Genomic DNA, 72089 nt, shown 5'->3' on the forward strand with positions numbered 1-72089 from the left:
GGCAGAATTTGCCACGCCTCCTGCAACAGCTAAGGCCAGGCTGATCTTGCCGAGGGACTCAAACACTGTCTCCTTCTGCTGGACCCACTCATACTTTCGCAAGCCCTGGCTCCTCCCGGGCTCACCCCCTTCCCCTCTGACACGAGGCAGCCGATCCCCTACATTCTCACCTGTCAAGCAGATTCTTTGAACCACTTTTGTGATGTTGAGTATTGTCCTCCCAGTGGCTGTGTGGGAGCAGGGAACAGCACTCACCTCTGAGTAATGAAAAAAAATACTTTTCAGGCCCAGGCTCTGAAATTTCATTATACGACATTATAAGAAAATAGCCTGTGGAGCTCTGTTTGACTAGCAGATGGAGAGGAGGCTGAATAGGATTTTATTTAATGAAAATGCAGTAAGAGGAATACATTGTTTTTTTCTAAAAATTAATAAAGTTTGATGTACATTCCCTCCAACTTTGCGGCTCCTCTCCCAGAGAAGTGGAAACCCTCCCATCTTCCCTCCAGCCTCACAGCCCCACCCAGAAGAACCCTTCCATCTGCAGCAGAAGGTATGCCTTACGATATTCATAGTCATAAATTGAAACAGGCCAAATGTCCATTAAAAGTCGAATATATAAATAAAACTGTGGTATAGTTGTACAGAAGAATACAGCAGTGAAAATGAACTATAACTATACACATAAACATGCATGAATTAAAGAAATATGTAGAATTTTTAATTTTTAATTTTTTTTGGCCATGCCATGCACCTTGCGGGATCTTAGTTCCCCAACCAGGGATCAAACCCGGGCCCCCTGCAGTGGAAGTGCAGAGTTCTAACCACTGGACTACCAGGGAATTCCACAGTATGTAGAAATTTTTTAAATCACAAGGGAATATATACTAAATGATTCCATTCATAAAAAGTTTTGAAATAGGTATAAGCAAATAATTATACTATCTTGGGATGCATATGTGGGTATTAGAAAACCATTAAAAAGAAAAAGCAAAGGAATGATTTACACAGAGTTCGGGATAGCAGTGCTGGGGAGAGGAGGAAGTGACTGGGGAGGGAGATGGTGCTTCTGAGGTCCTGCTCAGGTTCTACTTTTTAGGCTGGGTGTTAGGTGGTGGGTACAGGAGGTGTTCGTTTTATTATTTTTCAGACTGTACATATACATCCTATATATTCTTTCATATATATGTGTGTGTGTGTATACGTATGACACGTATATATGTAAACCAAAATGTTGTTTATAAGAGTGAATGGGACATGAAAGTGCATGAACTTTTGTTGTGGAGTGAAATCGGGAAATGTTGCCCTGCTTGGGATGAGGGAGTGAAGGGAAGCTTTGTCTTGGGTTTTCGGTTTTGGCTGAGAAACCATGGAACATGTCTTATGCTCACAGGAATGATCCAGTGGAGAAAGGGAAACTGGTGTTTTGAAGGAGAGAAGGAATAATGTGGGAGCAAGTCCTTCAGAGACGAGAGAGGGTGGGATCCAGTGACAAAGGAAGGCTTGGCTTTTGAAAATAGTAAGGACGTTTTCCCATTGTAACACAGACAGCGACTCTGGGTACGAGCTCCAATGAGTATGTAGGTTGAAAAATTGGAAGCTGTGAGATAATAGTAAATATATGTCTTGGTCTTTGGCCCCAATTCCAAGCACAGAGCTCCTAGAACCCTTCCTTGTAAATTCCTAAGTGATACAAGCACCAGGGGAACCTTTGTTCTATTGAGGCCACTCTGGGTGGGTGCCTGATGGCTCCTGGTCTCCAGAAAGACTAAGCTACGATTAAAGGCTTGGAATTTTTACCACCCCCCGATTCCCCCCCCCTCCACTTCTCTAGAAGGATGAGAGGGGCTGAAAATTGAGTTAATAATTGATCATCCCTGCGTGAAGAAGCCTCCATAAAATCCCAATAGTATGAAGTTTGGAGAGTTTCCAGGTGGCTGAACACATCCGCATACCAGGAGGGTGATGCACCCCAACTCCACGGAGACAGAAGCTCCTGTGCCCAGGACGCTCTCAGACCTCGCCTTGCAGAGCACAGGCTTCGGACGCGCAGGCTCAGCGGCCATGGCTCCCGGGCCCAGCCGCTCCGCGGCATGTGGGATCTTCCCGGACCGGGGCACGAACCCGTGTCCCCTGCATCGGCAGGCGGACTCCCAACCACTGCGCCACCAGGGAAGCACCACTTGTATTTTTTTTATCATATCCTTTAATAAACCGGTAAATGGAAGGGTTACCCTGAGTTCTGTGAGCCTCTCTACCAAATCAGACTCAAACCTGGGAACCTCGGATTTGTACCCAAGCTGGACAGAAATCGTGGGTAACCTGGGCCCGTACTACTAGCAGTTGGCATCTGAAGTGGGGGGCAGTCTTGTGGGACTGAGCGCTTAACCTGTGGGATCTGATGTCATCTCCAGGTAGATAGCGTCAGAATTAAGTTGTAGGCCAACCAGCTGGTGTCGTGGAGAATTGCTTGGTGTAGGGAAAATCCCCACACATCTGGTGAAGAAGTGTCCCAAGTGAAGTGTCCTGTGTGACAGTAAGGGAGAAACACAAGGGAGGGAGAACTGGGTATTTTCCCCCATTGCAGAGGTCAACTGCCTAAACTGGGTTTTCAATGAAGCATAAAGTGAGGTTCTCAACTGAAATGCGTGTGGGGAACGCGTGGGAGGTTTGAAGAGATAAAGTCTGAAGTGTCGTCCGGGAGAGCAGCGAGCAGGCTTACAAGGGACCTGCAAGAAACCGCGTGTGGTGCTGAGAGACGGGAGCATTAAGATAAAACTGGTCAGCCCACTCGCTGAGAGACGGGAACATTAAGATAAAACTGGTCAGCCCAGTCGTGTGAGTTCACCCCAGCAACATTCAGCGGATCAGGCACAGAGAGGTCTGGGTCTGAACAGGGCTGGGCTGGCCAGGCCTTGAGATGAAGCGAGAAGAGGGCACAGAAGTGGAGGATCCTGAGACGGAAACAGTTTAATTACAGACCGTGGAATTTAGGCTGAGTGAGAAGAAAAATGAAAGATGGGGGCGGGACTAATATTAGTAAAACGAGTGCTGAATTTAGTGGCTTTGGGATCTTAATGAGGTCAAAGACTTGTCTCAGTGTGTGGGGTACTCAGGGGAGCTGGGAAGTTAGTGGTCAGAGATTACATGAAATGAAAATTTTAGCAGAGGCGCAGTTACTGGTGATGACAAGTCCAAGGTCTGCGTGCCTGGTGCAAGTGAGGAGATCAGGAGCCTGAGACAGTGATGGTAGTCCTCAAGCCAGGATAGGGCTGCCTACCTCCTGGGGGCAATATGTGTGGGGATGCTTAACGTGGCCACGACTGTGGAGCGGGAAAACGCTGGTAATTAGTGGACAGAGTGTAGAGATGCCACATGTCTTGTAACGGGCAGGACTGTCTAGCACAAAGGATCGTCCTACCCTGATGGCAATAGAGCCTCAGCAGAGAAACGCTGGGCTAGGGTATTGGATGGGTCACCTGCATGAATGCAGAGTCACTGATGACAGGAAGAAGGTGGAGAGGAAGACAGAGGAGGCGAGGGAGAGCAGAAGAGAGCCATGAGGCAGCAGCTGGTAGCACTCGGTAGCACGGTTTCAGTGGAGCCGGAGGTTTGGAAGCAAAGAAGCATGGGAGACCGAGGGCACATAGCCCGAGGGAGAGAGCACCACAGGGGACAGCTGGGTTTCACATAAAGCAGAGATGTCAAGAAGCATTTGAAAACGTGGAGGCTATTGGGCATTTTCCTGTCACAGACGGGGAGTTCCAGAGGGTACATTGGAAGGTGGGCCAGTAAGGATGAGAGAGAGAGAGCTGGCCAAATGAGAGCATGCCCAGAGTAGCTGGGGATGAGGATTTGGGCACGGAAACTTCTGGTGATCTAAAGCAAAACAGCAGGGATGGCCGCGTGATGGGTGTAGTCCTGGCGGTCTCTCACAGGAAGGTGGATAATCAGTTCAAACTACGGTCCAGAATCCTTAGTGCATGGATCAGGGACTTCTAGGTAACCATTCCTTGAAGTAACTCCAGAGGGTTCGTTTATCTTTCACATTTATTAGAGTACTCCTTGAATAATTTATATGGTTTCGGTCAAACCCAGGAAAAATTCAGAAAATCCTACCACACCTCTATTGAATTTTGGAGAAGATTCAGCTACCGGGTCCTTCAGACATTCATGAGTCCAGGCTGCCTGACAGAGTCACCTCATCGAGGAAATTCTGATTTCTATGGGCAGAGTAGGCTGGAACCATGCAGAATAGAGTCCTATGGGCAAGAGCAGTACTTCTGAACCCTTAATGTTCAGGTGAATTGCCTGGAGCTTTTGTTAATATGCTGATTCTGACTCAGTGGGTCTGGACTGGACCCGGGTTCTCCACTGCAGGAAAGCAGTGTACTTAGGTGGAAAGAGTAGAAGCCTTGCAACTGGCTAGGTTCAAATATGGGTTTTCCTTATGCTGTCTGTGCATTCTTGGGCTACTAACCACTAAACTCCTTTGGTGTAAAGCAGGAATAACGCCATAGGCTGTTGTGATAATTAAATGCCCAAGGAGCACACAGCAGGGGCACTGTAGGAGGACTTCTCTTTCCCCTTTGTCTTGTCCACAAAACCCACTGCCTTTCCAGACTCAACGTGACACCTTTTCGTATTCGTGGGCATACTGGCCTTCTGTGGTGTGTCAGCTGCCTGTGAGGGCAGCTCTGTGGTGGCCACTCATTGACGCCAGTGGGAGAGGAAGGTACAGGAGTCTTTTTCTATCTTTGATTAGGGCCAAGCTGGCTGCCCTAGCTCCCCTTAGCTTTTCTTTTTTCCGTTTTGTAATTTGAAAATCCCAGTCCCTATTTGGGTGGATAATTACTGGCCACCAAGACTGAGGGTCCTAGGTAGACCGAATGGCTTTTCCTTGTCTAATTTTTTCACTGCCCTGTCCAATGCATATTCCTTTTCCAGTGTGGAATGAGTAGAGCAGGCCTCCCACGCTCCCTCTGTGGAGTCTGGCTTAGTGACTTTGGTAACTTTATCCCTGAGTCCACCTGCCTGCAAGGCTATAAGGACAGCCTGGTGAGGCCTGTGGCTTCCTCTGCATGGCTGCAGCTTCAGAAGCACCTGAAGGTTGCCCAGGCACTAAATCCCACTAATCACTGGGAGTTAGGGGTGTGATAGATACAGCCTGGTGGTCAATGGCTCCCCTAACTGAGGCCCACGAAGGCCATGAGTGTTTTGTAGAACCAGGCACTTCTTCCTGAGTGAAGGGGTCCCGGGGTCAGGGAGATCAATGTAGACGGCTCTACGCCACTCCTCAACAGCCCGGGGGTGGTACATTCTTGATTGGGTCCACAAAGCCCTCCCAGTGAGGGCAGGGCTGCAGGACACAGGTGCGCCCACCTAGCCTTTGGAAATGAATGCCTCCCTCACCAAGTTGGGATTCAGAGGAGGCCCCGCTTAACCTTAGCTTTTCCCTTGCCCTTGACAAGATGGACTCTTCACACTTCCCAGTGTAGGAGCAAGGTATGATCCTCTTTGGGAGGATTTTCCTTTTGGGGAAGGGATCAAAGGGACAAGCTTGAGAGGGCTCAGCAGTTCTCTGGGTTTAGAATCCATAAGGAAATAAGTAGCTACCTGCCTCTAATCTACCTCTTGGAATGCATAGCATGGAGCCACTCATCTTTATTAGCGTGGACTTCTGCACACTTAGAACAAGGTCCGTATCTGGGTGATAAGGAGAACTTCAGGAGCAGATAATAATGGGAAAGAAAAAACCATCGTCCCTCAGGTAAAACCAGTTGCTTTACCAGATTTGAGTTGGTGATCAACTTGTTATAGTCTATCAAAAACCTATGTAGACAGGGGAAAAATTCCCCTTTGGCTCCTGTCCTTGAGAACAAATGAGTTGTAGATCATTCCTACTTAGCAGAGAGTGGACAGGCATTGACAGACCACAAATGACCTCCATTATTATTTTTTTAATTTATTTAAATTTATTTATTTTTGGATGCGTTGGATCTTCACTGCTGCATGCGGGCTTTCTCTAGTTGCGGTGAGAGGGGATCCCTCTTCATTGCGGTGCGCAGGCTTCCCACTGCGGTGGCGTCTCTTGTTGCAGAGAACGGGCTCTAGGCACGCGGGCTTCAAGAGTTGTCGCTTGCGAGCTCTAGAGCACAGGCTCAGTAGCTGTGGTGCTCGGGCTTAGTTGTTCCACGGTATGTGGGATCTTCCCGGACCCGGGCTCGAACCCGTGTCCACTGCATTGACAGGCAGATTCTTAACCACTGCGCCACGAGGGAAGCCCCTCCATTATTATTATTGATTTTACGGTACGCGGGCCTCTCACTGTTGTGGCCTCTCCCGTTGCGGAGCATAGGCTCTGGACGCGCAGGCTCAGCGGCCATGGCTCACGGGCCCAGCCGCTCCGCGGCATGCGGGATCTTCCCGGACCGGGGCACGAACCTGCGTCCCCTGCCTCGGCAGGCGGACGCTCAACCACTGCGCCACCAGCGAAGCCCTATTTTTTAATAATACTTAATCCAAGAGAGGTCTTTTGAGTTTGTGGAGGGAAATATTACTTGGCTAGGTACCAAAAGGCCAATGGAGACGGGGGAAGGGTCAGGTTGGAGGTGCAAAGCTGACTAGGTTTGTAGAAAACGAGGTGCGCAGTCCCCCAGGCTCCTGCTTGCTTGATGCTTCTAGATGGGAAGTGTGTGTGCACGAGCAGTGGGGGCAATTCCCCTGCAGTTCTCTCTCCTGCGCTCCTGGCGGAGAGAAGAGGGCATGTTCTCCCTTCCCAGCCTTGTCTCCATCCCCCAGAAGCTGGGGCTGGCACCGCTGCCTGGGAGCAGGTGTGGTTATGCTCTCTGACAGTTAAGGACTTGGCCCGTGGACCTGAGCTCGAGGGGAATACATGGGAGTAAATGTACGTGCAAATTCAAGAGAAATGTATGATGGAGAAGGGCGGACTGTATTTCTGCAGAGCAGATGGGATTCTTGGGTTTCAAAAATAATCTCCCTATTGGGCGTGAGACAGACTACAAGGACCTACTGTACAACACAGGGAGTAAAGCCAGTATTCTGTAATAACTGTAAATGGAGTGTAACCTTTAAAACTATAAAAATAAAAAATATCAAACAAACGTACCCCTCCCCAACACAAATATATAACATTTGCAGTCTCCTGGAGGTCAAAAAGCACTATAAAACATTTCTTATAAAAGTATTTTTTAATAAATTGATGTATTTCAATGTTAACATGATAGCCCAATGCTATATCAAGGTAGCAAAAGTGAAGATTCCTGGTATTTTTTTTTTTATATAAACACTATGAATGACAGTACATTTGCATTCAACTTCACAAGAAATTATCCTCAGGTTCATGAAGATTCTTGAACAGCTGTAACACCTTTCAAACAGTGAAGATGTGTATTGACTGAGGAGACAATGAAAGTCTAATGACTGAGCTGCACTCTAAACCATACTGAAGGAAAGGGGTACAATGGCAGTATGGCCAGCTTGCTGGACAAAACCCAAGCCTTTTAAACTTAGTCACTGAAAGAAAACACAGCATGTATCAAAATTACAGAGTATCTTATAGAAATGGACCCATTAGAAGACACACAGATTAGAACCCTGAAGCAGTGAATGAGTTTCTACCCGTTTTGTGATGGAAAGAAGCCATGGATATAGAGTCCCGCAGCTGTCTGTAGGGTTGAATCTCCTCATACACACAATGCTATCCATTGGTGAAAACCAGAATTCCCTGCTATGTACAAATGCTGGTGAAGGTAACTTGCACTATTGCTGTGGGTCAGAACAATAGTGGGCTGGATTTCAGGCATCAAGTGGAGGCTCTCTTTACTGCTGCATCACTGCCTTCTACCATTCCACAGGCCACACTTTCCAAAGCTGATGCCCCTTTCTTAGGGTTGAAACAAAGAAAAAACAAAACCCAAGGGCACTGAAAACAAACAGTAGAAACCAGCAGCTTCTGACCCTCTTAACACTATATTACTGTCCAACCCACAATGAGAAATGTGTTTCACTTGGTTACAACTACGAAGAGAATATCTGATGCCATCATATCACATGTATCTTAATGACCAGATTTTTTATATAGGATTTTTCTTAACAGAGATCAGGTTGAGAACAAGATTCTTTTCCTCCAAGGGCAAGGGAAAGCTGGTGAAATGCTAGTTAACTGAATTCACCCTCAATTTTGAACTGTAGTGGACAAACTGACTTAAATGAGATTTTCTAAAGTAAAGACATTTATTTCTCAACCTCAAGTACCATTAGACTGCAAGCAATCTCACGTCCAGAATTTTATCTGGTGGTTCTACGATAATTGGCCTCAGGGCCATTATTTATTTTTACTAGGACCTTAACACTATTTTTAAACTCCAAATGCTGCAGATGAAAGTCAGTACAACAAAAAGACAATAAAATCATTTGTGTGCTGAGGCGCTGGATTCTGGATAAGCAAAGGTAGAAGGCTCCTGGCTACTCGCCAAGAAGTGCCTAAATAATGGCCACTCCTTCACGTGTGTCCGTAGCACAGATTTAAACTCATGTCTATTTGAATGGATTAGAAAAAACTGGAATCCATCACATTATTAAAAACAAAAAATCCCAAGCGAATGGCATCAAACATTTTTCACTAACCTGGGTTTTAGTGATAGGACTCTTCTTTGAGTGAACTGATTCACTGTCAAGAGTCTTCGCATTTTATTCAAAATCTCATTTTTAGACCTGAATCAGGTCAACTTTTCATAAAGATCATAGATTCCTTTCTGTCACATCTCTTAAAACAAGTGCTCTGTCCCCCCCCCGCTAAAAGAACTGAGAATAATTGGTAAAAGCTTTCCTTTCCAGCAACAGAACAGTCAAAAGCATAAATTAGGTTAAGTGGCTTCATTTTCCTCAGGTCAAACCCAAGGTTTATTTTCCCTATGAACAGGGTGTGCTTAATTTGATAAAATGACTCAAAATCAGCTTATGGAAAAGTTAAAAATGTAGTGTACTGAAAGATATGTATCCTTACAAAAAGCAATAGCAAACAATCCAATCTAGAAGTTTAAATAAAAGTAGATGATTTTAAAACTAACGAGATATATATATATATATATATATATAATAAACTCATGTCTATTTGAATGGATTAGAAAAAACTGGAATCCATCACATTATTAAAAACAAAAAATCCCAAGCGAATGGCATCAAACATTTTTCACTAACCTGGGTTTTAGTGATAGGACTCTTCTTTGAGTGAACTGATTCACTGTCAAGAGTCTTCGCATTTTATTCAAAATCTCATTTTTAGACCTGAATCAGGTCAACTTTTCATAAAGATCATAGATTCCTTTCTGTCACATCTCTTAAAACAAGTGCTCTGTCCCCCCCCCCGCTAAAAGAACTGAGAATAATTGGTAAAAGCTTTCCTTTCCAGCAACAGAACAGTCAAAAGCATAAATTAGGTTAAGTGGCTTCATTTTCCTCAGGTCAAACCCAAGGTTTATTTTCCCTATGAACAGGGTGTGCTTAATTTGATAAAATGACTCAAAATCAGCTTATGGAAAAGTTAAAAATGTAGTGTACTGAAAGATATGTATCCTTACAAAAAGCAATAGCAAACAATCCAATCTAGAAGTTTAAATAAAAGTAGATGATTTTAAAACTAACGAGATATATATATAGATATATATATATAAATAAAGCTGAAGTCACTGCCTTGGATAATTTATACACTGCATCCAATATTTTATGTAGAACATTCATTCTTAAGGCAGAAAAATTGAATTTGACATGTAATGACTTGGCTCTTACATCCAAGGGTCAAACTGGGAGTAGACTTGAGCAGACAGATTCCTTGCTAATGAGGACTTATCTGTGGTGACAATTTCATTCTTCGAGTAGGTTATGTAAGAGACATACATTTGAGAGAAAGAAAAAGATGAATAAGACACATAAATATGAGTTTTCCACAAGAGGTCAATGAGACTAAGCTTTCTATTATGAGGTGAAACTACTCCCATAACAAACTAACAAACTGCAACATACTCTTTCTGGTACGGTACATAAAGTGTTTAAAATATCAAAGTATTAACTTTTTGGAGAGTGTTACTTTAGACTCTAGTTTTCAAGGTGTGGTATAAAAGGTAGCCTGAAGACTTAAAAGCAGTTGAATGTCAACTCACACTGCTACTCAGAAGGCTACCACTTAGGATATTCCTGCCCCACAAACAAAATCCTCTGCAGGGAGGATATCAATATATATTAAAATAAAAATGAAGCCCCCAACACATGTGCAAAAACACTTGTTACTTGTAAGAATACTTTTAACGAAAAACATCTTACTTATAGAATCAGAGGCATCAAAGCCAGACTGACATGGGAGTATACCACCCCGTGGAGGTGGCCAGATATTTGGGATGAAAGCCACCGTTCGGTGGGAACCTCAGGAGATGTACCACTTGGAGTGGAGGGAGTGCTGGGTGCCCAGGGTCGGGCGCCTCTCACGCAGATCGAGGTCCCAAGCCCTCAGGGCTGTGTGTGCTCCTTCACCTCTGTGCACCCTGGTACCAAAATGGTAACAAACACAAACCTAAAAGACAGTTCTTAAGCAGGTGATGGTGACTATAACTGTGTAAGTACCTTCTTGTGTGCCTATTATTTATGCCGAAGCTCGGGCAATTGTCAGAAGTGTACAAAGATTACCTGCCTAATTTTTGAAGACATGAAGGTTTTCTTCTTTCATGGTGGCAGGAGTCCATGCAAGATTTGTAAACAGCGATACAAAATACTGTAAACATAACTTAACAGAGCTTATATAAAACAGAAGTAAATCCAAATTTACAAGTGGGTAAAAAAGACAGAGGGCAGCTTCATACAAAGTTCTCCCTCCTGCGCCAAGTGATTTTTTTTTTTTTTGATTACAAATATAATCCTGAGCTGAAAAACTGGGATTTGGGGGAGAGCCATCTTTGCATACAAAATATCCAGAGGACATTTACTCTTTTACTCTTCTCTAGTGATATTCAACTGCCAGAGACAGTTCTGAATGCGTGACTTTGGAGACATTTACAGTTTAGTGTGGCGCCCGGGTCTGGAGCCTGCGGCAGTGCTGGCCATGGAAGCGGAGGCTGCAGCATCCTCCGCTTCCTCCAGTTCGTCCTGGAGCTCTTGGCTGACGCTAGACTGCAGGGCTGCGGGAGTGAGCCACTCCTTTGGGAGGCAACTCTGGAGAAAGGGTATACAGGAGCTGAAGTAGGCAAGCCGGTTGATCCAGCGAGGAATCTCTTTCCCACAAAGAATCTACAGGAGAAAGAGTGTAGTATTAGGTGAGAGGTTAGGGTTATCTGGTCAGCTGCCAAGGAGCGGAGGGTCGGGGAGGGAGGCGGATATACAAAAAGGCCACTGCGCATTAGCCTTCGGTGCTGTACTTCCGGTCTTTGATGACAAGCAGCTCCCTAACTCGGAAGCCTGGGGTCCCCCTACTGTCAGCTCCATCCCTTCCTTTCTGAAGAACTTTGTTAAGTTGCTTACTTTTTACATCTATAAAATCAAGCTAATTCCATTTGGCTCCTTTCTTTCTTTGGTCTTTGTAACTGCTTTGAGAAGCATGTAGAAGTACTTTGAACGCATAGAAGACTTGTTAATACAAGATACTATTCAAGTAACAGAAGCTCCAGGCACTTCTCATCCTTATCCTGTTCTTAGGACTTGTAAGCCCCCTCTTTTCCCAACTGCAAATAATAAGAACTAGGTCTTTTATAATACTAACTTTACTCTTTATTATCCTCCTTTCCTTCTGCAGTCAAAACTAGGGTTAACTAATCCAGGCTTTATTGTCCCTGTGGTGTTTTTGCCTCCAATCACGTCAAAGATTATAATCATTATACTTATGATCTGGAAGTACCATCTACTTTAGCTTAGTTGGTTTCAAAGTACCTTACATCCAAAAATTAGCTAAAATGTAAATAAGCTGGCACCTGTCATCAAGCAATATAACTTTTCTCCCTAAAGGTTTAGCCCTATGCTTTAAGGGCTACATTTAAATACTATGTCTCTGTCTTAACTACAGGGCTAGGCGGTGGTCTCAATGGAGGGAGGGTGGCATGTTTTGATCATTTTTGATTACCAGGCCTGGAAGCACAGAGAGGTAGACAGTACTTAAAAATACCTGAAGAACGTGCATGAATTAGATCTGGGGGAAAGCTGAGCAATGACCTTATATTATACCATTCCTATCTGTCTATTCTAAAAAGCACAGGCAAACAAGTACTACATTATATTACATAATTGGGGATGTATGTATATTTGAAGGTTACCACAGAGTGGTGACTAGGAATAGCGAGGTTAATGTAATAAGCCATTGCTGCCTATCCAGCAGCTGTTCTCTTCATTCTCCTTCCTAAACCCTGGTTTCATTCAGTCATCTGCCTTCCTCCATACATCAATGTGTTTCACAGGAAGCTGACTTCATCCCAACACCTGCAGGGGGCTTGATTAACCTCAAACAGAGGTCTGTAAACTAAAGCCACCTGTTTTTATAGGTAAAATTTTATTGCAACACAGCCATGCCCCCTCATTTTTTTTTTATGGCCTACAATTCGTGGGCTACCGTGGCCGAGTGGAGTCCAGGAATAGTCCACAGGCCTAAAATATTTACTATGTGGCCCTTTCAGAAAAAGTGTGCAGATCCGTGATCAAGCCAATGTCTTTTAAACTTTGAGTCAAGATCCATTAGTAGCTTTAGCATTTTAACTTGAATTCTTAAAATGAAATAGACTGTAGATACTAGGGAAATTGTGACACTTGTTTTAGTTATGTGTACACATCTGGATCATGATGTAAAATATATTTCTTACTGTAGGCAGTGGTCAAAAAATATTTGATTCATATAACAAAGTTACTTTTGCATTTAAGCTTCACCTTGGTAATCCCTCTTTCTAGGAATTTATTCTAGAGACACACTGGCAAAAATATGAAAAAAAGGTATGCACAGGGTTATTCATTACAGCACTTTTTTGTAGGCTAAAAATAATCCAAATGTCATTAATAGGAAACTGACTGAATACATTTTGGCACAAACAAGGAGGACCATTTAGCTGTGAAAAGAAATGAGGACTATCTCTATATACTGTTACAGAATAAACTCCATGGTACAATGTTAAGTTAAGAAAACAAAGTGTGTGTAGGATGCTCCCCAAATATAATGGTGGACCGGCACAGAGTAAGTTATAGACATTCCCATTCTAAAACGGAGAACATGGAAGGAAGAAAGGAATCATTAGTCCCAAGCAATTTCCTTTTATAAATTTATTGTATTATTTATTTTTGGCTGCACTGGGTCTTCGTTGCTGCGCACGGGCTTTCTCTAGTTGCAGTGAGCGGGGGCTACTCTTCGTTGCGTTGTGCAGGCTTCTCACTGCGGTGGCTTCTCTTGTTGTGGAGCATGGGCTCTAGGTGCGGGCTTCAGTAGTTGCAGCATGCAGGCTCAGTAGTTGTGGCTCGTGGGCTCTAGAGCGCAGGCTCAGTAGTCGTGGCGCATGGGCTTAGGTGCTCTGAGGCATGTGGGATCTTCCCAGACCAGGGATGGAACCCGTGTCCCCTGCATTGGCAGGCGGATTCTTAACCACTGCGCCACCAGGGAAGCCCCCCCAAGCAATTTCAAAATGTGACTGGGCAACCTCCATTAGGTTTCAAGGCCTGGGACTAATCCTCTGCGGCCCTCAGTTCTGTCATCTGGGCCCTTGAAATTACCCTTTTTCGCCAGGCTGTTTACTGCCTGTGAAATTTCGGAATCCAACAGTCATCTTTCATTCTGTCCTCTTTCAGTCCAAGCCGGCAGTGTTTCTGCTAATATAACATCCTCAAAAATGTTGAGTCTCCTGTGGGATTCACTCTATTGGATAAGAGGTTCCTCTACAGATCTTTCCTGGAAAATCCCATTTCTATTCCTGATTTCCACTGAGATGGCTGAGAGGATCCACGAGTCACATGTTTAATCTCTTCAGCAGCAGCAAAAGGTTATCCAGTCACACCCTTGGCCTTCTCTCCACAATATGCTTTCCTAACAGTAAAGCCCTCTGCTATGTTAATTTTTCTCTGCACAGCACAGGAACCAATTCCTTTTTTGAAGACTGTTAAGCAACGGAAAAGAATCAAGACATCTATCCTACCTTTCTTATGCGGACCGAACCTCACGGTAACAAGGGGGTATTTGGCCTTTATTTATCCTGATTCAAACAAACTTAAAAAATTATGACAAGTGGGAAAATTTCAACATTGTATATTTGCATTATATTAAGGAATGCATGTTAATTTTTTTTAGGTTGATAATATTTGTAGTTATGTTAAAAAAATCTTTATCTTCGGAGCTACAAAGTAAACCATTTACAACTGAAATGAAATAACACCTGGGATTTGTTTCAAAGTAATCTAGCGATCAGTGTTATTTCGGAGTGGGCATTTATGGATGAAACAAAATTAGCCATGAGTTGATAATTTTTGAAGCTAAGTGATACGTATATCAGGCTCATTATACTAGTCTCTCTACTTTTATTCAGGTTTGGAATTTCCCACTGAAAATATTAATTTACAGAAGGTATTCAGGCCAGTGGCATTTAGTAACGGCAATGCCATTCTTCTTGCTAGTGACTGGTTTAGAAATGGCATTCGACCCAATTCTGGCCATGAAACATGACCTGCTTTGGAAAGGGTGGGAGGTTCTGGATAAAGTCTCCGTTTCTCAGAGAGAAGTAACGGGAGAAACAGAGCTTTCTTTTTTCTCTTGATGTTGCTGTATCAGGATATGGCGCCGAAAATTGTTGCAACTACCTGAAAACCATAAAGGGAGCTAGCCTGAGGGCAGAGCCAACCGAACACCCTAAGGATGGCAGCTCAGAGAGATAAAAAGACCTTAGGCCACTGGTGACACACAGTTGAGACACTGACCATACTGACATGGAGCCCACCTTATCCTGGACTTCTTGTTTTGTGAGATAAAGTATTTTCTCATTGTTTAAGTCAATCTGAATCAGATTCAAATGCATCTGACCTGTAGTGTAGGGGTTGGGAAACTTTATCTATAAAGAGCCAAACAGTAAATATTTTAGGCTCCGCAGACCATTTGGTTTCTGATACAATTACTCAACTCTGCTGCTGCAGCCTGTAAGCAGTAAAGATGATAGGTTAAAAATATGAGTACGGATGTGTTCCAGTCAGATTTTAATGGATACTGAAATGTAAATTTCACATAATTTATACATGTAACTATATATTCTTCTTTTGACCTTTTCCCAACGGTTTAAAGATGTAAAAATCGGGACTTCCCTGGTGGCGTAGTGGTTGAGAATCCGCCTGCCAATGCAGGGAACACGGGTTCGAGCCCTGGTCCGGGAAGATCCCACATGCCACGGAGCAACTAAGCCCGTGCGCCACAACTACTGAAGCCCACGCGCCTAGAGCCTGTGCTCCGCAACAAGAGAAGCCACCGCAATGAGAAGCCCATGCACCACAACAAAGAGTAGCCCCTGCTCGCCACAACTAGAGAGAGCCCGCACGCAGCAACGAAGACCCAATGCAGCCAAAAATAAATAAACAAACAAACAAACAAATTTAAAAAAAGGTAAAAACCATCCTTAGCTTACAGGCCATACAAAAACAGGTGGTAGGCTGGTACTGGTGTGCAGGCTGTAGTGGTTTGCTAATCCTTGCTGTAGAGAAGCATCTGCAATGATAACTATGATGCTTCTTAGAATTTCTGGAACGATTTTGAATAACAGAGTACATATATCAACAATCATTTATAATTAGCTACGGTTTTCTATCTGCAACTGGTTATACGACACATGTAGAAACTACATGTTGTCAAAGATGTAGAAGCACATTAGATTTAATAACTGTTTAAGAGTGCCTAACGTTAAGTTTTTTTGCCTTGATTATATGAGGCTTACTAAAAATAGCCCCTTACCTTCTCCACTATCCAGAATTCTAGTCTCAGTTGTCACTAACAAGCTGGCTAGGCTAGGCTAAGTCCCCTAACTTCTGAGTCTCAGTTTCTTTAACAATTCAGCACTCACACGGGTGAAAGCATGAAAACTGTGACCTAAAAAGATGGCTCCAGGGGCATCTAGAATTGCTCTTCACGCACTCAACTCCAATATGGTTTTAGGGTTAGACAAGGGCTGAGGTGGTGTTACAGATGCTCAATAAAGCTAATAATTTATTTGGGAGAGAGGATAAGTTGGAACCAGAAGAAGTAACGATAAAATATAACAAGCACTGAACTAAGCAGTCTGGGTCTAATCTGAGTTCTCCACAATCTTGGTAAGTCATTTCCCCAATCAGGGCCTGTTACTTAGTCTATAAAATGAGGAGACTAGATTAGATGCTATCGAAAACCTTTGCTAATTTTAACGTTCTACGGATCTCTGAATGTACTTCCTACAAATGTAATGTCTAGGGTCAAGAAAGCTTAGAACTACCTTCTCTCTTCCTTGAATATCAACTTTGTCACCTCTGCGGTATCAATGCACCCACTAGACTAGTGGGTGCTTCTCCAACTTTTATGAATCATCTGGGGATCGTGGTAAAATGAAGATTCTGATTCAGTACATCTATGGTGGGGTAGAGATGATGTATATCTTACAAATTCCTATGTGATATTAATGCCGCCAGTCCTCAAAAAATAATTTGAGAAGCACAGCAGCAGTCTGCTGTAGTCCTGTTTGAAACCTATGCTGTGGAAGCCATGAGGGCAGTGAAAAGGGCCAGGTAGCTAAGCAGCTCTGCAGGGGAGGTCACTGAAGCAGCAGCTCATTTTCTCTCTTACACATTTCACAATTTCTGTGGTACCTGATGTGGCTTCTGCAACCATCTGCTAAGGGTCAGAAAGCTGGGAAGCTGTTTCAAGTGCTATTTAATTCTCCAGACCTTATTTTATAACCTTTTGCTTTCTTCCCGTCATTTCCTTTTTAAAAGACCTTTAATTTGGATCTACTTTTGGTTTTCTGCTTGGCATCCAAGAACTGGGAAGGCAAATAAGTGCGTGTGTGTGATAAACTGGCAGAGTAAAATTTCAAGATAGGAGAAATGAATTACTTATTAATAAGTACGAGCCAGAAAAATTTCAAGTTGGCAACTAAAATTTAGGAAAAGAGAAATCATAGTGGCTAAGAAGCAGAAGTCACTTAAACATTAGTTTTTAAAATTTTTTATTATTTTTTTCTTCCCCAACCCCCTAGGCATTAATTTTTAAGTGAAAATATAAGATTGTGATGAAACAAATTAGAATGAGAAGAGACCCGTTACTGTATTCACTCTACTCACTGCAAAGTCATGAACAGAATTACAGTTTAAAACTGTGCTCACTCTAAAGTTACCAACTTTGGAAAGGTCACTCATATAAAAGAAATATTCACATAAAAGAAATAAAACACCATATATTACATAACATAAATAATCAGAAAAAAATAATTGATTAAATATAGTGGGACAGTAAATATACTAGGGTTATTTATTTGAAGAACTTTTAGAATAAAATTTAACTTACCTCTGATAAAGCCGAAGAAAAGTGGTTGCAGTTTTTATGCATCAAATGGTAAGCGTTGCCTTTGTATTCTTTTCCCAATTCTTCTACAATTTTTTCTATATCATCTTCCAGGAAGTCGGTGCTCCCTAAAACAACAGCTTCTCTTAAAGAACAAAAAAAAAAAAAAAAAAAAAAAAAAAAAAAAAAATATAATAGGAGAAATGAATTACTTATTAATAAGTACGAGCCAGAAAAATTTCAAGTTGGCAACTAAAATTTAGGAAAAGAGAAATCATAGTGGCTAAGAAGCAGAAGTCACTTAAACATTAGTTTTTAAAATTTTTTATTATTTTTTTCTTCCCCAACCCCCTAGGCATTAATTTTTAAGTGAAAATATAAGATTGTGATGAAACAAATTAGAATGAGAAGAGACCCGTTACTGTATTCACTCTACTCACTGCAAAGTCATGAACAGAATTACAGTTTAAAACTGTGCTCACTCTAAAGTTACCAACTTTGGAAAGGTCACTCATATAAAAGAAATATTCACATAAAAGAAATAAAACACCATATATTACATAACATAAATAATCAGAAAAAAATAATTGATTAAATATAGTGGGACAGTAAATATACTAGGGTTATTTATTTGAAGAACTTTTAGAATAAAATTTAACTTACCTCTGATAAAGCCGAAGAAAAGTGGTTGCAGTTTTTATGCATCAAATGATAAGCGTTGCCTTTGTATTCTTTTCCCAATTCTTCTACAATTTTTTCTATATCATCTTCCAGGAAGTCGGTGCTCCCTAAAACAACAGCTTCTCTTAAAGAACAAAAAAAAAAAAAAAGAAAAAGAAAAAAAAAGAATATAGCTGCGTGAGTTATAGGTATTATTGGCATGCTTAAAGACTCATTTCCAGAAATGCTTATTGCCAGGAATATTATGACTGATGTAACAAAGCAGGGTTACTGTGAGAAGACTAAAAGGTAAATGAGGTATTTTAATAATTTCGATTATTTTCTACTTTTTAAAAGCAATAAACTCTTAAGTATACCACTTCTAAATAATACAAATGCAAAATAAGTCATTTTCTTTATTAAACAGTGTCATATTAAAAATATAATATCACAGTTATTTTTATTACTATTACATTAGCAGTTACATTATTAGAGAACCAGATCCATGCTGCAAATATTCTTGCTTAATTACACTCACCATCAAATGGCTGGTCATATTCTCACTTAGAAATAATCTTTTAAGTTATCTGCCACTCGGCTGCAGTGAGATGACTGTCAAATGACTAATTTTTAAAAAAGCATTATAAACCCAAAACCCTCCAAAACAATACACCAAACCAAGAAAACAATACACCAAACCAAAAAAGCAACCAGCCCCGCCACCACTCCCAAACTACTACCCTGGAAATGCAATAGACATCATTCAATAGAGAGTAGAATTTTAGTCAGATACAAGTCAGGCATCCAAGAAAGCTGACAACACTTAGAAAATCCTTTTATCTAGCAGTTTTGACCAAAGGGAGACCTAAGGAATGGATTCAGGCTGGCATTATAGCACTTCTGTGTGTAAATATTTCAAATTAGTTATAGGTTAAGAGAATAATTAACTCAGTAGTGATAAAAAGATACAACCCTATACTGAATTTCAATGTTATAACCTTATTTCACTATTTTTCACTTGGCAAGTTAACTATTATAGGTCCAGAAGTTTCTTTAAAGTTCCTTGAAACTAAGATTCTAAATATCACTTTAAATACAAAACTCAATTAAGGAATGGGAATTTGATTATTAGCATTCAGGTTTTCAGTGCTGTTTACTACACATAAGGCTCCACAGTACACTCAGATCCATAATTTTAGGTTTATCAATACACATAACACACGTACCTTAACAACAGTTTCTTGGCTGATCTATTCAAATTATTTTAGTTTAGTTATTTCAAGTTTGTAAACAGTGTCCCTTTCATTGGGAAAATGAAGAGATTTTTAAGAGTGTTAAGTAGGTCACAATAAAACTTTCCCTCCATCTCCCCCCAAATAGGAGACTGAGGGGAAGCAGTCATTATATAGGAAATGTTTTCTAAAGCAGAATCTTATACCAGGTAAAATCACTTTTAAAGTAGACACAGTAACTTTTGTGGGTCCTGAATAAGAGCAACAGACTTCCTTATTTCAGGCACTTTATTTGGCTGATTACTATCTTTACACAACAATTTAGATTTGATTTTAAAGTGTCCGCAATTAAAACAACATTAAAGAAACATTTTAAGTTCCTAGATTTTAATCTACAGAATGAATTCTGTATGCCTGAAAACAAGCTTTGGCATCTAAGACAGTGTAATAAAAATTATCCTCCCTACTTACTTAAATTTAAATGTTTCTCCTAGTTCAGAAGCATTTCCTGGGGAAATTTCAAATATTCCAGAAAAGGGGTAAGGATGGCCACCATAAGCAAATTCTGAAAAGAGAAAACTCATGATTTTTAGTATTTATCACATAAAACTTAACCAGTATGCTGAATCAGATTTAATAAATGATGAGGATAATAATGATACCATCTAAATATTTTTCAATTTAGTAATGCTTTTACAAACATCTTATTTACCTATTACTTGTATAGAACAGTTGACATAAAGGACTTGAAACTCTAATAACAAAAGACGCTCAAAGGTAATCCTGACTTCTATATTTACTTTATACTGGCTAGAGGAGACTGGCTAACACTCAAAGGTGAAAAAAGTCCCTGCGTTTACCTATCACGCCAAAGTATGTAGGTGGTCAGTTCTGTGTTTTGCCACTTTCTAAATTAAAGTGATCAAATTTCAAAACTGGACTTTACTGGAAAAACTGTCTAATAACAATGAGTTTTCATGGTTCCTGAGATGAAGACTCTTGTTTTATCTTTGAGTAAGAGGGAAAAAACATTAGCAAACCAGAAAAACTGAATTCAATTCCCCTCATTCAAGAAAAGATAAGCTGCAAAATTAACATACACACTCACGCACACATAAAGACACACACACTTTCCACAGCACATCTTTAAGCTAGGAGAGAGCTACTTGTACTACAGTGAATGTACATCCAGCCTCATCAGATATAAACTCTCATTCAGAACAAAAATGGAGAAGGGTTTCAAATCAGGAAGGAAATAAAATTTCTGGCTACAATTCTGGTACTAGATACTTCGATATTTAAGTGGCAAATCTTAGTAGACTTACTTAAAGTATTCCAAACAAATGCTTAAATTAATCTTGTCACTTAAAATTTATTAAATACAATCTTATAAGGTCAGAACAAAGCATGGGAAAGAAAAAGGCAATTCTACAATACATTTACTTTTGATTCAGACCTTTCAGGAAAAAAAAGCAATAATGTAGAATAAGAAAGTATTTAGCATTTAATTCTAAAACATACATTAAAAATTTAATGACAGAATTTTATAAAACACTGTAGATAAGGTTAGATGTGGAAAGATCGTATTTCGATTTTCAACTTTCTCAATTATGGTAAGGAAAGTTGTAGACCCACTTATTCTTCTATTCAAGAAGTAATAATTCACTTTTAGGAATGTATTTGGCCCTGGCTTTGCTGTTTTGAGCCATGTTTCTAATTATTCCTAAGTCATTTTATGAATGGGAGCAATGATTAGGTAGATAAATGGATAATGGACTAGTATATAAGAATACTTGGGTTCAAGTCCTAGTTCTGTTAATTAGCAGTATGACTTTCAGCAGGTCTGAGCTTTAGTTTCTTCATCTGAAAAATGGAGAAAATATCTCATGCTCCAATCTACCTCAGAGCAGCGAGGTCATGTGGTCCAAAATTCGATGGCGCTTAAAAAAAAAAAACTGTAACACACCATACAAATTCAGCTAAAAGGGAATATACATGCAACTTTGGCAAAAGCCAAATCAAACAGGGAGCAAATCCACAGACTACCATTTCACCCGTATCAATACTCCAACCACTGGAACTTTCAGCACAAACCTCGCTGCTTTTTGGAATTACCTGGTAGGTGCAGTCTTTCAGGTAAAATGGAGCTTATATGGCAGATCTTTATAGCCACTATTTAGTATGGAACACTGCACCTGGAAGCAGTTAATTTAGCATATAAAAAAGGGACAGTAAAACACCACACTGACACATTTCAGTAAACGAGCCTTTTCTTTGTATTAGCTGAAGTTGTTATGTAGTCTTCAGGGGTAACTGGGAGTAAACTGCAGTAACATTACAGCAAAGACTTCCTAGCTGAAGCAAATAAAAGCATTTCTGCTATATGGTGAGTTTATGATTCAAACTAGTATATTATTACAAGCTTGATGAAATCAGCAATGTGATCTGTCTTATGCAGAACATTCTACTTACAACTTGATCAGGAGATTATCCTGTATCAAGAGAGAATTAGAACAAAGGAAAAAGCTGCTGAAACAGAGCTACTTGATTTGAGTGGCTCCAGTTATGTTTATCATAATGAAGGGTAATAAAGAATAAAAAGGGCTGAGTTAATGACAAAGGCCATCATTCTTAAGCAAAAAGCTAGATGTAATCAAAGGCAGGATTTGCTCAGCAATATTTTTAAACTTTATATATTTGTAGGTCTAGGAAAACAAATTTATTACTGAAATTCCCTCAGGAAATTGGTTATTTCAAGTTTGACATTCTAGCACCAACCCTTTTCCAACCAAAATGATTATTTTTATCACACTATTTTCCAAAGTGCAAGGTTTCTTAGGAATGCCAATACATATTAAGGCAAAACTGTCATAGTATAACAATCTTGAAAGGAAAATATTTTTTAAGACATAGTACCTAGAATAAAAGATAATCAAATCAATGTACGCTTGTGTACTTTGAGTACTTTCTCCCCAGATACATTCCACTTTGGGCATTTTTCCAAAATACAGTATAAACAAATATGGGGAGATTTTCTTCTACTTTTCAAAGTATGGAAGTACTTAAAAAAAAAAAAAAAAAAGAAGAGCTACAGTCATGATTTTGCAACTCCTTTAAATGAGAAAAATCTTCAGAAAGTATATTTAGACTGTGTGTACACGTACCTCTGCCATATACTTCAATTCCTGAATGAAAAACTCCAATTCCGATGGATGAGGTATATTCGTTCATCCAATACTGAAGAAGAAAAAAAAAGATTCAGAATATTTGTTCATTTATAATTCAAATCCACGTTATAGGAGGCTACTAATTTCCAAATATTTTACTGAATATTTAGGCCTTTCTAATCCCATTTCTTGGTATTTTCCTTACAGGTCTGAAACTCCCATGATAATGACGCATTCAGTCCTAACTCTGTGCCTTTGCTTATGCCACATCCCATATGGAATTCAAATGAATGTCTCAGTTTGTGTATCAGCACCTTTTCTAAGGCTTAGCACATAAGCCATAAAATCTAATAAACCTGGTTAGGTTGGGGAAGTGATATAAAAACTCTCTTGTTAGTGACTTTATAAAGAATCACATATAATATCTGTGTTTATACCTATTTTTCTTCTATCTTAAGGTTCCCTTTCATTCTCTGGTATGCTCCCTTAAGACAGGGATATTTTATTCTTTTTCAAAAGCATTTGGCATATATGTCCTGATTCAGCTCAAAGTTTGATAATGATAATATTAGGAATAAATAACACGAGGCACAAAGATTAGAACAATCTTCTTACTGTTGGCATGAAGAAAAACTTCCCCAGAAAAGGCAATATCTGAACTGAGTTTTTAGGAACAAATGAGATTTCCCCACACAAAAAATATGGAAGGTGAAGTGAGGTTGCTGGGGGGAGGTGGTGGGGAATGAGAAGAAATGCCAGGTAGAGGGAAGTGGATGTACACAAGTAATGTGATGTGAAATTCTGTGATGGCTGTGAAAGGGGTTAGTTTGGAGGGGAGAGGGTTACACCTAGAAGGTAAAGGAGTTAATGCTAAACAAACACTTAGGTAACACTTAACAGTGTTACAAACCTATTGATTTCTCCCAGGTTAGAGGGTAGATGATTTGATTTTAATTTTTCTAGGTTTATTCAAGTCTTAACCTTGGCTTCGGATCCCCAGCCAGTTTCTCCCAGACCTGGGAAAATGCACATTCTCATACACTGCTGCGGGAAGCATAAATGATAAGGGAGACATTTTCCCCTAAAACGTTACTGGAAGAAAAATTAAACAATAATAAACAAGAAACATTTAAAAAAGAACAAGGGACTGTCTCATCTAGATATCAAAATAATCATTAAAACAGTATAGTACTGGGCTTCCCTGGTGGCACAGTGGTTGAGAGTCTGCCTGCTGATGCAGGGGACATGTGTTCGTGCCCCAGTCCGGGAAGATCCCACATGCCGCAGAGCGGCTGGGCCCGTGAGCCATGGCCGCTGAGCCTGCGCATCCGGAGCCTGTGCTCCGCAATCGGAGAGGCCACAACAGTGAGAGGCCCACGTACTGCAAAAAAACCCCAAAAACTCAAAAAGACAGAAAAAACCAGTATGGTACTGTTGCAGGAACATCCTTGTATACATAAGAATCTGGTATATGAAAAAGGTAGTATTTAAAATTAATGATAAATAAGTTATTATAAATGTGTTGATAAAATTGACTATGCATAAAAATAATTTCACACACCTAAAACTTTCAGTGTTTCTAAAAATAATCGTATAGAAGAAAATAAAATAGATTTTAAAAATCTTAAAATGAACTTATCTACAAAACAGAAACAGACTCACAGAATTAGGAGAATGAACTTATGGTTCCCAGGGGGGAAGGACAGACTGGGAGTTTGGGATTGACATGTACACACTGCTATATTTAAAAGAGATAACCAACAAGGACCTACTGTATAGCACAGAGAACTCTGCTCAGTATTCTGTAATAAGTTTTAAAAATAAAGAAAAAAAAAATCTTAGATGGGAAAAGCCAACCTAAGCAAAGCAAAACCTAGTATAGAGGAAAACAACAGATATTTAACATAAACATTTACAACTTTTTATTGTGTAAAACTACACAAACAAGAACAAAAGATAAACAATACACAGGGAGAAAAAAGTTGTTAACACTGAGATCAGTATGAGAATACAAATCTTCCTCTCTATCTCATCCTATTTGATTCCTGATTTTGGACAGTCTGAATTTAGATGGCAAGTTAGGAAGGTGAGTGGCACCTTTTTATCTGAAACAATTTGATTTTGGATGGAGAGTAGCGAGGGTACATATAGTAAGGGATTTCTCAAAGCATTTATCCAAATCTATTTAATTCCAGAATTTGGGCAGCAAAAGTTCAGACAGCAAGGGATACTATATACAAAAACTCCACTAAAAAAAATAACTCCCACAGACAAAAGTAAGCAATCATAGAAGAAATTAGTAGCTAACAAACGTGGACTAGTAAACAAATCTCCTTAGTAACAGAAAAATGCTAATTAAAACAATAAGTTACCATTCATTTTTTTTGGCCACTCAGCTTGCGGGATCTTAGTTCCCTGACCAGGGATTGAACCCAGGCCCTAGGCAGTGAGAGTGCACAGTCTTAACCACTGGACCACCAGGGAATTCCCTACTTTTTTTTTTTTTTTTTATTCATTGTATTGGCAAATATACAAAATATTGCTAATACTTAGTGTTGGTAAGGATGTCAGGAAGATACTGCAGAAATGTGAATCAATGACAATTAATTAACCATTCTACCTCCTGGAATCTAGCCTGCAGAAATGCTTGAACATAGGCAGAGACATGTTCCAGGGTATTAACTGCAGTTGTCTATAGCACTGAAAAACTGGAAACAATCTAAATATCGATAGGAAAATGGCTACATAAACGATGGTAAATCCATATTATGAACTATCGTACAGCTACAGCTACTGAAATAAATGAGCTAACTCAATACGTAAGGGCATAAAAAGATATCTAAGACACATAAAGTAAAAACACCAGGTCATAATAGATCATCTGTAGCAAGATCACATTTTTGTAAGTTAAATAAATTGGCCCCGAGTGTATGTTTGCATGCTAAATATGGAAAAAATAAAACCACCACCAATTACAACAAAAGAAAGTTTGAAGCATTACAGATCAAACTGTTAACAGTTTGGGGGAGGGGAGTAGATATAGCGCAGGGGTGGGAATACAGGTTTGTAAAGGAATACTTTCACTTTTAACTCCATACATTTCAGGACTGTTTTTCTGAATTTTATGAATTATGTGTATTACCAACTTTTATGATTAGAAAAATGTTAAAGTAAAATACTATGTTCTCTTAGCTTAACAGGCTTCAATTTATTTGAACATTTATACTATCTTAAAAGAATAGGCTGCATATATATAAAACACAAGCAGCAGCATTATCTGTAGTAGCAAAATACTGGTAACAACTTAAATGTGCACATATAAGGTACTGGTTGAATAAACTATGATAAACAATATTTGGAATATACAAAGCCATAAAAAGAAGGGGGATACTCTCGAGAAACTGATAGGGAGTAATTTCTAGGATATGTTAGGCGAACAAAAGGAAAAGAAAAATGGAGACATGGCAAAATGATACAGAGGCTGGTTTGATGGTGCTTTCATTGGTCAACTTTGGGAAAATCTGAATATCAAAAAGAATAATGACAATAATGGACTATAGCATATTGAATAACAAATAATCTGAGTCCACAATAATACCAAAAAAACCCCCCAAACCCCCAAACAAAACAGAATAGAAAAACAAAAAGTGAAGGGAGAGAAAGCTCTTTTTACAGAGGAAAGTCACCTAATAAATATGAAGTAAAGGCAGGATTAAATAATTTTGCACCTCCAGCTGATGCAGGCAAGGATCATGGATGCTAAAACCATTGGGAGAAGGCTGTTGAAGAACAATGTTCCCATGGTCTTAAGGTATCAACCTCACATTTTCCTAAATTATAAGGAGAAAAGATACCATAGCAATGGAAAATTATGGTGAGTATCATCTTATCCAAGTGATTAAACTGAGTGTCATCAACAGTTGGACAAACTGATGTTATGTGCTTCCTGATGTGATGAAATAGAAAGCATTTCCTTTGTTAGTTTTCTTTTCAAATATATTAAACAGAATATAATCATAAGGAAAAATCAGGTAAGTCTGGACTGTGGGACATTCTGTAAGAAAAGCAGCCTGGTCTTTTAAAAAATAATGACATTAAAGTCAAAAGAAGGGCGGCTATTCTTTAAGGAAGATTAAAAGGACACGATAACTATCAATATATACAACGAAGGAGCTCTGACTGGATCCTAGATTAAAAAAGAACAAAAAGCCAAAGACATTATTGGGATAATTGGGGGAAATATTAATATGGATTGTTCATTAGATAAATTATTGTATCAACTGAAAACTTCTTGGGTTTGGTAAATAGTACTGTGGTTAAGTAGACAATGTCTTATTGGGAAATACATGTTGAAGTATTTAGAAATGAAATGTTATAATGGTTGTGACATTTTCTGTGTGCGTGTGTGTAGAAGAGGGTAAAAGAAAACAAATATGGTTAAAGACTGGTGAATCTAGGTGAAGAGTATATAAAACGTACTCTTCTTTCACTTTTTTTCAAGATTTAAACATTTTCAAAATAAAAAGTTAGTGGGAACCAAAGAGAACAATCTACTCCTTGTCTCCTTCCGACAGAAAAGATACCTTTCCAAGTTTCCTGCTATCCTCCTCCTTTCTCCCCTGCCTTTTACAGAAAGAGAGTAGAAAATACCACAAGCTGATCATACTAGTCTGCATAAAAATTCTGCTAGTCTTTTTAAAAAAACTGAGTTATAATTAACATAGAATGTTATATTAGCTTCAGGTATACAACACAGTGATTCAATATTTTTATATGTTATGAAATGGTCACCACAATAAGACCAGCTACCATCCATCACCATATCAAGTCATTACAATATTATTGATTATATTCCCTATGTGGACATCACATCCCCATGACTTCATTATTTTATAGCTGGAAGTCTGTATCTCTTAATCCCCCTTCACCTATTTCATCTATCTTCCCACCCCACCCTCCTATGGCAACTACTATCTATGAGTTTGTTTCTGTTCTGTCTTGTTTGTTATTTGTTTTTGTTTTTTTTTCAGATTCTACATATAAGTGAAATCATATGGATTTTTTTTTTTTTTTTTTTTTTTTTTTTTTTTTTATTTCCCACAGCCTTTCCCGTTGCGGAGCACAGGCTCAGCGGCCATGGCTCATGGGCCCAGCTGCTCCACGCCATGTGGGATCCTCCCGGACCGGGGCACGAACCCGTGTCCCCTGCATTGGCAGGCAGACTCCCAACCACTGCGCCACCAGGGAAACCCTGGAATTTGTTTTTCTCTGACTTATTTCACTTAGCATAATACTCTCCAGAAATATTTACGTTGCTGCAAATTGCAAGATTTCATTCTTTTTTTTTAATGGCTGAGTAATATTCCAACGTGTGTGTGTGTGTGTGTGTGTGTGTATACACACACACACACACACACACACACACACACACCACATCTTCTTTATCCATTCATCCACTGATGGCCATTTAGGTTGCTTCTATATCTTGGCCACTGCAGTCAGTGGTTTCCTTGGCAGCCAACTTCTAGGACTTAAATTGTCTCTTCCAATTGAGAAATCTCATTGCTTATACTATTTACAACCAATAATTTGATCTACTAACTGATTTCCTTAACAATGACACCAACAGGCTTATGTTCTGGATGCAGACAGCTCCTACTTAAAGTTACCTGTTCTCTTTTTACAGTGTGAGCACTTCTCTTTCAAAATATAGAGTATTTTAAAAAAGAGACAGGGCTTCCCTGGTGGCGCAGTGGTTGAGAGTCCGCCTGCCGGTGCAGGGGACACGGGTTCGTGCCCCTGTCCGGGAAGATCCTATATGCCGCGGAGCGGCTGCACCCGTGAGCCATGGCCGCTGAACGTGTGCGCCCGGAGCCTGTGCTCCACAGCGGGAGAGGCCACAATAGTGAGAGGCCCAGATACCAAAAAAAAAAAAAAAAAAAAAAGAGAGATACAAAATTGTTGTCTGCAATAATCGAAAGGTTTTAAACTGTTAGTAAATTGAACATTTAATGTATAGTATCGCTTAATTTTAACAATTTATCTTTTGTTGACCAGTAAACAGCATTCTGAAAGTGCTTTTATAATAAATTTCCATAATGGGAATCTAAATGTTTTATTAAGAGATAGAAAGTCTTTCACTGATTAAAAAAAAAATCTGCACACTTATTTTTAGCCAAAGAGTTAAGAAAGGGTTAGGATGGGAATGTACTTGTCAGAGTGGGGATCCTGGACTCAGAAATCTTTTATTCTCTGCTGTTTCACAGTTGAAAATAATCTCTTCCATGTTAGAACTTCTGTATGTTGCCTGTGTGTGTGTGTGTGTGTGTGTGTGTGTGTGTGTGTGTGCTGTGTGTGTATACATATATACATACTTTAGTCTGAAATTTCCCTGCATTCAAGATTTTACATTATACATATAAAAGGTTATGTTCTGACACATTTCATAAACTGGAAAATCTATAAAATGAGAGAAACTTAAATATGAGAGAGAAATGTACCATCTAAAAATCTGGTCAGTCCTTTGGAGTTTACTCTAATGAGATTTGACCTACATAAGGTTTCTAAAGAATTGCTGAGACACTGCAATGAAAAATGAATACCTGACAGGCTTTGCAAGTGGTAATGTTACCTCTACTCTCAGATGGAAAGTTGGACAATCAGGTAAAGTGTTTCTGCTCAAGGGTTAGGCAGCCGGCAAGTTGCTAGGAAAAGGATTTCATAACCCAGAGATATTCCTTTGAACAGTATTAAAAAGCAGAAGCTACCCGCTCTTAACATTACTTGTTTCCTAAAGGCTCTGTCTCGATATTCTGTGCCAGGCAGGAATTAACGCTGATGTTGCTTATTCACTGTTAGCAATAACAATGAGGGACTCAATAGTTCTTTGCTTTTCATGTTCTTTGTACCTTCTATCCTTAGAAAGGGCCCCAAATGTTAAGAGTTAATTCATTTTCTAGATTAAAGCAACTATTTACTAGTTAGAAATCTATTACTAGATAGCGCTACTGACCTTACAGAAACAAAATTATAAAGAATACTATAAGCAATTGTATACTAACAGATTAGATAACTGAGATGAAATGGATAAATTCCTGGAAAGACACGAAGTACCAAAACTGAATCAAGAAGAGAGAGAAAATCTGAAAAGATCTATAATGAATGGGAATAAAAAAAAGAGAATGAATTAGTAATTTTAAAACTACCCTCAAAGAAAAGCCTACAACCAGATGATTTTGGTGAATTCTACCAAATATTTAAACAAGAATACTAATTCTTCATAAACTGCTCAAAAGAAGAAAAGGGGACTCTTCCCAAATCATTCTATGAGGCCAGTATTAATTTGACACCAAAACCAGACAAAGACATCATAAGGAAACTACAGATCAATCTCGTATGAATACCCACTCAAAAATCCTCAACAAAATACAAGCAAATTGAATTCAGCAACATATAAAAAGGATTATACACCACGACCAAGTGGTATTTATTCCAGGAATGCAAAACGGATTTAACATCCCCCCAAATCAATTAATGTAATATACCATAGCACTAGAGTAAAGGACAAAATCCACAAAATACAACACTTTTCATGACCAAAACACTCACCAAACTAGGAATATAAGGAAACTTCTCCAACTTGATAAAGGTTATCTGTGAAAAACTCACAGCTCACATCATACTTAATGGTGAAAGACTTAATGCTTTCCCTTTAAGATCAGGAACAAAACAAGGATATCTGCTCTTGCCACTTCTATGAAACACTGTACTGGAGATTCTAGCCAAGGTAAATAGAGAAGAAAAAGAAATAAAAGACATTCAGATTGGAAAAGAAGTAAAATTATCTCTATTTGCAAATGACATGATCTTGTATACAGGAAATTATAAGTAATCTACTAAAAAAATACTAAAACCAATAATAATAAACAAGTTCAGTAAGGTTGCTGGGTACAAGATTAATATACAAACATCAACTGTAATCCTATACACTAGCAGTAAACAATACAAAAATGAAATTAGGAAAACAATTCCCTTTCAAGTTGCAGTAAAAAATATTTAGGGATAAATTTAACAAAGAACTACATAACCTTGTAAGTGAAAACTATAAACATTACTGAAAGAATTTAAAGACCTAAATAAATGGAAAGACATTCCATGCTCACAGATTAGAAGACAATATTGTTAGGATTGCAGTACTCTCTGAATTGACCTGATTCATTGCTATCCTTATCCAAGTCCCAGCTGCCTTTTCTGCAGAAACTGACAAGCTAATGCTGGAAATTCAAGGGACCCATGATAGCCAAGACAATCTTGAAAAAGTTGGAATACTCACACTTCCTGGTTTCAAAACTTAGTACAGGGCTACAGTAATTAACACACTGTGTAACTGGCACAAAGACAGACATACAGACCAATGGAATAGAATCCAGTTCAGAAAGAAACCCTTATATTTATGGTCAACTGATTCTCAACAAGGGTGCCAAGACAATTCAATGGGGGAAATAAACAGTATTTTCAAGAAATTGGACTGCGACAACCAGACATTCACATGCAAATAAATGAAGTGGGACTCCTACCTCACACCATACACAAAGATTAACTCAAAATGAATCAAAGACCTAAATGTAAAAGCTAAAACTATAAAACTCTAAGAAGATAACAAGAGTATATCTTCATGATCTTAAATTAGGCAACAGTCTCTCAGTTGTGACACCAAATATACAAGCAACAAAATAAAAAAATAAATTGGACTTCATAAAAATTAAAACCTTTCGTGATTCAAAAGGCACCATAAGTAAAGTGAAAAAGCAACCCACAGACTGGGAGAAATTTGATAAGGGATGTATATCCGGAATATATAAAGAACTCTTAGAAATCAAGAACACCACAAATAACCCAATTAAAAAATGGGCAAAGGATCTAAATAGGTGTTTCTCTAAAGAAGACAGACAAATAAAAACTACCATTAGATGCATTTCACACCCACTCAGATGACTGTATTCAAAAAGACAGATATAACAAGTGTTGACAAGGATGCAGAAGAACTGGAATCCTCATACACCAATGATGGGATTTTAAAACGGTACAGCAGTTTTATTTTATTTATTATTATTTTTAGTTAAAAAAATTTTTAATTTTATATTGGAGTATCGTTGCTTAACAATATTGTGTTAGTTTCAAGTGTACAGCAAAGTGATTCAGTTATACATATACATGCATCTATTCTTTTTCAAATTCTTTTCCCATTTAGGTTATTACAGAATATTGAGCAGTGTTCTCTGTGCTATACAGTAGGTCCTTGTTGGTTATCTATTTTAAACACAACAGTGTGTACATGTCAATCCCAAACTCCCAATCTATCTTCTCTCCCCACCCTTCGCCCCTGGTAACCATAAGTTTGTTCTCTAAGTCTGTAAGTCTATTTTGTAAATAATTTCATTTGTATCATTTTATTTTTTAGATTCCATATAGGCTATATCATATGATATTTGTCTTTCTCTGTCTTACTTCACTTAGTATGATAATCTCCAGGTCCACCGTGTTGCTGCAAATGGCATTATTTCATTCTTTTTAATGGCTAAGTAATATTCCATAGTATATATGTAAAATGGTATAGCAGTTTTGGAAAAATTTGGCAGTTTCTCAAAAAAATATTAAGCCTAAATTTACTATATGACCCACAATTTCACTCCTGGGTTTATACTCAAGAGAAATGAAAATATATAGTCATACGAAAACTTTTCATCTATGTTCACAGTAGTATTACTCACTATAGCCAAAAAGTGGAAACAACCCAAATGACCCTCAACTGATGAATGAATAAATACAGTGTGGTATATCTATAAAATGTAGTATTATTTCTCAACAAAAAGGAAAGAAGTACTGATGCATGCAGCAAATGAATGAACCTTGATAACATTATGCTAGGTGAAATAAGTCAATCACAAAAGACCACAGAGTGTATAATTGCATTTATATGAAATGCCTAGAATAGGTAAATTTATACAGATAGAAAATAGATTAGTGGCTACTTATGACTGGGAGGTTTGCAGGGAAATGGGGAGTGACTGCCATTGGGGGTATACGGTTTCTTTCTGCGGCAATGAAAAATGTCTAACATTGAATGCAATGATGGTTGTAAAACTCTGAATACACCAAAATCCACTGAATTATACACAAAGGGTAAACTGTATGGTATGTGAACTATATCTCAATAAAACTGTTTAAAAAATGCTAGGAATAGAAGTAAAGGATCTACTAACTTGTACCAAATGGTAGAAGAGTATATACTTTCACAGTTGGCAAACCTAAACAAAAACTATTTTATAAATATGAATCCTCCAAGGACAAAATTTCCTGCAGATACTTATCCCCAATCAAAAACTTTAGATTATTTCTCAAATTACAGACCGCATTCCTAATTCCAGATAGCTGCCTTCAAAAACATGCAGAAAACAGACTATAAACAAATAACATATCAAGAACAGGAAAAAAAAAAAAGGGAATTCCCTGGCGGTCCAGTCGTTAGGACTCTGCGCTTTCACTGCCGAGGGCCTGGGTTCAATCGCTGGCCAGGGAACTGAGATCCCGCAAGCCACGCAGCAAGACTGAAGAAAAAAAAAACCCAGGAAAAAAATATCCTCTAAATATACATATTCTGGTCAACCACCGCTCATATATAAACAGCAGCACATTACTGAATAAATTTTATGAAGTAAATGTGATGTTTTTCTTTGGTGTGATTTTTTTTCTGAATGGACTCCAAAGAAAAGTGGGTAAGCCTTCCACAGAGATGCTCTCTAAAATGTTGTTTCTGTTAGGGTTTCCTAGCTCTATTATCAGAGAACACGCCTGGAAGGCTCACTCTTTAAAAACTGGGCAGACTGCCTGTGGAAGACATGTGTTTAATTCAAGGTCAGCAAGCCTTATCTAGTCCTTCTGCCTCAAAGTCCTGCCAAGGCTATGCAGACAATATGGATGATGCCTACTTTAAGTGGAGATTTAATGACATAACTGTAAACAAACAGAAAAAGTACAGCGGTCCCATTGCACCCACGGGGGATTAGTTCCAGAACCCCCCCAGATTTTCAAGTCCCTTATTTGAAACGGTGTGGTACAGTCAGACCCCTGCATCTGTGGATACGGAACGCCGGCTGTGTATGAGGACTGTCTTTCACTGAATGATTTCAGTTGTGAAACTGTCCTACAGTGATTTGCTGTTGGTAGTTATTCATGTAATTACTATCCTCTCATAGTTTAAGATTTTTGAAATTAATAGTAGTGTTTCTCAATGCTCCTCTAACTTGTTTTCCATCCTCTGTCATTACTTTAAAAAATTATTTACCACTGTCAAAACATTTCACATGGCATCTCTGGAATAAAAATCTCCCTACAAAGCTCAAAAGAGCTTCTCAAACTTGCTATGTGGAAATTCATGCTTTTGTAGAACCATAAAACATTGATATTTTCTAACAGAAGATATAAATATGCAACATGAAATCACAGCCAAGAAAATGTATCCATGAAAAACAAACAAACCAAGCTGCTGAATTAGATATGACTGGATGTTAGCAAGATTTCTGTTAATTTTTGTTGGGTATGTCTTCATTGATTTTGTTGTCTAAATAGCAGCAGATGCCAAAAGTTTGAAATTATACACTTGGGAAAAATGGATAATACAGGACAATTTTATTTAAAGGCTTAGCCTTTTATTTGAATTGGGAAAAGACCACTTTTATTGCTAGAGTTTGTCCAAGTCTAAGAATACAACAAGTATTCAGGAGACTAGGTGAACTATTGCTCTGAGACAACTGCAGAAGCTGGGATGAAGAGGTATATATAATGACACTGGGACCAGCCCTGCAGAGAAAGCTTACCACACAGGGCCATGCTGTGTGAGGCAGGAGTGAAATGGAACACTAGGGGCAGATCCACTACAGGAAACTATACATTCAAGTTTACCCAATGCTGACAACTATACAATCTCTCAAGGATTATATGAAAAATCAGATGTTTTCATTTGAAAGTTTACAGTTTGATTCTTCTCAAACTTTTCCCAACATACCAAAGGAAAACAGTAAACCACCCAGCCGCTACCACAAAAGAGTATCTCTCGAACCACCAAACAACAGCAGAGTTACCACAACATGTCCATGTCAACCACCTACTAAACCATTTGGTTAGCTTAATCTAAGGCTATCTTTCCCTTAGGATCAAACAGGAAAGCCCACAACGTTCTTGTGTTCCAGTCTGGATCACAAGAGTATTGCTTCTATTATCTTTGAATTTACTTCAGAGTTTATTGCTTGAATAGAAAAAGGCTGATCCAAGCATTACAATGAACAACGCTGAAGCATTTGAACTATAGTGGAAAGACACTGGGCTGAGTGTCAGGAGATGGGGGTTCTTTGTCTTGTTTTCTTCACAGATATTTGGTAACTTTAAAAAAGTGTTTTTTAATTTTATTTAAAAATTTAAAAAATTTTTATATTGGAGTATAGTTGATTAACAATGATGTGTTAGTTACAGGTGTACAGCAAAGTGATTCAGTTATACCCATACAAGTATCCATTCTTTTTCAAATTCTTTTCCCATTAGGTTATTATAGAATATTGAGCTGAGTTCCCTGTGCTATACAGCAGGTCCTTGTTGGTTATCTATTTTAAATATAGTAGTGTGTACATGTCAATCCCAAAGTCCCAATCTATCCCCGTCCCACACTGATATTTGATAACTTTTAAAGATACCCAATATATCTCAAAAAGTGTTTGATTCCAATTCAGATCCTGGAGCCAGAACACCTTGGTTCAAATTCTGACTTCATTATTTACTAGTTGTGTGACCTGGGTAAAGATATTTATCCTCTCTGTCCTTATTTATAAAATGGAGATAATAAATAGTATCTTCCACAGAGGACTATTGTGAGGATTAATAAATTAGTATGTATAAAGTACTTAGAACAGCGCTTGACCTATAGTAAACATTAAGCATTAGTAGTAGCAAACACATATATTGATAATATGATTCTTCCCTAATACTCTGTTCTACACATTGGTAAAGGGTCATATGCACGTGTAAATAAGCAGATTGGTTCTGGCTACCCGTTAATTCTCAGAATTTTCAAGAATCTTTGGGAGTTGATGTCAAATTACCAAGAGCAGTGACTCACTAGACTGAACAGCAAACAATGGCAAAGTTAATTTGACTCTAAGACTCCTATAAGCAATGATTTATATTCTTGAAAAGTACAGATCTCAGTAAAAGGTCTCTGTAAATAAGGCAGTGGTTTTATAGGATTCTTATATATTCATGAAGGACATGAGCAGAGGGCTGGAGAACCAATCTCACTTTGGTGCTAGGACCTTACAGTCTTGTACTTCCTAAGTCCATGGAGGTGGCAAGTAAGTAAAGAGAAGAGGGCCAAGGAAGGACCACTAATACACGCTTTACCTCCTTTGATACCAGCCAGTGTCACTGAAGTTTAGAAGGCTTATCAAAGCATTCCAAAGTATTAATATAAAAAGGTAAGAGGAAACCATTCACAGAAAAGTTATCATCTTGAAATATGTGGGAAGGCAATAAATACATAAACTATAGTTAACTTTTGAGCTCAACCTTGCTTCAATGAAAAAATTGGCCTAAATATTTCTATTTATTATTTTAAAGCATTGCTTATAGAAGTGAACTGACTGTACTATATTATAGTCATATATTAAAATGTTAAGTTCTTCTTCTGATAGAGAACTTTCATTAAACTTCATTTTAGTCAGTGATTTGCTTTATTCATTTAATAAAATGTTATGCTTCCTGTTTGAAAGCAACAGCAATGATAAATGCAATCTCCCTAGTCTGGAACTTAAAACACTTAATATAACCACTTAGAGCCTGGGTCTGACTTCCTTAAAAGGCAGTATTAAATGATCTAAGTATAAAGTATGACTGTTTCCCCTATAAACTAGAACCAGTGTTCACTGGATTAAAAGTAAACATTTTACTTAATTCCCAAAAAAAGGTGTTTAGGACAAGGCATTTCAATTACTGAGTTAAAATTCCAAAATAGGGCTTCCCTGGTGGCACAGTGGTTGAGAGTCCACTTGCCAATGCAGGGGACACGGGTTCGTGCCCTGGTCCGGGAAGATCCCACGTGCCACGGAGCAGCTGGGCCTGTGAGCCATGGCCGCTGAGCCTGCGCGTCCGGAGGCTGTGCTCCGCTACGGGAGAGGCCACAACAGTGGGAGGCCCGCGTACCGCAAAAAAAAAAAAAAAAAAAAAAAAAAAAAAAAAACAAAAAAAAAAAAAAAAAAATCCAAAATAAACTGTGACTAGTAGAGATTGTGGGATAATTATTATAGTGTCATCTAATATAAAACTGTCCTTGATGTTCACACTGTTAAACTACCTTATGAAGTCTTTCTGGTACCACTGGATTTAGCCCAAGATAACCTTACAGCAAATGCTATTTAATACTGACAGTAAATCATATTTAATGCTATCTATGGTGCCTTAGCATCAGGTTAGTCATAAAGCAGAGAGACAATAAAAACTCACTGAATGAAAAGATTTTCTAGTATCTTTTTTAGATGAAATCACGATTATCCAGTGCTATGTCTGTTAATTTGCTTTATACTATAAGAAATAGATTCTATTCCATAATAATTATTTCTAAGAAAATGTCCAATCTTTTCACTACCTGAAAATATTATCTAATAAGCACATGGCCAACTCTCTGTCTTAGAAAAAAAAATCTTTATGTAACAAAAACATTTTCATTACAAAGTTATTTATAAATTGTTGATAACAGTAGGTATTAAGCCTCAATTTTTTAGAGTACATAATCTCTCCTGATTATGAAAGATTTGTAATCTTTTAGTTAATAGTGTTTTATAAATGTAAAGTGTTTTATAAATATAAAGTTTTATAAATATAAAGTTTTGATAGACCTCACCAGTGTGAATATGCCTAACTACATACTGACACGATAATCTAAGAAACCAAGGAAAATGTGGTGACGTGTATTTTGTACAGAGCTAAAGCTTCCTCCTGTTTATTAACTATGCAAGCTAATTTTCAAAAACAAATTATTATGTTTACCAAAGGATCTAATTTCTAAGACCCTCCCACAACAAGCTAGACATAGGATGACTGTGAATTAAGTTATTTAAAGGAGAATAGATTTTTAGAAGTCAAATCAACAGTGAACCAAATGCCCCTTGAATATTTTTAAGACTAACCCTATTTTATATTAGCCACCGTTTGACTCTACTAGTGATGATAAGTAGATGGGGCAGGGTACTGCCAATTCTTGGTCCTGAGCCACATCTACACCAGAAAACCATGTTCTGGAAAATCTCTCGTATCAGGCACTTAATTTAGTTGTGTGAAATAAAAATTTTGGTAAAACCCTGAAACTCCTTTTAAGAAGGCCTATTTGCACCTGACTGTCCTCCTGGATTGGGTTCTAAAACTGCATGAGATCTGAGACAAAGTCTTACTTAATTCTGTACCTTGCATGTTGCTTAGTGTATTGTATTATATCGTACTTAGATCACTCAAATACTTGATGAGCTGAAATGTAGCAAGGAATATGTAATGCTTTTCCCTTTGTCCTGTTCTTAAACGTGACCCATGGGAAAACAACTCCATTTTTTCTCTCATTCAAGAAATATGTACTGAACACCTATTATGTGCTAAGAACTAGCAATACAGAAGTGAACATGATCAAGTTCCTGTTCTCATGGAGCTTGGCTTCCTGAGAGGTATCTTTTAAACTGTAGGTTTAAAACCCATTAAAGAATCCTAAAATCATTTCAGTGGGTTGCACCAGCATTATTTTAAATGAATGAAACATAATGCAATAGAACTTATCAGAGGACATCACACACAGCAAGGTGTTTCCTGAACATCTGGTTTCAGTTACATGTGTGTATAATAAGTATTATGTAAAATGTATCTTTTAGTTGGTCCAGGATAAAACTGAGAAACAGTTCTAGAAGGTTCCCCTAAATTGCATCTCAATTTAAATCTCATTTAAAATTTTTACTTACCTACAAAGCTATAAATAAAGCAAGTTAGAGAACTTTGATTCAATAAAATGTATGTCAGGGACTCTGCTCGACACTGGGGATACAAGGATGATTAACTCACTGTCCTTGCCCATAAGGAACTCATTAAGAATGTAAACAATCAGTCAAAATTTGACAAGTGTTAAAACAAATATGTGTATATGTAATAAATTAATAACTCGTTTTGGGTTACTCTAACACATGCTTTCACTTATTCTTTCATAAAACAGTCCACATAAAATATGTAAATCAATTATGGGATATTCAAGCATGTAATCTGTGCCCAAGGCCACATAATGACTGGCTAAACTGTAAACAGAGCCCAGGTTTCTTAGCCTTCACCTAGTGCTTTTTGAAGTCACATGACTACTTCCTAACAGTCTCATGTGGCTTTAATTTTCTTTACATGATCTTGAAGTACCCTGAAACTTCAGAATAAGATGGAGATCAATACTATTAGTTCATTATTTTTCCTTAAATGTGAAATTATGGTGATCCATCATGTACCATCGCAAGTAAAAAGAAATAGCCATCACTTACTCTTTGCCTAAATGCCATGTGACATGCCTACCTTATTACTAGTTTAGTAATGTAGAGACCTCCTATTCTGGGAACTATAACTAACCCTCAAATCTGAAGGAGTGGGAAAATCTAGAAGATATGTTCCTTCTGGAAACTAGAATTTCGACTGTACTTCAACCAGACAACTCTTTTTATACTATTCAGTAGACTAGTATACACACAACAGATTATACTGAGAACTGCTGGAGACAATTAACATGTTAACTTTATCTGGTGGTTCATTTAACTCAGTGTTGGACAGTGAGCTAGAAATTATAATTACACTACGGTATACAAACCAACCTCAAGCTAAGTTGTTTATTTTTAGTTTCCACAAATATTTAAAGACTTATATAAATTAGAAGCATTAAGTTCATCTGGCAGAAAGGCTGAAGACCAGCTGTCAACTCTAACACACAAAGGGGAAAAAAAGGCTATACAATTAACCCCAATTTTATACATATAGTACGATGGAGATCTTGGAGATGGTGTCAAGTGTACAACACTCCGCATTTTTTTAAATCTAAATTTACTATTAATTTTTTATACAATTTTTAAAAGGTTGCTTTCCATTTACAGCTGTTATAAAATACTGGCTATATTCCCCATGTTGTACAATATGTCCTTGAGCCTATCTTACACCCAAAAGTTTGTACCCTTTTGCGCACCCCTGCAAACTGGTAACCCCTAGCTTGCTCTCCATTCAACAGCCTGCTTTTAATGCTTCACTCTGGGTAGCACTTTATTCTGTGTACTAACACTCCTTTAGATAAACTGATGAAATTCCCAAACTCGAGTTATTAAGTGTTGCAACGGCTGAAAGTATACAAATGGAAGCTCATTTAGCTTCTACAATCCTGCAAATAACAACACTAGCGATAACAATAGCTAACACTTTCCAGTGCTTATCACGTGCCAGGTATCATCCTATGCATTTTACACAAATTGACCCATGATCCTTAAAAAAACCCTATGAGCTAGGTACAGTGCTATTCCCATTTTATTTTATTTTTAAATTTTTCGGCCGTGCTACCTGGCATGTGGGATCTTAGCTCCCTGACCAGGGATTGAACCAGCACCCCCTGCATTGGAAGCATGGAGTCTTAACCACTGGACTGCCAGGGAAGTCCTATTCCCATTTTAGAAAGAAATAGAAGCACAGAGAAGTTAAGTAATTTTCCTAAAGTCACACAGCTAAAACGCAGGAGGTAGAATACAAATCCATGCAGCCTGATGCCAGGCTAAACCACAAAGAACTGCATTTCACTACTTCCGGTAACAGATTCCACACAGTAAGCGTGACCAAGGAGAAGGTAGAGAAGGCGTGACCAAGGAGAAGCCAGGTCTGTCTCAGCCCTGACTCTTTCTCACATCGATACTCTTGTTCTGAACCAGTGTGGATGCTTTGGGACTCTCACTTGCCACCTGACTGGCTAGGGAGACCCGTCAAGACACCAGAGCAAAGCACGTCCCCGGAGGTGAGCAGCCAGCCATAGGGTTGAAACCCAAAGCCATTGCAGGTGTCCAGCAGCATGCTTCTCCATCCTGCAAGTAGCAACAATGAACAAGAGGGCACAGTGGAGGAAGAAACTGTTTCAGGACAAGTCCTAGGGGAACTTCAGGTAAGTCCACAAACCTTTTTAAAGTGATCACTATGTTCCAAGCTCTGGGAATAAAAAGAAGAGTAACACACTGTCTCTGCCCTCAAGCTCGCTGCAGAGTGAAGAATTTATAAACAGAGATAATAAGGACTGGAAAATATTACAGCATATTCATATGCTGACTAGAATGACAGTAGAGGGGGAAAAACTGGGAGAGAACAGAAGAAAAGCAAAGTCCTTGCATAGGAGAGCATGGGCTTCAGCACACAGTGGAAGGTTTGACCTCAGGCAGGGACACTGGCAATTCGTTCCCTTTCCATGTAATAGGAGGGAGGTGAACAGTGGTGGTGGAAGGATGAGAAAATTCTCTTCAATCGTTTTTTTTTTTTTTTTTAATTTAAGTGAAATAAGCAGTGAAGCCATCAGCTGACAGTAAGGAATGTGGGGAGAGAGTATGAAATACTGTAGTTGTCTTGGAGAGTGGGAAAGTCAGTTGACCATAGAAATAAGGAAGCACTGCCAGACGGCACTTAGGGTCCTCTTGGGGTTTATGGTCATGATTTTAAAGTGAGATTAGTCTGTATGGTTGTATATTTTTCTCTAGCTGCATTTGTCTGCTGAGGTGTGGAGGACATGAAGAGTTCAATTTAACATTTGCCAGACAAATGTGACAGAGGGAATGATTAAAATGGTAGACTACAAATCTAACTTAGACGGTAGGGGGAGAGCAAGGTAGTGATTATTTTAAGGAATTGACTCACGTGATAGTGGGGGATGACAAGTGTGAAATTTGCAGGGCAGGAGAGCAGGCAGGAAAGGCAGGGAAGAGGTGATGTTACAGCTCGTCTGGCGGCAGAATTCCCTCTTCCTTACGGACCGCAGTCTTTTCTCTTAAGATCTTCAACTGATTGGATGAGGCCCACCCACATTATGGAAGATAATCTGCTTTACTCAGTCTCCTGATTTAAATATTAATCATCTAAAAAATATCTTCATAGCAACATCTAGACTGCTGTTTGACTGAAAACTGGGTACTCTGCCCTAGCCATGTTGACACATAAAATTAACCATCAGAGGACCATTTACAGAAAAGGTTTAGGATGTAGGGGATTTTAAAAATCACTACTCATTCATGAGTTCCAAAGAGCACAGTGAAAGTTAGTTTAGGAATGGGTGTAAGATTAGGACAAATAAAAAGAGAAACACAGCACTTTCCAAGGATGAGGGCAGCTATATGGTGGTTAAGGGCACGGATTTTAGTGTCAGAGCTCTTGGTTCAAGACTGCTCTATCACTTATGGCATGATTCTGAGCACATTCTTCAACTAAGCCCCAGTTTCATCATTTTTAAAAAGGATATGAGGGAATGGCTTATTGCAATGGCTGGCATACAGAAAACATTCAAAAATGTTAGCTCTAATTTTTTTTAAAGGTTTATTTATTATTTATTTTTAATTTATTTATTTTTGGCCGTGTTGGGTCTTAGTTGCGGCACGTGGAATCTTCGTTGAGACATGCGGGATCTTTCACTGTGGCACACAGGGCTCTTTGTTGTGGTGCGTGGGCTTCTCTCTAGTTGTGGCGTACATGTTTCTCTCTCGAGTTGTGGTGCACAGGCTCCAGGGCACGTGGGCTCTGTAGTCGTGGCGCCCGGGTTCCAGAGCGCGTGGGCTGTGTAGTTTGCGGCACGCAGGCTCCAGTTGAGGCGTGCAGGCTCTAGCTGAGGTGCGCGAGCTCAGGCTTAGCTGTCCCGCGGCATGTGGGATCTTAGTTCCCCGACCAGGGATCAAACCCCTGTGCCCCGCATTGTAAGGCGGGATCTTTACCACTGGACCACCAGGGAAGTCCCGTTAGCTCTTATTGTTATGGGAAAAGACTCAATATTGTAAATCTATCAATTCTCCCCAAAATTATTCATAAATTTAATGTCATTACACTTAAATTTTCAATGACATTTTTTTACAAATTGATTCTAAATTTTATTTGAAAAACAAATGTGTGGGAAAAATAAAGAGAATTCTGAAAGAGAATATGAGAAACTTATCACCAGTTATCAAAACACAGTAGAATACTGCAATTAAACATCTGTAATGGTGCAGGAAGTGGTAACTAAATAAATGAATAGTATAGAAAGTCAAGAAATAGATTTATATATCCATGATAATTTAAGACAGGATAAACGTGGCACGTACCTCCAATTAACATGGGGAACCATGGATCACTCAATAATTAGTATTGGTTTTCCACCTGGGAACAAACATGTAGATTATTTCTATAATTTTAGGCTAGGGGAAGCCTTTCTAGGGATGACATGAGACTGAAATGTCATAAAACAAAAAAAAAATCTTGTGGGCTACTGGGTATACAGCTAAAAGAACTGAAAGCAAAGATTTGAACAGATTTATTTGTAGACCCATGTTCACAGCAGCATTATTTACAATAGCCAAAAGGTGGAAGCAAACAAGTGTCCATCAACAGATAAACGGATAAACAAAATGTGGAATATTATTCACCTTTAAGAAGGAAGGGAATTCTGACACATGCTACAACAGGGATGAAACTTGAGGACACTATGCAAAGAAAAATAGGTCAGTTACAAAAAGACAAATAATGTATGATTCCACTTATATGAGGCATCTAGTCAAATTCATAGAGAAAGAAAGTAGAATGGGAATAACCAGGGACTGAGGGGAAGGGGAAGTGGGGAATTGTTTCATGGGTATAGTTTCACTTTTGCAAGATGAAAAAGTTCTGGAGATTGGTTGCACAACAATGTGTTATACACGGAACTACACAGGTAAAAATAGTTAAGACAGTAAATTTTATGTGTATTTTAACAAAGTCAAAAAAAAAAAAGACAAAAAAGTATGGAATTTTTTCAGAGCCTTACAAAGTACTTCTAAAAAAGAAAATGAGTAACAGCCATGAAAACTTTGGAAAGATAAAAAAGGGAAACTGGCCCAGCCATATACTAAATATATTGTGAGATTATAATAATTAAAATACTGTAGTAATGAGACTAGAATCAATCCTGTATGGGCAAGAATTTAGTATTATGATAAGGATGACATCACAATTTAGTGAGGAGAGACTTTTATTTCAAATAATGTGGGGTTCATTAGTTAAGTTTTGAGTTATTGTTCTGGGGGTAGGGGACTATCACAGTCATACACCAAAATACATTCCAAATAAATCGAAACAAAATTATTGACATGTATCTCGTTTCCCTTTATTATTGTTCTGCCTTTCTCATAGTTTAAGATTATTTTGGCAGTCTTCTCTTTATATTCTAGTAACCAACTGGGTGATACTTGAACAATAATGGTGCTTTGGAATTTAAATATTCTTATAGAAAATCTGACAGTCAATAAATGGAAAGTGTAAGTATAACCTGTCTTAAGAAAAATCCATTTAACAAAAGATTTCACCTACAATAGTAGGCTCTCCTTAGTATTAAAGTACTTAATTTATAAGTTTCACTGAATTCTATACTGTTAACTTTATCCATCAACACGTGACCTCGGGATTGATATACACTATACCACTGCAGTTTGAAGGGTCTGTAGTCATCAGCATGCTTGGACCCTTAACATCGGAGTATTTGCCAATCATAAAAGATTCCCATACTTTACTTTCTGAATACAGGTGACGGCTGAACAACACGGGACCACTTAATACGTGGATTTTTTTCAATAAACATACAGTCAGCCCTCCGTATCCACAGGTTCCACACCTGTGCACGTGGAGGGTCAACCACAGGATTTGAGCATCTGCAGATTTTGGCATCTAGGGTGGATCCTGGAACCAATTCCCCCATGGATACTGAGGGATGACTGTACATCAAATTTTCCATTTTAAATTACTAGGTTAACATTTATTCCATGCCAAGTCAAGGGACTGCTAAAAGGGAACACCGAACATTTTGGGGTTTACAAAATACCTTTCACAGATGGTGTGGTAGGCAGAATGACTCCTTAAGATGTCCAGATCCTGCTCTCCAGAACCCGTGAATATGCTATACATGACAAAGGGACTTTGCAGATGTAAGGATACAGACTTTAAGATAGATACTACCCTGGAATATCCTTGTGGGTCTCATCTAATTATAAGAGCCCTTAAAAGCAGAGAACTTTTACTGGATGGAGGTAGGAAACATATGGGAGAAGGGGAGGCCAGAGATATGTGAAGTGTGAGAAGGAATCAATGCATTATTGCTGGTTTGAGGATGAAGGATGCAAGAGGCTTTAAGCATCTGAGAGAGGCTCGGCTGACAAAACAACAAGGAATGGGACCTCAGCCCTACAACTGCAAGCAACTGAATTCTGGGAACAATCTAACGGGCTTAGCAGCAGATGTGTCCCCCACAGCCTAGGCCAGCTGACACCTTGCTTTCAAGCCTTGTGAGATCTGGAGCAAAGGAACCAGCCTAGTCCACCTGAATGCATGACCTACAGAAGTGTGAGAGAATAAATCTGCATTACTTTAAACCACTAAGTTTTGGGCAATTTGTTATTGCAGGAATATAAAACAAATATATAGAGGGACTGGATCCTTTTATACACTAAACCAAAAAAAAAAAAAAGAAAGAAAGAAAAGAAAAAAGGAGATACTGTCAGAGATAACATAGGAGGTCAGATTTATGACTGACCTTTTTCTTTTTTTTTTTTACTAGACTCATGGGTCACTGTTTCTATATCAAGTGGTAGGAAAGTCACTGGCCCAAGAAGCATACTTGGTACAAGAAAGTTAAGACTAGTTCCTATTAACTAGTTAAATCTTATTAAAATTCAGGAACTGACAATGTTTTTGAAGGGATTCTCTTCCAAGGAGTGACTAAAATCCAAGTTCAAAGAATAAACAGATTAAGAACATTTCTTCAGTCTAGTTACACAGTGTTAAAAACAAAACAAAACAGAACAAAAAGAACAATGTCAAAGAAGAATAATTGATGTTATTTTGCTATCTTACTTCCCTTCTTGGTCCAATAAAGCTAAAATCCTGCAATAAACTAAGTAAAAGTACAAGGAAAAAAACCCAGAAATAGGCATTTGACACAGGGAGAAGAGGGAACAGATGACCTTTTCAGGCCATTCAAGTACTAGCACCATTCCTAACAAAACTGCCTAGTTAAAATCCCATTCATCTGGTAAATATTTACTTACAGAACACATTCTAGCGACAGGCCCTCTTCTAAACACTGGTGATAGTATGATGCCATCAAGGAACTTACAGTGTAGTGGGATGCACAGAATTATAACACAAGCGGTGACTGAGACATGCAGAAATTACAACTAGGGCACAGAAGTTAAGCCAAGTCTGATGAATAAAGGCTAAGCTACAGCTAGGAGCAGGGGGTCATACTGATCAACGCTGGAACAGGACATTCCACACAGAAGGATCAGCATGTGTGAAAGAACCTGGGTACGGTATAGCTTATTGGGATAACTTAAAATTTTCATTGTGTGAGCATAAAGAGTATATGTTGGGGGGAGGGGAGATAGTGGGGGATTGGTAGGAAATGGGCCTTTAACAAGAAATGTGGGGGACGGGGGGGGTGGGGTAGAGTAACGGGGAAGGGTCTGAAGTCAGGAAAGGAGAAAAGGGAAAAAAAAGTTTGTTCCTGGACATGTTGTTTTAATGATATTATGGAATCACTCAGGTGAAAAGTATATTTAAATGAGTCTGAAACTCTTTCAGAAAGTCTGAATTATATCTACAGATGTACGGGAAGTCAGACCATGTCACACCTGCATGGCCTCACACTCTCTAGAAGTGTAACGCAGAGTCAGGAAAGGAGAAAAGGGAAAAAAAAGTTTGTTCCTGGACATGTTGTTTTAATGATATTATGGAATCACTCAGGTGAAAAGTATATTTAAATGAGTCTGAAACTCTTTCAGAAAGTCTGAATTATATCTACAGATGTACGGGAAGTCAGACCATGTCACACCTGCATGGCCTCACACTCTCTAGAAGTGTAACGCAGACAGGAGGATCAAAAGAATGGAGTCCAGACAAAAACTTCCTCATTTGAAGAGTCCTAGAAAGTGTTTCTTTTCTGTTAAGACTCTGAAGATGTACAGGTACGGTTTAACAATAGGAAGAAAATTGTTTATGGAATGAATCTACAAATGTCATCATATTACTGCATATTCTTACTTTATAAAAATTCCTTAGTAGCACAAAATCTGGATCTATGACACATGAAGACTTTGTGCTAAAGTGACTATACCAGAGACTGGCCCAGCAAGTGAAACTAATCTGAATCACCTGCTTTACTATGTATGCCAGTAAGTTAGCAATATGTGAATAACCTCATTCCCAAGACTTGGAAAATAACTCCAGGACATGTTTTATTGGTGGTAGATTACCCCAAAGTACAGAGAGGAACAAAATCACTGAGAAGGCAGCAAGCAATAATTAAGCAGCACTGTGTAAGATAAAGTAACCTTTCGAGGATTATACTGTTTCTTCATGAGAAGAAAGTTAATTCAGATGACCCTAATACAATTATTTTCATGTATGTGGCAGAGTTATGGGAGAAAAGAAATGATGAACAGCTCCCAATCTACTGAACAGGAAAATTACAGTCACCTAGAGCAGGTAACAGTCTCACAGAGAAAGAGGTACAAGGATACACCACAAGAGGTCCCTATAAACAGTGATTATAAGTGCAAATCAAAGGCTGATTTTCATGTTTACCAAGTCTGGACTAGATAGATAGTTGATGTATTAGGCCTGTACAGACAGACCACAGCAATCCTCATCAAAGTCATTTATGATGAATAGGAAGTACTACCAAAGATAAAAGGAATTTGCCCTTGACATCAAGCAAAAATGTTTCAAAAACCAAAACTGGCTTGAGAAAAATGAGAGTGTAATAGATACAAATTAGTACCTCAACCCACTGGTCTTAATTCTAAAACGTAACTCTGATCACATTGCTCCTCCCCACAAAAACTTTAAATGGTTCCCCCTGGCTCACAGCCCAGCCCCTCAGCCCCAAATAATAAAAATTCTAATCAAACTGAAAGTTTTGTCTCCTTTCATGCATCCTACACTCTCGCTATACTGGATTTCCCAAATCCAACCTATGCTTTCCTACTCCTGCCATTGTTCATGCTGAATGTTCCCTGCATGCGGAAATCCTACCAGTCCTTCAGGTTTTGCCCCCTTTATCTTTCAGCATTCCCTGATCCTACAAGCACACTCAGTCTTCTCCTTTACATCTTGTTCTCCTCTTATCAAAAGCATGGTATTCTGTTTTGAATTGTTACTACTGTTGTTAACTCCCCTATGACTTTCTAAATTCCTTAAAGAAAAAAAGGGTAATTAATTAATTTTTGTGACTTTTACAGGGTCCTAACTAAATAGCTGTAGGTTGCTGAGTCAGTGACACGAAACACTCACAGACCGAGAGCCCTTAAAAGAACATATAAAAGCAAGTTTATTAGAAGTCATATAATTCAGCTAGTTTCCATTCTGATAATAAACATTCACATGCTCCTTCTCCTCCTGTTGACACAGGAATTATTCAGTAGAGAAAATAATGAAACAGACTGTGGTCTAGAAATTCTAGATCCTATTCATAGTTGCCTGGGAAGGTTTAACCTACCCTATTATCTGCTTCCTTTGTAACTACCTACTTTACAAAAGTGATGTGAAGAATAAGATCTTTGTTATCCAGTTAATATTTTTAAAATCTGTCAGAACACTCCTCCCTTTAAAATATACTGCTTTTAATATCATCTCTAGCTTTTCCTACATTTACCACATGGCAATGATTTTTGTGATTCACAGAATACCTAAAGTGTAAAAAAGGCCATTAAAAGCCAAAGAATGTACTTTCAGTTTTATTAAAAAAAGCAAAACACTCTCTTCCTCTACTTTCACAGACTTCTTTTAGGCTATGAAACCGTGGTCCTCTGGCCATTGCATAATCCTAATTTCTAACGGGGTTTAATAATCTAGAAGAAAAGGGATATTGTGCTCTCAAGAGCAGAATATATCCTGAGGGACAGATGGTTTGTAACAATCTTCACGAATAAACAAGAAACCAAATTCAGATCACTGGGGGCATGGTGGTGAGGAGGGTAAACAGAAGCAATAAAAATTCTTGGAAAATAAAGGCATCCACAGGTATCAGCAAAACGTTTTACTCTAGAGAATTATTTGCTCTAGAGAATTATTACTCTAGAGAATTACAGTCTTCTCTGTAACTTTTTCTATCATGTGCCACTTTTCTCTGTATGTTAACCCATCTCCTTTCACCTCCCAAGTTTGTATGTGAACTCAACAGAGATCTGATCTCACATCTCAAGCAGTCCTTATGGCCTTCTCACATAATTCCCAGATTGTGGCATGGGAATCCCTTTCTACCCAAGATGTTACACTCTAAATTTAAAAACTTAAAAACAATACAAGGGAGCAAAAATTTTAGATCTGTGAATGAGAACCGAGTCTCCTGACCTCCAGTATTTTTGCTCTTCTGCATCTTTAAGACAACAAAAATAATGTTGGGGACTTTTTCATTTGTCAATCCACTTAACAAGAAATTTTAAACATCGCAGGTAGAGGGGAATCCCTTATAAAACAAAAACTAATCAACCGAAAGCAAACAAACCCAAGCACGCATCTAACTGCAACAATAACTGTGTACTGGGTATTTCAATGGCAATTATAAGGCAAACCAATCCTTGGACTCAATTCTGTGTGCTCACAGTACTCCGAAGTTAGATGACGACAAACAAGTTCTTCCCGTCCCTCTCCTGTGGTCACGTCACATACCTGTTGCATCACCTGGAAAGTGGTCTCCAAAGTCTAGGAAAGGAGCACCACCATGATCCCTAAATAATTCTGCTGGGCTATTTTCTGGATAAATTTTAGCCTCATTCATTTTAATGAGGTTGCCTTGGAGGCAAGGGTGTCTTGGCTCCTGTTCACCTTTAAAGAGACTCTAACACAGGCATCACAAGCGGTGACTTTGTGGACTTACAAGAGCTTGGGAGTTTTTGAAGTCTTGGGCTGGTCTGGCAGAGCAGGCAGTCGGCGTGGGAGAAGCGGGGCTGCCCCGGAGTTCGTGTGGAGTGGGAAGTCCGGCCCGCGACCCAAGCTTCGAGGAAGGGACAAGAGGTTCGGGCCCAGCCCTGGGTCCGGGCCAAGTCGGGGCACGCGAGAGGTTCAAGACGAACCGAGTCTTGGCCAAAGCCCCGGGGCAGACTGGGCAACGCTAACAAGCGCGTCGACGTTTACAAGGATTAAAAAATAATACTCCCCTCCCCCCACACCAGAGAACCAAGCGGGAGGCAGCGACGCGAGGCAGGAAGCGCGTGGGGCCGGGTCCGAGCCGACCGGCGAGAGGATGCGGGCCTGGGCCGGGCCCCCGCCGCTGGGGCCGTACTCACCATGTCGTACACGTTGAGCACCACTAACTGGTTAGCCCCCATCCTCCTCCCGGCGGCCGCCGCCTCGCCCTCCAGCTGCTTCGTCTCCGCGGGGCCGAGGCCGCTCTCACCGCCCCCCGGACGCCTCAGGGGGCCGGAGCCGGGCACTAAGCGCACAGCGCGGCCCGCGGCAGCCGGGGCGGGAACATCGGGAAGCGACTCGCTCCCGGGCGCCGCCAACTACACCCTCTGCGCCGACCGGGCCGGACCGCAGGCGGCCCGCTCCGGCTCAGGCGCCTCCCCCGGCAGCAGACACGTGGGGGAAGGCGGGGCCCAAGCGAGGGGCGGGCGCCAGGCCCCCGGGGGCGGGGCCGGCCGGCCGGCGCCTGGACTGAGCCCGCCTGCGCTCTAGCCTCCACTGCCGCACTCGGACCTAAGATGGCGCAGCCTCGGTGCCTCTCGGCCCGGGAGGAGCGGGTTCCCAGAAAGACTACAGTTCCCAGCATGCAATGAGGAAGCGCAGAGGCGGAGTCTCAACTGCAGTCCTTCCTCGCGGCGTGTTGCCAGCCGTCGACTACAGTTCCCAGCATGCTGCGGGGGCCCGGTGCTTCAGCCAGGCCTCCCTGGGAGACTACAGCTCCCAGCATGCAGTGCTTGCGGTCAGCGCCCCAGCACTTGCAGTCCGTTCTTGCGGCTGGTGAGGTCTTCTAACTTCTACCTTACCTCTCCGCTGCTGCTGCGGTTAGTTTCTGTCACGGTTAACTCGATGAAGCCTTCGGAATGTGGCAGAAGACCATATTGATGACGCCGTTTTCCAAATCTCTCATAATTATTATTAATTAATTTATTTTTGCAAGGGGAGGGGTGGGGAAATAGAGGAAGGCGGGTTACTGGTGGGGGAACCGGTGTAATATGCATCCAGTTAATCCTCAGTGTGGAATTTTACATTTACGAAAGTATCCTGCTGAGATGGGAAGAGAGTACAGTACTCATAGATTAGCACAACCGTGGGACGCAGTATGTGCTTTTGTATTCGTTCAAAAATTATTTATGTGCCTGCCCTTTGCCAGGCCGTGATGTAGGCCCTGGGGAATATAGAAATGAACAGGAGGGAGGACAAACAAAATATCGGTGATATGTGCTTTGTAGAGAGTTAAAATAGGATGAAGTGATTGAGAGTAAGCTTAGACTGGCTGCAGTGCGAAGGTCTAGGTGTAAGCTCAGATCCGAATGACAAAAAGGCAGCCCTGCAAAGTTAATTGATTCAACCAGTTAAGAAGCTATTCCACAAGTGCACGCCAAAAGGTGGCTTGTATATTGGGGGTAGTGGGTAACACTGAAGAAATTAATTTGGACTATTTTGGAAGTAGACTTTACAGCAGGGGTTTCGCCCGCCCCGCCGACCCCAACACACACACAGCAGGAGGTGAGCAGCAAGCGAGGGAAGCTTCATCTGCTGCTCTCCATCGCTGGCATCTGCCGCTCTCCATCGCTGGCATCTGCCGCTCTCCATCGCTGGCATTACCGCCTCAACCATTTCCCCCCGACCCCCTTGAAAAATTATCTTCCACGAAACTGGTCCCTGGTGCCAGAAAGGTTGGGAACGGCTGCTCTACAGGACTTTCTAATGAATTGGATGTTGAGTTTGTTAGGGAGAGAACACTCAAGGATAATTTCTAGAGTTTTGACTTCAGAAATTGTGTGGATGGTGGTGCCATTCATAAGATGTGAAAATTGTGAAGAACAGGTTGGGAAGAGGGAAATCAAAGAGTTTTGGTTTGGGGCTTCCCTGGTGGCGCAGTGGTTGAGAGTCCGCCTGCCGATGCAGGGCACACGGGTTCGTGCCCCGGTCCGGGAAGATCCCACATGCCGCGGAGCGGCTGGGCCCGTGAGCCATGGCCGCTGAGCCTGTGTGTCCGGAACCTGTGCTCCGCAATGGGAGAGGCCACAACAGTGAGAGGCCCGCGTACCGCAAAAAAAAAAAAAAAAAAAAAAGTTTTGGTTTGGTCTTGTTAAGTTGCAGATATCATTGAGACATCCATGATGTCAAGTAGGCATTTGGAAAAAGTGGAGTCATGGCCATGATAAATGGACTCTAAAGCCTTAGGACTTACTGGATGACAGGAAAATGTGTAGCTTAGAAAAGGTAAAGGGGTCAAAGACAAAGATCTAGCCCCCATCATGTAGAGGAGGAAGAGGAATCACAGAGGCAGGAGGAGTACATGGTAGCACAGAAGCTGTAAGTATTAGATTCAGCAGTATGGAGGTCACTGGTAGCATTGACATGAGCAGTGTCAGGGGAGGAGTGGGATCCAGAGAACATTTGGAATGGTTTGAGGGGTGAGTGTATAGTGAAGAAATGGAGACTGTAGGCAACTTGGGGCAATAGTGGGATAAGGCTGTGTGGTCAATGGAGGGCATTTTAAAGACGAGAGATACTAAAGTATACTTGTATGTAAAAAGAGAGAAACTGATGATGTAGGAGAGAGAGGGGATTTCCATGGGCAAGGTAAGAAGGGGAAGAGATCCAGTGCATAAGTGAGGGTTTGGCCTTTAGTAGGAGGGATGCTTTATCTGTAGTGACAGCATATAAGGTAGATGCAAGTGCATAGTGATGGTATGGAAAGTGTAGAAGACAAATGAGGGCAGTTCTTCTCTGATTTGTTTTGATCTTCTCAATGAGTAAGAGGCAAGATAACTGGAAAGTTGGGGAGGGGTGAGGTGTAGGGAATTTGAAGACAGAGGAGAAGGTGTAAAATAGAGAAGACAAATATACCAGGGAAATAGGGTTGAAGTGCCAGGCAGTGTTGAGTGACAGTAAATGCTGTGTGCATGATTGTTCTTTGACTTATCCTCAGGTTGTGGACAAAGTTCTAAAATTCATTTTTGGTGTACCCAGCTGCTTTGCTTCCCTCCCCCACTGTGGCCTTCCTTTCCTCCTAACAGAATTGAACAAACTACAGGTGTGGGGAAAGGCAGGCACTCTCCATTAACACGTCATAACACCTCCTACTGAGGGCTCAAGCTACTGGTTCATTTCACCTCTTACTCTAAACACTCCCTTTGCTCTTTGTGATCTCAGCTACTCTGTCAGCTGTAAGGATCACCTGTAAGCTGAAAAGTCTGAGGCCCCCATCTCCAATCCCTGTCTCTCTCTTGAGCACTAGGCCAGTATAACCTGCAGCTATTAGACGTCTCCACCAGGTGTATTAGTTTCCTATTGCTGCTGTAACAAATGACCCCAAACTTAGCGGTTTGAAACAACACTACACATGTTTATTACCTTACAGTTCTAGAGACCAGAAGTCCAAAATGAGTCTCCCTGGACTAAAATCAAGGACTATGTTCTTTCTGGAGGCTCCAGGGGAGAATCTGCTTCCTTGCCTTTCTTATTCATCTCCTAGAGGTTGCTCTCATTCCTTGACTCATGGCCACATCACCCTGACCTATTTCCATCATATCTTCTCTGACTCTCCTGCCTCCTGCTTTCACTTACAAGGACCCTTGTGGTTACTTTAGGCCCACCTGGATAATCAAGGATAATGTCATCTCAAGATCCTTAACCTAATCACATCGGCAAAGTCTTTTTATCCTATGTAGAGTAATATATTTGCATGTTCTGGGGAACTGGAATGTGGACATCTTTGGGGAGCTATTATCCTGCCCACCATACAGGATGTCCCAAGGTCACTTCAAATTAACCAGTTACAAAATTGAATTCAGGGCTTCCCTGGTGGCTCAGTGGTTGAGAGTTCGCCTGCCGACGCAGAGGACACGGGTCGTGCCCCGGTCCGGGAAGATCCCACATGCCGTGGAGCGGCTGGGCCCGTGAGCCATGGCCGCTGAGCCTGCGCGTCCGGAGCCTGTGCTCCGCAACGGGAGCGGCCACAACAGTGAGAGGCCCGCGTACCGCAAAAAAAAAAAAAAAATGAATTCACTGATGATGAATCGAGTTGTGTTGCTCATGTAATTTAGGTACTGATCCGCCAGTAACTGAAATTATCCATCATTCATTCATTCATTCACTGTGCAAGTATTAAAGTCCTCATGAAGCTTACTAACCAGTGGAAGACAGAAAAAAAGTATGTATTCATTAATTTTTAATTTAAACCGAAGGGCACAAGCAGTAGTAGAGCATAATAGGAGACTTATTTGGGGTGGTTGTCAGGAGACAGTAATATTAACAAAGAAAATGTAATTAAATAGTTGTAAATGGGGTACTGGAGGCTGAAAAAGACAAGAAAAAGGAACACTAAGGTATCAGAGAGGTGGGAAGCACCAGAAGCAGCTATCACCCCTAGGCCTGGAGGCACAAAGAGGCTGGGATTTAAACAGTTTTAAAGCTTGGAGGAGAGTCCCGTGGAGGTGGAACCCAGAGCTCTGAAGGGGGACGTTTGGCAGGCTGGTGCTGCTGGTGCCTCTGGGTGGCACGGTGACATGGGTCCTGGAAAGTTTTAAAAACTTCAAGCTGGAAATCAACCACTGCTCCTGAAATCTGCTGCCACTGCTGGGATGAAGAAGCATGACTAAGCTCATGCTGACAGGAAAGGTGGGAAACAGGAAGTACTTTTCTTCCTCCAGTACCTGGTACTAGAGAAAGCTACCAGGGAGCTAGGTCTGGAGCAGAAATGTGGTTTGCAGAGTCCTGGCCTCAGCAAGGAAAGGCAGATTTGAAACTAGAAAGAGATAGTAGCCTCATTACAACCTACCACAAACAATTGCTTAGGCCACCTGAAGGATTTGAAGCATTATAGAGGAAAATACATTTTAAAGCTTATTGCTGCCTGAACTGTGTTGTAGAGATGAACTGAGTCCAAGCGTGTTTTTTCAATTACTTGAAGTATAACTGACAATATTATATTAGTTTCAGGTGTACAACACAGTGATTCAATATTTTGATAAATTACAAAATGATCACCACAATAAGTCTAGTTACCATCTCTCACCATAAAAAATGCTTCCAATATTATTGACTATATTCCTTATGCTGTACATTACACCCCTGTAACTCATTTATTTTATAGCTGGAAGTTTGTACCTCTTAATCCCCTTCATCTATTTTGTCCTTCCCCCAACCCCCTCCCCTTTGACAACCACCCATTTATTCCCTGTCCCTATGAATCTGTTTTTTGTTTTATTTGTTCATTTGTTTGTTTTCACATGTTAGTGAAAACAAACAGTATTTGTCTTTCTCTGTCTGACTTATTTCACTAAGCATAATACCTTCCAGGTCCATCCATGTTTCACAAATGCCAAGATTTGTATATATATTTTAGTTTTCATTCTCTATTTCATTAGAAAATACAAAGCCACTTTGAATCCTTCTTACAAAGAGGTGTACATACATTTTAGAATACAAAAGATGAAATAAACTTTAAAATCTAAATAAATAGAAACAATAATGCTACGCTATTTATTTTATTTTTATTTTTTTAATTTTCTCTGTTAAAAAAAGTTGGGTTTTCTTCCTGCTGGATGTTTGTTTCTCTAACTTTTAAAAAACTAAAGTATATATATTTTTTCTATTGTCAACTTGCTGTTAACAATTTTTGCTTTAAGATATGAATTACATTAATACCTCACATTACATATATGAAGCCAAATTACACTAACTTAGTTGTTTACAACCTCAAACCTTACTCCCAGTACACATTCCAATAAATTTATTCTGTAAAAACAATACTTTTATTGGTTTTGATTTTTTTTACAGTAAAGTTTTCAACTACAAACCTTGAATACGCGAAAGATGTTCCAAGGACAAGCATAACAGGATCGATAAAACCCAAACTGACTAAATGTGTTCTCACAATACGAGTTGGCATAAAAATAAATAAAATTTTCTATTATCACAATTGCAACAATTATGTACAGATAATAATGGTTTGTGGATGAATATTAACTATTCTAATTCTAGTTCCAAAAGAAAACAACAGATCATTTTAAAAGTCTATATTTAAAAGGCAATGAATGCTTTGTCTTACTTCCCATAGGGCTACTGCTGATTCCAGCTTTAAAATGTAAAGTATCCAGCTTGAGTGATTAGCTCAAATTGTATTGAGACTGGGAAAAAATAAATCATTGCCTTCGTTTTGGAGTAACACAAAAGACTCACTAACTTCACATACAGAAACTGAGTTTGTGTACATTAACAACATGAGTTTTGAGAAGTATAAGCTGTCAACTAGCTATTTCTAATAGGGAATAGATACTTTACAATATGATTAAACTTTACACATGGCCTCAAAACTGAAGAACAATTTTAAGTTCATCTTCAATATGCCAACATTATGTATCTAGGAATTGGTTCCTGGGTTCTGTCACAGAGAGGAAATCCCTTAAGCATTATGTTGACTGGTCATTTTAAAAAATGCTAACATATTTAACTGAGTGTTTGGTGATGGTGGAGTACATGCAGGAGAGTGATGAACATTAACTGCCTTGATAAAGGATCCTAGACTTGTATAAACTTGTGCAAAAAGCTGGATAATCCTTAGTGGTTAAGGGCAACTTCATGCAACCAAATAACATGAAATTAAATCAATAACCTTAAAAAAGGCTAAAATGTCTTTTTTCCCCCAAACACAACAGAGAGGAATGTGAATAATGTACATACAAACTGGGGTTCTGTCAGTGACAACAAGGACTATGTGTTGGTTCATATCAAATCCAAGAATATTAGACAACCAAACGTATAACCTTCGTGTGGTTTTCTTAATATGCAGCATTCATTACGGTAGTTAGGTCCCTTCACTGGTTTTCTTGCAAGTTTGAAGTTGTGTTTCTTGTGTCATTGCCGGCATCTCCACCCTCAGAGCTGCTTTTATTTTCTTCTTCTTTGCAGTCCTTGTTATCTTCATCTCCTGGAGATTTCCGGTACCGTTTAGAGGATTTCTTTTAAGTGTATGACTTCCGTTTCGAGCCTGCTTTTTCATTCTTTCTTTTGCCTTTTCCATTTTCTTCCACTCTCTCACATTCTTCCTCACTGCTTGCCTCTGCAGTATTCCCGCCTTCTCCCTCGGTTTCTGAAGAGCTCTGTTGCTGAATGGCCTGGTACCCAGTAAACTTTACTCCTGGGTTATTTTCTATCTCCCACAATCCTTCATTAAATCCTTTCCGTTTGTTTGACTTTCCAAACTTGTCTTTGTATTCCTTATAAGGGAAAAGGTCTTTGGGACCTAGAAATGCAGTTTCAGATATTTTTGGCAAATACTTTGCCAAAAAAGTAGATAGGATACTTATTTGCTGGAGGCGTCACAGCTCCCTCCGGGAGTTCCTCAATCCGCGCCGGCCACTGCTGGTAGCCCTATAACCTTGGCGAAGACCTGGTCGCCCGCTTTGTACTCGCGGGGACGCGGACGCGCCATCTCGGCCGCTCCGCTTCCTGGTCGTCCTTGGGCGCCGCGAAGATGCCGGGAGGCCGCCCCCCCGCGGGCCAACAGACTGCGCCGCGCTCCCCGCGGGCCTTGAGCCGGGCGGGCGGGCGGACGAGCGGCCGCTCCGACATATATAGTAAATCCTTGTTGCTTACCTATTGATATTTTACGTATACAGTAGTATCTGTTAATCCCATACTACTAATTTGTCCCTCCCTCCCTCTCCCCTTTGGTAACCATAAGTTTGTTTTCCTACTTCTAGTTATGGCCTTTTCTTTGCCATTTAAAGAAGTCCCTTTAACATTTCTTGTAAGGCCAGTTTAGTGGTGATGAACGCCTTTAGCTTTTACTTTTCTGGAAAACTCTTTATCTCTAAAGTGACTTAGTTATAGTTTTTGCTAGATTATATTCCGTTACAGGTTATTACATGATATTGAATATAATTCCCTGTGCTATATAGTAAATCCTTGTTGCTTACCTATTGATATTTTACGTATACAGTAGTATCTGTTAATCCCATACTACTAATTTGTCCCTCCCTCCCTCTCCCCTTTGGTAACCATAAGTTTGTTTTCCTACTTCTAGTTATGGCCTTTTCTTTGCCATTTAAAGAAGTCCCTTTAACATTTCTTGTAAGGCCAGTTTAGTGGTGATGAACGCCTTTAGCTTTTACTTTTCTGGAAAACTCTTTATCTCTCCTTCAATTCTGAATGATAACCTTGTAGGATAGAGTATCCTTATAGGTTATAAGTTTTTTCCTTTCAGCATTTTTAATACATTGTGCTACTCCCTTCTAAACTGCAAAGTTACTGCTGAAAAATCAACTGATAGTCTTCTGGTGTTTCCCTTGTATGTAACTAGTTGTTTTTCTCTTGCTGCTTTTAAGATTCTCTCTTTAACTTTTGACATCTTAATTATAATGTGTCTGGGGGTGGCCTCTTTGGTTCATTTTGTTTGGGACTGTCTGTGCTTCCTGGACTTGGATGTCTGATTCCTTCACCCGTTTAGGGAAATTTTCAGCTATTATTTCTTCAAATGGGTTTTCTGTCCCTTACTCTCTCTTCTCCTGTGTTCTCTATAATATGAATGTTAGCACACTTGATGTTGTGCCAGAAGTCTCTTAAAGGATTCTCAGTTTTTTGGTTTCTTTTTCTTTTTGCTGTTTCAGTTGGGTAATTTCCGCTAGCCTGTCTTCCATACTGCTGATCTGTTCTTCTGTATCCTCTAATCTGCTACTGATTCCTTCTAGTGTATTTTTTATTTCAGTTATTTTTTCTTCAGTTCTGATTTGTTCTTTTTTATATTTTCTATCTATGTTGAAGTTCTCACTGAATTCATCCATTCTTCTCCCAAGTTCAGTGAGCATCTTTATAACTATTACTTTAAACTCTTTATCTGGTAAATTGCTTATCTCTTTTTTGTTTAGTTCTTTTTGGAGGTTTTTGTCTTGTTCTTTCATCTGGAAGATATTTTTGTCTCATTCTGTGTTTGTTTCTATGTATTAGGTATATCAGTTATGTCCCAGTTTCAAGCCTGGGAGCAGTCTTGAAAGAGTGGCCTTATGTAGAAGGCCTATGTGGCCAGTGCCACACCTGTGGTCACCAGAGCCAGGTGCTCCAGAGACATCCACTGTGTGGGCTGCACGCATCCACATGTTGTGGTTGGGCTGTGATTGCTTCGGGCACAGTGGTGGGCAGGGCTGGCTCCTGCGACTGGGAGCCACTTTGGAGGGGTGCTGGTGTAGGCTGAAATTGCATGCTGGGTGGAGTGGGGCAGGAGCTGCTTTGGAGGGGCTGGCTGGGGCGGGTCCTCAGGGGTGGGGCACATGGTGTTAGCTAGGTTGACTGAGAGTGACAAAAATGGTGCCTGTCAGCTAAATGGAAGAACTAAAAAAAAAAAGGAAGTTCTACCAGATCCCTGCCCCTCTGGCACACATCCTAAAATTAGTCAATGAATCTTCTTCTTGTATGACCCAGGTGCTTTTCAAGCTGCTGCCTCTGGGCTGGGACTTGGAGCCAACAAGTTTGAGGGCGAACCCTTCAGGAGTGGAACCTCAGTTTCCCACAGCCCTCCAGGTCTCCCAGATGTAAACCCCACTGCTTTTCAAAGCCAGACATTATGGGGGCTCATCTTCTTGATGCAGGTCCCCTGGGCTGGGACCTATTGTTCCTCAGGGGGACCTCTGCAGTTGTGATATCCCTCCCTCTTGTGGGTGTGGGGTTGTGGGTTTTGACTAGACCTCTCTACCCCTCCTGCTTGTCTTGATGTGGCCTTCTCTTTATATTCTTATCTGTAGAAAGTCTGTTTAGTCTTCAGGTCATTCTCAGAGATAAGTGTTCTATATCTAGCGGCAGTTTTGGTGTGTAGGGAGGAGGTGAGCTCAGGATCTCCCTACTCTGCCATCTTGATCTGGAACAGCTGTTTCATTCTTAAGTGGTACAATGTGACCTGGGGCCCACAACAGCATTGCTTCCCAGGCACTGTGATTGGACCAGAAATGAGGTTGGTTTGCTATTTTGGTTATCTGTATGAGGATATACCCTTGGGAATTTCATAGGATGGGCAGATAATTTAATATTGTTGTCCATGTGAATGTGAACTGTTTCTGATATTCTTTTCTTGTGGGATGGAAAAGAATGCATTTTCCAAGTCAGTAGTTGCATACCGTATACCTGAGCCCTGATTAACCTGCCCTAGCACTGATTCCACACCTGGCATACTCGATGCAATTGGCACTACTACTTGATTAAATCTGCAGTATTCTACTATCATTCTCTAGGATTCATCCATTTTCTGCATGGGCCAGACTGGTTATTAAATGAAGATCTGACAGAGACCACCAACCCTGCATCTTTTAGGTCCTTAATTGTGGCACTAATCTGTGCTATTCCCTGGAAAATGATAATGATTTTCTAACTTTATCAGGGGTGTGTGTGGGGACAGTTTCAGAGGTTTCATTTGTCCTTTCCCCACTATTATTGATCCTACTCCACAAACTGGGGGCTCCATGTGGGCTTCATTCCAACTGCCAAGTATATCAATTTCAATTATGCACTCGGGGACTGAGGTAAAGACCCCCCACATGGCCAAAGCCACTTTGGCCCTCATAGGTCCCTACTCTAAAGGGGGGGCTTGATGACACTTTGGGTCTCTAGGTATCAATGTTAACTCAGACCTGCATCAAAAAGTCCTCAAAACATCTGATTATTCCCCGTTCCTCAGTGTAGTCACCTGAGTAAATGACCATAGGTCTGAGGGGGAATTGTCACGGTATAGACTTGCCACACTGTTGCAGGGTCCTTCTTCCTAGGGACCTGGCCACCTCTTCAGGTAACAGATTCTGGATCTGAAAATCTACTCAGGTCTGGGGACTGGAGCAAAGGATTGTGACTTTTTATAGGGACAACTGCCCTCAACCTCCTCCTCCATTCTTTTTTTTTCTTAGATGTAATCATCCAACAGCCTTGTTGACTGCTTGATAATTTTGCCACTAACACCACTATGTTCTATCCTCACAACTCCCTGTAGGTCAAGCCCCCATAGCTGCACCTTTCCTGTCATTATGGTAACTGTGGCCTCCTGGCTTCAGGAAGTAAAGTGCCACTACCAAGCCTCTCTTACTTCAGGGCCTCATCCACCCAATGAGCCCTGTGGCCACCTCACCTGTCGTCATCCCTAGCTGCAGAGGAGAGACACCACTGGACGTTTTAGTGATGCTAAATGTTCTCATCAAAATGCCCTTGGTGATTAGTGTGCCATCTGCACCCTTTCATGGGACATAATCCTCTGCTGGGTCCTCTGGGCTTGTATAATGTCTCCATTCCAGCCCCTCCGCCTCCCTGAGCCTTTTCATTCCTTCCTCTACCAACGGCCAGGACACCAGGTGTTTTGTTTTTTTTTTTACTTTGCAGAGAGTTGGCCAGCATTTTTTCTAGGCTTCTAAGACTCACTGGGCATTAGATAAATCCCATATCCTGAGAGAATGGCTCAAACTCAACAAATTCTTGCTTATCCAGTTTTAAAGAGGCCTCAGAATCCAATCCCAGGCATACTCCTGCCAGTACATGCAGGTTCATTTTTGTACATCTTCCTTCCCTTATCAGGCCCAGCACCAGCTGGATTATGCTGGGATTTAACCCATCAGAGGAGGTGGCGGGGGACCTGTTGTCTTGTGGGGGAGAAGCTTCTGCAGAACCTTCCAGCCCAGCAGAAGTGGTAGCTCTTTCTAGAGGTAGACAGGCCATGTCTGCATGCCCAGAGGGTGGGTGTGGGGTGGAGTGGGTGTGGAGAGACAATGTATTCAGAGGCATCCATCCAGATGACTCTGTCCCAGTTTTTACAGTTCCAGGTTTTCCCTACCAGCACCTCCACCTTTGCATAACAGACCTGCCTTGAAACAAACATCTGTAGAGCCCTGTGATTCCCTGGTCTTCAGCCTACTGTTAAATTGTGTCTACCCTTCCTTTACTGGTGATGCTGATCTCTTTATACGCTACCACTGAGGCACTCTGGTTCCCACACTCAATCTTTAACTGCTGTGGTTCTTTTTTTCACTAACCTTCTGCAGATTGTCAAGGGATAACAAGTGTTGGTGAGGATGTGGAAGTAAGGGAACCCTTGTACTCTGTTGGCAGGAATTTAAATTGGTTCAGCTGCTATGGAAAACAGTATGGAGTTTCCTCAAAAAATTAAAAATAGAGCTGCCATATGATCCAGCAATTCTATTTGAGTATATATTCAAAGGAAATGAAAACGGGATTTCGAAGAGATACATGCACTCTCATGTTTATTGCAGATTATTATTATTCATAATAGCCAAGATATGGAAACAACCTAAGTGTCTGTCAACAGATGAATGGGTAAAAAAGATGTGAGATATCTATATGTATATAGAGAGAGATGTCGATATGAATATTATTCACTCATGAGAAACAAGGAAATTCAGACATTTGAGACGACATGGATGAAACTTGAGGGTATTATGCTACGTGAAATAAACCAGACAAAGACAAATACTGTATGATATCACTTATGTATGGAATCTAGAAAAGAGTTAAAAAAAAAAAAAAGAAAGCCTAACTCCTAAAAACAGAGTAGAATGGTGGCTACTAGATGCTGGGGGTGTGGGGTGTGTGTGGGAGAATTAGGGAGATGTTGAAGGCTACAAACTTGCAACTAGTAGGTGAATAAATCTTGAAGAGCTAATGCACAGCATAGTGATTTTAGTCAACAATTCTGTATTATAAACTTCAAAGTTGCTAAGAGAATAGATCTTAATTGTTCCCAAAACAAAAAAGAAATGACAGGGGCTTCCCTGGTGGTGCAGTGGTTGAGAGTCCGCCTGCCGATGCAGGGGACACGGGTTCGTGCCCCAGTCCGGGAAGATCCCACATGCCTAGGAGTGGCTGGGCCCGTGAGCCATGGACGCTGAGCCTGCGTGTCCGGAGCCTGTGCTCCACGACGGGAGATGCTGCAACAGTGAGAGGCCCGCGTACCGCAAAAAAAAAGAAAGAAAGAGAAAAAAAAAGAAATGACAATTATGTGACATGATAGAAGTGTTACCTAACACCATGGTGGTAATCATATTGCAACAGATAAATGTATCAAATCAACTCATGTATACCTTAAACTTACACAATGTTGTATGTCAATTATATATATTATATATGTTTCATTTATATGTGTGATATGTATGTACACTTAGCAGTAACCAGCAACCTTCACTGTCTTTGTTAGCCCCATGGTTTTCAAATGTTTTCTCCATTGTACCTGCATAACACTCCCCTCCATCAGGACATTTCCCCAGGTCACTGCCAATAAAAACTTTAGCAAATAAGCTACCACCGTGAGCCAGGAACGGTTGGTGCCTTGCATACCCTTCAGGATGGTGCCGTCTTTGACTGCTGGATACTGGCTGAGCCAGTCTCAAATCCTCTCCCACTTCCTGTTTTCTCAGACCACTCACATTACCCCTGGTGTTACTCCAGGTCCTCTGGAAACAGTCACCAACATTGGATTAAGTGTGCAATAGTTTTATTAGGTAAATGCTTGTCTGAAAGGAAATAGGACATTGTGGAAGGTAGGCGGAGTCAGAGAGAGAGAGAGAGATAAGGTGGAGGTACCCTCAACTGCCATGGAATATGAAGGAGGTTTGGTAAAACCTTCAGGAGTCCTTGAAGCAGGCTGGCAGGAGTCTTGTGTTTACCTATGATCCAGGCTGCTTAAGTATCCCCAGCACACAGTCACTGGAGAGGGAGCAACTTGAGGGTGGGTTGGAGGTGTGGCCTTGGTGCAAAAGTGGTGGTGGATTTCAGGGGGCAGCAGCTGATGCCCTGGGTCATTTACACTCCTGCAGTAGGAGGCCTGCAAGGAGCATCCTCATGGCTGCCACAAACCACTCATCTTCACCAGTCTACCTACATCAACACACACGAACTCTGGCTTCCTTCCTATAACAGTGGGTGAAATGTTCAATTTCAGCGCTGAATCACATTTTATCTTGCCTACTCAAAGATTTTGATCCAGCAGTTACCCCTTTCTCTCCTGTATCATCAATTTCCCCTAGTCACTGGATTATTCCTATTAACACTCAATAGCACCTTCCTGCCCTCACCTCTGTCTCCAGTTGCCCTCCATATCTTTGCTTCTTATAGAAAAAAAGGAACTCCTTGAAAGAGTTGTTTACACTTGCTGTCTCCACTGCTTAAATTCTCAGTCTTTTGTTCAAAGTGAGAAGAGTTTTCCTCAGGATGATTAGCTAAGTAGTATAAGTTCAGTGTGGTGAGAAACAATAGTAAGAAAGCAAATATCACCTGGAACAACATCATTTTAAGTTTGGTGACGATCACCCTTTTATTTGTCATTATGCACAGACACATCTTTTTACATAAAAAGAATAATTAATATGCTGTTCTTTTTTTTTTAAATAATCTTTTTTTCTTCTGTCTTTTGCTTTTTGGCCACGCCAAGCGGCTTGTGGGATCCTAGTTCCCTGACCAGGGATCCAATGCAGACCCTCGGCAGTGAAGGCGCAGAGTCCTAACCACTGGAATTCCCTGCTGTTTTTCTACTGTTTCCTTATTCCCCAGTTTTGAGGGTTTTGTTTATATCCTTCCCTCTCTACATCTCTTTCCACATACCCTCTCCCCCTCCTGCAGTGTACAGACATACACATGCACACATGCACATGATGTACACAAAATGCTACACGATACATTCCATACTTTTCTCTGTGTTCTCATACACGAGCTTTTGTTTTGTTTATATAATGGGATCATACTATAAATACGTCCTTGCAGCTTGTTTTTCTCATTTAACAAAACCTTGTGGAAAATCTTTTAAATCAACTAATACAGACTGATCCGTATGGTTAATGACCAATCATTTATTCAACCATTCACCTACTGATAAACATTAATTCTCCTTCTAGAGTTCTGTCACATTATCTATCTATCTATCTATCTATCTATCTATCCATTTATCTATACACACATATATGTATATAGTAGTTATATATAACTATTATATGTATATAAAACTATTTGAATATTATGTATGCATTGGTCCTCCCATCTCATGGATAGACTCCTAATTCCCAAGAGTGGGATTTCTGGGTCCAAGAGAATGAATATTTCAAATTTTAATCGATCTTGCCAGATTGCTTTCCAAAATATCTTTAAAAAATCACGTTTCCTTCAAAAATGCAAGATAATTTTTTCTCATCCCTGATTCTTATTCCTTCCCAAGAGTATTACCCTTCTGAGTTTTTGCCAACAGGTGAGAAAGGTAGCTTCATTGTAACTTTGGTTTGTATCTTTCTGACTGCTGGTGTGGTTGAGCATCCTCAGTGGATAAGCACCTGATTTTGGAGCCAGTCTGACTGATACTTCACCTACCAGCTGTGTGACCTTAGAAAAATTATTTACCCTCTCTGTGCCAGTTTCCTCATCTCTATAATGGGATAATAATAGTTCCAATTGCATAGTGTTGTCGAAGAGGATTAGGTAAATTATTAGAACAATTTCTGACACATAGTAAACCCTAAGAAAAAGTTGTTTTTAATATGTTTATTGGCTATTTGGGTATGTTCTTCTGTGAAATGACTGTATTTTTTGCTCATTTTATATTGGGTCATTTTCTTTCTTTTTTCCATCAAATATTTCTATCAGATCTTGTTTCACCTCTTTCAATAAAGATTTTAAAGATGTTTTTCATGTATGGAATACACCTTTCATATTAAATTTAATTCTATGTAATTTGTCACTACAATAAATAGATTATTTTTTATTATTTCTATTGCTGTTAAACTGTCATATAAATATTATAGAGAAAAAGTATTAAATTTTAAATATTTGTCTTATATTGAGCTATCAGATGCTCTTATTCGAATAATTCTTTTTCCTAATTTTGGGTTTCCTAGGCATATAATCTTATTATTGAAAGAGAGTATTTTATCTCCTTTCCCCTAGCATTTATAATGGTTATTTTATTTTCCTCTTGTAATGTCAGAACCTTCAAAACAGTGATGAATAGCACGTATCTCTGTTTTGTTCCTAATCTTAGTAAAATGAGAAATTCTACTTGTGGACAATAGCTTTTTTTTTTTTTTTTTTTTTTTTGGTATGTGGGCCTCTCACTGTTGTGGCCTCTCCGGTTGTGGAGTACAGGCTCCGGACGCGCAGGCTCAGCGGCCATGGCTCACGGGCCCAGCCGCTCTGCGGCATGTGGGATCTTCCCGGACCGGGACACGTACCCGTGTCCCCTGAATTGGCAGGGGGACTCTCAACCACTGCACCACCAGGGAAGCCCTAATCTTTCATTCTTTATGTCTGTGCTGTGGATTTCAGAGTTGTTTACCCAGCCTCCACAATCACATAAGCCAATTCTTCTTCTTCTTCTTTTATCTTCTTTTTTTCTTTTTTGGTGAGGGGAAAGGAGCCAATTTGTGAAATTAAATAAAGTTCAATGAGGGAGTGAAGAACATGAACTAGGATACCACCGCCCTGGCTGGGCCCAGCACAGCTAAAGCTCAGCACACCATGTATCTCCGGCTTTTCCTCCCCATAAGCCAATTCTTTTAAATAAATCTCTTTATACACACACACACACACACACACACACACACACACACACACAAACACACACAAAATCTCCTGCTGCTTCTCCTCTAGGTGGATCCTGATTGTTCAAATACTAATTGCTTAGAAAGCTGTGGTCACATTTTGACAAGTTAAACAGCTTATTTTGAACATCAAAATCAAATTTGAAAACTTAAAATTAAGACAGAGTATTAGCCTCCTATTTTCAATATGATAAGTTATATTTCATATGTGAATCTACCATTAGAAAAACTTCTGAAATACCTTTGACAGACTATTTAAATTCACATATTTATTAAGTCTTTTATACATAAATTAACTACAGCCATATAAGGTGCATACGAAAAGTTTTTTGCAAAATAATAATATTTGACACATTTAAATATATTTTCAAAAATTTACTTTCATTCTTAGGAAGGATTGTAATAGCCAAACTTAGGTGGTTTTTAAACTTTTTAATTTTTTTTTTAAAGCCATGTAAGAGTATACAGACTACCTTAAGATAAAAGTGAACACATTAAGGATTAATTTAATAACATGCATATTATATTAAAATATTTCTATTTTGGGTAATTTAAGAACATATTTGAGATTTTGAATTTGATGATACTTACTATGAGCTTATACTTAGTATTTCTTGGTCAAACACACACACTCTCAATGAGTATATATACACACTCTCTCTACATACATATATTCATAGTAAATAAACTTTCATTTTTCTAATTATTCTTTTGTTTTCTTTCAAATTTGTGCAGTGGTTCATAAATATATTCTTTATAAATCCTCAAATAGTGAAAGTAGCTCAGAACAAGAATACTGCAGAACAGTAGCATCAGGAGAAAGAGGAAAGCTGCAACCATGTAAGCACTTGGACTGAAATAAGAAAAGAAAAATCATTAGAAGTCATTGCTCACTTTGGTTGTTAATCTTTTTGGTCAAATAATTTTTGAACAGCTAGCTGCTATGCCACTGTTCTCTGTTAATAACTAAGAAGATTTATAAGACATCTTGTCTACCCTCAAGATGTTTACCTCTTAGTGTTTGAGTCTGACCAGGGAGGAAGATAGACTCTGTGACTGGTCAATATAATGAGAGAAGGAAGGAAGTATAAAGCTCTATGGAAACCAGGCATCAGGAAGAACTTCCAGTGGAATTGACTTTTTTTTTTTTTTTCTTTTTTCGTGGTACGCGGGCCTGTCACTCTTGTGGTCTCTCCCGTCACGGAGCACAGGCTCTGGACGCGCAGGCTCAGCGGCCATGGCTCACGGGCCCAGCCGCTCCGCGGCATGTGGGATCTTCCCGGACCGGGGCACGAACCCGCGTCCCCTGCATCGGCAGGGGGACTCTCAACCACTGCGCCACCAGGGAAGCCCCCTGGAGTTGACTTTTGAACTGAGTATAAAGTAAGAGTTAGCTAGATATGATTAGGATTAGGATTATTAGTATGAGCTAGTTAGATAGAAATGTCTGGGAGTGGAGAAGAAGACTAAAGTGGGCATAACATTTTAGGCAAAGGGTGATGCATTTGCAAAGACGTGGAAGCACGAGAAAACTTTAAGATCAGCCCCAGACATTCTGGAACTAAAACTAATTTAATGTGATTAGAATTTAGGTGGTGGGCTCAGTGGTTAGAGATGAGGAATCATAGGTTGCTCAAGGTGAGAAAGACAGCTTTCATCAAGCTACAGGGTATGAATTTTAGTCTAAGGGCAAGAGGGAGTTTCAGACATGTGACATAGCATTCTCATTTTAGAAGGATGATTCTGATTGTAGTGTGAAGAACGGATGAATGGGACGCATGTGGAGGGAGAAAACCAGTTATGAGGTTTTTGTAATAACCAAATATGGTGAGAGTTTTACTTAATTACTGGCTGTAGAAATGGATAGAAGTAAGATATATTTAGAAGTTAGATTGGATTGATCTTGGTGATTGTTAAGATGTGGGGTTTGAGAAATATGTTAGAATAAAGGATGTCTCCTAAATTTGGGGATGAGGTAACTCTGAGGATGGTGGCACCATTCACTGACATAGGAAATTCATAGGGAAGGACACTTTAGAGGGTATGTGTGAATACGGTTGTTTTACTTTTGGACATATCAAATTTGAGATACATGAGGGTCAACCAGGTATGTGTGTGTGTGTACACTTATGAGATACTACTTTCAGCTGGGATCCAGACATCTGCCTCTTCACCTCATGTTCCTCCCATCAGAGTAGATTTATTTCTTAAGCCAAACACTGTGCTGTTTTTTATTTGGTGTCTTGGTACCTGAATTTAGTTTTTAGTTCCCTTCTAAACCATATGTATTTGTTTGCAGTATTACACGTCCCCCAGTTCCCCAGTCTCATTAGTCTGACCTTCCTCCTCTGTGAATACAAGCTTAATCTAGCTCTAGTGAATAATTTCCTTCTTAGAAATTAATTAACTGACTTAATAAACCCTCTGATATATGCCAAGTACTGTGCTAGGTGCTGGGAAAACAATAATGAGTAAAAATAGATATGGTCTTCATCCTTAGAGAGCTTACATTTTAGTGGGGACATAATCATTAATCAGATAATGAGAAAATAGATATAAAATTGAACTTGTGATAAAAACTAAGTAGGAGAGGTATACAATGCAATGAAAGCTTACTATAGCAGGATTTAGCCTGGTGAATTGGCCAAGAAATGACCCCATGGGGAAAAGAAAATTATTCTAAAATTTGAAGAATTAAATAGAAGTGGAGTTGGTAAAGTTAAGTAGGTAAAGAGGGGAAGGAAGAGATTCCAAATAGAGAAAATAGCATGTGCAAAGCTCCTGCTATGGAACAGAGTATGGAGAAGACTGGGGATTGAAAGGAGGTTGATAGGTCTGGAGCTGAGAAAATGAGGGGCATATGATGCAAGATGAGACTGGAGACATAGGTAGCGGCTAGAGCAGAAAAGGTCTTGTAGGCCATGTTAAGAAGTTCCCATTTTAAGGAAAGAAACTTAAGGGTTTTAAGCTACTAAAATTAGCATTATGAGTCTATTGCAGTAATTTGGATCAGAGATAATGGTAACTTGGATTAAAGTGGTGTGGTGGTGATGGGTTTGGTAAGAAGTGGATTCATTTAAGGGCAATTTAAGAGGTTAAATGAATGGGAGGCAGTGACTGGATGAGCTGGAGGAGAGAGAGAGAGAAAAAAAATGAATGTGATCCCTAGGTTTTTGTTTTTCATTTTTGACTGCTAGGTGTTTGGCTTGTACAGTTTGATGTGCTATCTCCTGAGTGAGGGAACATTGGAAAATAGAGTCGCCATATTTTTCAACTCCAGACGGCACCATTCACATTACAGCCTATGTGAATGAATTCTGCTTCAGCTGTGCAATGACAATTCATAGGGCTGAATGCAATTACCTTGATAAGTTAGTTTTACAGTGGTACAAATAATGGGCTAAGGGAATGGGTGGTAAGATCATGAGTTCATTTTTGGCCATGTCCAGTTTGACCAGTCTTTGAGATATCTAAGAGAAGAGGTTAAGTAGAGAGTGGGATATATGGCCCTGGACTGGGCTAGAGATATGATTTGGGAGTTGTGTGTTTATAGATACTAACTGAAATCATGGGTATGGATGAGCTTGCCAGAATGAGCAGCTCAGAAAACCAGGACTGAGCCCTAAGGAAGGTCAACATTTAATGGCTGGTGATGTACGTTGAGGCTGTCTTCACTAGAGAGAGAGAGAATGGCTACAGAAGGCTAGGAAAACCTATAGAGCAATATGGCAGCCAAAGGGAAAGTCAACACTAATGGAAGCTCAAATAAAATGTGGACTGAAAACTATCTGTCAGATTTAGTGTAGGCCAGTTGCAGCTCAAGATGGTGACAAAGAAGCCTCCTGAACTTACCTCCTTCCATGGACACACCTATCCTACAGCTACATATAGAACAACTCCCTCTGAAAGAAATCCAGGAACTAGCTGAGCAACTCCTACACATTGGGTGAATGAGAAAAACCTACTCACATAAAAACGAGTAGGAGAGACTGAGGCACAATCTCACCCAAACTCCTAGCCCCAGCAGAGCAACATACAATGACGAGGGAACTCACAAATCCTAGCTTCTCCCTAAGGAGTTTGGATCCAATACCCAGTACCCCAACTTTTAAAACTTCCACCTGAGGGATGGGACCCCCAAACACCTAGCTCTGAAAGCCAGCTAGGCTTTCATCCATCAGACCCACAAGGCTGTAGCAAACAAACGGGATCCTGAGAACTCTTGGTGGCTAACCCCCTCTCTCACTCCCCGCTCACAGACTGAAATGCCCATCTCCTGTCTTTCCGTGAAAGAGACCTAGTTGCTTATCTTAGAAGCTGAGGGCTTCCCTGGTGGCGCAGTGGTTGGGAGTCCGCCTGCCGATGCAGGGGATGCGGATTCGTGCCCCAGTCCGGGAAGATCTCACATACCGCGGAGCGGCTGGGCCCGTGAGCCATGGCCGCTGAGCCTGCGTGTAAAAAGCTGAAATCTGAGGTTTAGTCTCCTAATATAACACAAATCTAGGGGCCAACTGCAATCTTCTGCAGAGACTGGGAAGCTGGCAGACGCCATCTTTGTGCTCTCCCTCTGCCTCTCCCCAGGTCACTGGTATCTCCCTGAAATGATGTTGTGCATACTTCGGATGCTCCAGTTTCTACAGCTGCTGCTCAGGGAGACACACCTGAGCACACCTGTTATAGTCCCACAGGACTATAACAACTGTTCTTAACTGGCTATTCCCTTAGCGTTCAGCACAGAGGGAAGAGAAAGAAAGGCAATCTTCTGGTCTTTCTCTGAAAGAAGCCTACATGCATACTTTAAAAGCTGCTGCTTGAGGGTCCAGCTTCCAGCCAGGCTGCATCTAGGTTCTGACTGAGATCCTCCTCTTTGGGACACTAACAGGTGTTGGTACACCCTCAACTACTGGGAGACACTAAGAACTAAGAAGGCAGTTTGGACAATCACAACGGTTTAAAAGACAAACGACAGCTAGGGCTGGGCTGAACACTAAGTTCCATCTGGGAGAAGTGGCTCTTTTATCTATTGCATAGAAACCAACACAGAAAATCTAGGAAAATGAAGAAACAGAGAAATACATTCCAAACAGAAGAACAAGATAAAACTTCAGAAACAGACCTTAATGAAATGGAGATAAGTAATTGACCTGATAGAGTTCAAAATAATGGTCATAAAGATGCTCAGTGAAGTCAGGAGAACAATGCATGAAAAGTGAGAATTTCAACAGAGAGACAGAATATATAAGAAAGTACCAAACAGATTTAGTGCAGGTCAAAGCTATTCTAATGAGAAGTAACTGGTGAAGGTATGACAGAGAAAGCAGGCTGGATGGATTAGCAAAATAGGGATGGAATATAGGGAAATGAGGAGTATGAGAGTAAACAAGCCTTATAAGGA

At 40.0% G+C, this 72089-nt stretch overlaps 2 protein-coding genes and 2 pseudogenes across 3 annotated transcripts in view; all 4 read right to left on the reverse strand.

Annotated features, from left to right (window-relative positions):
* LOC112405737 (prohibitin pseudogene) overlaps window positions 1–306 on the reverse strand; it is a 1020-nt pseudogene extending 714 nt beyond the window's left edge.
* A 10673-nt stretch (window positions 307–10979) lies between these two features.
* On the reverse strand, window positions 10980–50474 carry DESI2 (desumoylating isopeptidase 2). 2 transcript variants are annotated; one of them, XM_024754480.1, is made up of 6 exons: window positions 50222–50474; window positions 49813–49929; window positions 22596–22668; window positions 19903–19996; window positions 18203–18344; window positions 10980–11298 (listed from the first exon to the last, which is right to left on the reverse strand). In XM_024754480.1, exons 1-6 carry the CDS (start codon window positions 50261–50263, stop codon window positions 11065–11067), a joined length of 702 nt encoding a protein of 233 aa, XP_024610248.1. In that variant the 5' UTR covers window positions 50264–50474; the 3' UTR covers window positions 10980–11064. The 2 variants fall into 2 exon arrangements, with proteins under 2 accessions (XP_024610248.1, XP_024610256.1); XM_024754488.1 differs by lacking the exon at window positions 49813–49929.
* A 6288-nt stretch (window positions 50475–56762) lies between these two features.
* On the reverse strand, window positions 56763–57680 carry LOC112405861 (hepatoma-derived growth factor-related protein 3 pseudogene; annotated as a pseudogene).
* Window positions 57681–67393: 9713 nt separating this feature from the next.
* CATSPERE (catsper channel auxiliary subunit epsilon) overlaps window positions 67394–72089 on the reverse strand; it is a 238213-nt gene continuing 233517 nt past the window's right edge. The window contains exon 22 of the mRNA XM_024754501.1: window positions 67394–67547. Coding sequence (XP_024610269.1) covers window positions 67394–67547 — 154 coding nt within the window. The remainder of the gene's footprint in view (window positions 67548–72089) is intronic.

Source organism: Neophocaena asiaeorientalis, unplaced genomic scaffold (genome assembly GCF_003031525.2).
Source record: "Neophocaena asiaeorientalis asiaeorientalis breed wild unplaced genomic scaffold, Neophocaena_asiaeorientalis_V1.1 scaffold524, whole genome shotgun sequence".
Taxonomy (NCBI): Eukaryota; Metazoa; Chordata; class Mammalia; order Artiodactyla; family Phocoenidae; genus Neophocaena; species Neophocaena asiaeorientalis.

What these genes read in the sequence shown, in the direction of transcription:
- DESI2 (XM_024754480.1), bottom strand. Translation starts at nt 50,263, where the DNA reads ATGGGGGCTAACCAGTTAGTGGTGCTCAACGTGTACGACATG. An exon ending in TCAAAAACTCCCAAGCTCTT is followed by an intron (nt 22,669 to 49,812) that starts GTAAGTCCACAA and finishes TTTCTTCTTCAG; the next exon opens with TATTGGATGAACGAATATAC. An exon ending in TTTCTTCGGCTTTATCAGAG is followed by an intron (nt 11,299 to 18,202) that starts GTAAGTTAAATT and finishes TTTCTCCTGTAG; the next exon opens with ATTCTTTGTGGGAAAGAGAT.